Below are 72,089 nucleotides of genomic sequence, written 5' to 3'. Positions count from 1 at the left end.
CCCTGCGGTACCTCACTACTGACTATATCTCATTTATAGAATGTACCATTTAAGACAACTCTTTGTTTTCCTGTCTTTTAACCAATTCCTTACCCATCTGCATAGAGTGTCTCCTAGTCCCTGCTTCTGGAGGTTCAGTATAAGGCTATTATTTGGAACAGTATCAAATTAATTTGCAAAGTCCAGATAAATCACATCAGCCGCATTACCAACATCCAGATTTGCCCTCAAAAACTTTGCACACTACCGATGTCAGACTTACCAGACAGTAGTTACCTTTATCTACCTTCTTACCTTTCTTATATACTGGTCTACGTGAGCTATTCTCCAATTTTGTGGCACCACCCTTGCTACAAGAAAGTTTAAAAAGATGAGATACATCGGTTGGTTAATTACTGAGCACAATTCCCTCAGTATCTATGGATGAATGCCGTCTAGGCAGTGGGATTTGTCAATGTTTAATTTGCTCAGATGCAGGCGTACTTCTTGTGTTAAACTACAATGGATTATATACGGCACTCAAAGTCATTGGAATAGGTGCTCATGTAGGGTATCTGTTGTGAAATTGGATTTTGGGCTCCCCCGGTGGCCACTGGTGGAATTGAACTGGTGTGCATCATCCTCTCTGTTCACCTGTTTCCATCAGGATGTGGGAGTCGCTATTTAGCCTTGCTCCTCTGTCACTTCCATGCCGGTCAACATTGTAATCAGAAGCCTTTCTGTGCATGTTCCTGCTGCTAGACAACTCCCAGCTAAGTTGGACTTGTCCTTGTTTGTTTTTGCATTTTGTTCCAGTTCACAGCTGTAGTTTCGTTTCTGTGTCTGGAAAGCTCTTGTGATCTGAAATTGCCACTCTGATGTTATGAGTTAATACTAGAGTCTTAAAGTAATTTCAGGATGGTATTTTGATAGGGTTTTCAGCTGACCATGAAAGTGCCCTTTCTGTCTTCCTGCTATCTAGTAAGCGGACCTCAATTTTGCTAAACCTATTTTCATACTACGTTTGTCATTTCATCTAAAATCACCGCCAATATTTGTGGGGGCCTCTGTCTGCCTTTCGGGGAAATTTCTCTAGAGGTGAGCCAGGACTATATTTTCCTCTGCCAGGATTAGTTAGTCCTCCGGCCGGCGCTGGGCGTCTAGGGATAAAACGCAGGCTACGCTACCCGGCTACTGTTAGTTGTGCGGCAGGTTTAGTTCATGGTCAGTTTAGTTTCCATCCTTCCAAGAGCTAGTTCGTATGTTTGCTGGGCTATGTTCTCTTGCCATTGAGAACCATAACAGTTTGACCGGCCCTAAAGGGTTAAATTAATTGACAGAGAAAGGAGAGAAAAGAGAAGTCTGCTGAAGATTTTTTTTTTTTTTTTCTCAGTTCTGAGTGTGCTTGTAATTGAATCTCTTGCAAGTCTGCCTATATTGCAGCCTTTCTCTCTCTCTCTCCTTCTAATCCTGGAATGGCTCTGTGTTCACCTGTTTAAAATGGATATTCAGAGTTTAGCTGCAGGTTTGAATAATCTCACCACGAAAGTTCAAAACTTACAAGATTTTGTTGTTCATGTTCCTATATCTGAACCTAGAATTCCTTTGCCTGAATTTTTCTCGGGGAATAGATCTTGCTTTCAAAATTTCAAAAATAATTGCAAGTTGTTTTTGTCCCTGAAATCTCGCTCTGCTGGAGATCCTGTCCAGCAGGTCAGGATTGTGATTTCCTTGCTCCGGGGCGACCCTCAGGATTGGGCTTTTGCATTGGCTCCAGGGGATCCTGCGTTGCTCAATGTGGATGCGTTTTTTCTGGCCTTGGGGTTGCTTTATGAGGAACCTCAGTTAGAACTTCAGGCGGAAAAGGCCTTGATGTCCCTATCTCAGGGGCAAGACGAAGCTGAAATATACTGCCAGAAATTCCGTAAATGGGCTGTGCTTACTCAGTGGAATGAGTGCGCCCTGGCGGCGAATTTCAGAGAGGGTCTCTCTGATGCCATTAAGGATGTTATGGTGGGGTTCCCTGTGCCTGCGGGTCTGAATGAGTCCATGACAATGGCTATCCAGATCGATAGGCGTCTGCGGGAGCGCAAACCTGTGCACCATTTGGCGGTGTCTACTGAGAAGACGCCAGAGAATATGCAATGTGATAGAATTCTGTCCAGAAGTGAACGGCAGAATTTTAGACGAAAAAATGGGTTGTGCTTCTATTGCGGTGATTCAACTCATGTTATATCAGCATGCTCTAAGCGTACTAAGAAGCTTGATAAGTCTGTTTCAATTGGCACTTTACAGTCTAAGTTTATTTTATCTGTGACCCTGATTTGTTCTTTATCATCTATTACCGCGGATGCCTATGTCGACTCTGGCGCCGCTTTGAGTCTTATGGATTGGTCCTTTGCCAAACGCTGTGGGTATGATTTGGAGCCTCTTGAAACTCCTATACCCCTGAAGGGGATTGACTCCACCCCATTGGCTAGCAATAAACCACAATACTGGACACAAGTAACTATGCGGATTAATCCGGATCACCAGGAGATTATTCGCTTTCTTGTGCTGTATAACCTACATGATGTGTTGGTGCTTGGATTGCCATGGCTGCAATCTCATAACCCAGTCCTTGACTGGAAAGCTATGTCTGTGTTAAGCTGGGGATGTAAGGGGACGCATGGGGACGTACCTGTGGTTTCCATTTCATCATCTATTCCCTCTGAGATTCCTGAATTCTTGACTGAATATCGTGACGTTTTTGAAGAACCTAAGCTTGGTTCATTACCTCCGCACCGGGAGTGCGATTGTGCCATAGATTTGATTCCGGGTAGTAAATACCCTAAGGGTCGTTTATTTAATCTGTCTGTGCCTGAACATGCTGCTATGCGAGAATATATAAAGGAGTCCTTGGAAAAGGGACATATTCGTCCTTCGTCATCTCCCTTAGGAGCCGGTTTTTTCTTTGTGGCTAAGAAAGATGGCTCTTTGAGGCCGTGCATTGATTATCGGCTTTTGAATAAAATCACGGTTAAATATCAATATCCGTTGCCACTGCTGACTGATTTGTTTGCTCGCATAAAGGGGGCCAAGTGGTTCTCTAAGATAGATCTTCGTGGGGCGTATAATTTGGTGCGAATTAAGCAGGGGGATGAGTGGAAAACCGCATTTAATACGCCCGAGGGCCACTTTGAGTATTTGGTGATGCCTTTTGGTCTTTCAAATGCCCCTTCAGTCTTTCAGTCCTTTATGCATGACATTTTCCGTGATTATTTGGATAAATTTATGATTGTGTATCTGGATGATATTTTGATTTTTTCGGATGACTGGGACTCTCATGTCCAGCAGGTCAGGAGGGTTTTTCAGGTTTTGCGGTCTAATTCCTTGTGTGTGAAGGGTTCTAAGTGCGTTTTTGGGGTTCAAAAGATTTCCTTTTTGGGATATATTTTTTCCCCCTCTTCCATCGAGATGGATCCTGTCAAGGTTCAGGCTATTTGTGATTGGACGCAGCCCTCTTCTCTTAAGAGTCTTCAGAAATTTTTGGGCTTTGCTAACTTTTATCGTCGATTTATTGCTGGTTTTTCTGATGTTGTTAAACCATTGACTGATTTGACTAAGAAGGGTGCTGATGTTGCTGATTGGTCCCCTGCTGCTGTGGAGGCCTTTCGGGAGCTTAAGCGCCGCTTTTCTTCCGCCCCTGTGTTGCGTCAGCCTGATGTTGCTCTTCCTTTTCAGGTTGAGGTCGACGCTTCTGAAATCGGAGCTGGGGCGGTTTTGTCGCAGAGAAGTTCCGATTGCTCCGTGATGAGACCTTGTGCTTTTTTCTCGCGTAAATTTTCGCCCGCCGAGCGGAATTATGATGTTGGGAATCGGGAGCTTTTGGCCATGAAGTGGGCTTTTGAGGAGTGGCGTCATTGGCTTGAGGGGGCTAGACATCAGGTGGTGGTATTGACTGACCACAAAAATCTAATTTATCTTGAGTCCGCCAGACGCCTGAATCCTAGACAGGCGCGCTGGTCGTTGTTTTTCTCTCGGTTTAATTTTGTGGTGTCCTACCTGCCGGGTTCTAAGAATGTTAAGGCGGATGCCCTTTCTAGGAGTTTTGAGCCTGACTCCCCTGGTAATTCTGAACCTACAGGTATCCTTAAGGATGGAGTGATATTGTCTGCCGTTTCTCCAGACCTGCGGCGGGCCTTGCAGGAGTTTCAGGCGGATAGACCTGATCGTTGCCCACCTGGTAGACTGTTTGTTCCTGATGATTGGACCAGTAAAGTCATTTCTGAGGTTCATTCTTCTGCGTTGGCAGGTCATCCTGGAATCTTTGGTACCAGGGATTTGGTGGCAAGGTCCTTCTGGTGGCCTTCCCTGTCTCGAGATGTGCGAGGCTTCGTGCAGTCTTGTGACGTTTGTGCTCGGGCCAAGCCTTGTTGTTCTCGGGCTAGTGGATTGTTGTTGCCCTTGCCTATCCCGAAGAGGCCCTGGACGCACATCTCGATGGATTTTATTTCGGATCTTCCTGTTTCTCAGAAGATGTCTGTCATCTGGGTGGTGTGTGATCGTTTCTCTAAGATGGTCCATTTGGTTCCCCTGCCTAAGTTGCCTTCTTCTTCCGAGTTGGTTCCTCTGTTTTTTCAAAATGTGGTCCGTTTGCATGGTATTCCGGAGAATATCGTTTCTGACAGAGGTACCCAATTCGTGTCTAGATTTTGGCGAGCATTCTGTGCTAGGATGGGCATAGATTTGTCTTTCTCGTCTGCTTTCCATCCTCAGACTAATGGCCAGACCGAGCGGACGAATCAGACCTTGGAGACATATTTGAGGTGTTTTGTGTCTGCGGATCAGGATGATTGGGTTGCTTTTTTGCCTTTAGCGGAGTTTGCCCTCAATAATCGGGCCAGTTCTGCCACCTTGGTGTCTCCCTTTTTCTGTAATTCGGGGTTTCATCCTCGATTTTCTTCTGGTCAGGTGGAATCTTCGGATTGTCCTGGAGTGGATGCTGTGGTGGAGAGGTTGCATCAGATTTGGGGGCAGGTAGTGGACAATTTGAAGTTGTCCCAGGAGAAGACTCAGCTTTTTGCCAACCGCCGGCGTCGGGTTGGTCCTCGGCTTTGTGTTGGGGACTTGGTGTGGTTGTCTTCTCGTTTTGTCCCTATGAGGGTTTCTTCTCCCAAGTTTAAGCCTCGGTTCATCGGCCCGTACAAGATATTGGAGATTCTTAACCCTGTGTCCTTCCGTTTGGACCTCCCTGCATCTTTTTCTATTCATAATGTTTTTCATCGGTCATTATTGCGCAGGTATGAGGTACCGGTTGTGCCTTCCGTTGAGCCTCCTGCTCCGGTGTTGGTTGAGGGCGAGTTGGAGTACGTTGTGGAAAAAATCTTGGACTCCCGTGTTTCCAGACGGAAACTCCAGTATCTGGTCAAATGGAAGGGATACGGTCAGGAGGATAATTCTTGGGTGACTGCCTCTGATGTTCATGCCTCCGATTTGGTCCGTGCCTTTCATAGGGCTCATCCTGATCGCCCTGGTGGTTCTGGTGAGGGTTCGGTGCCCCCTCCTTGAGGGGGGGGTACTGTTGTGAAATTGGATTTTGGGCTCCCCCGGTGGCCACTGGTGGAATTGAACTGGTGTGCATCATCCTCTCTGTTCACCTGTTTCCATCAGGATGTGGGAGTCGCTATTTAGCCTTGCTCCTCTGTCACTTCCATGCCGGTCAACATTGTAATCAGAAGCCTTTCTGTGCATGTTCCTGCTGCTAGACAACTCCCAGCTAAGTTGGACTTGTCCTTGTTTGTTTTTGCATTTTGTTCCAGTTCACAGCTGTAGTTTCGTTTCTGTGTCTGGAAAGCTCTTGTGATCTGAAATTGCCACTCTGATGTTATGAGTTAATACTAGAGTCTTAAAGTAATTTCAGGATGGTATTTTGATAGGGTTTTCAGCTGACCATGAAAGTGCCCTTTCTGTCTTCCTGCTATCTAGTAAGCGGACCTCAATTTTGCTAAACCTATTTTCATACTACGTTTGTCATTTCATCAAAAATCACCGCCAATATTTGTGGGGGCCTCTGTCTGCCTTTCGGGGAAATTTCTCTAGAGGTGAGCCAGGACTATATTTTCCTCTGCCAGGATTAGTTAGTCCTCCGGCCGGCGCTGGGCGTCTAGGGATAAAACGCAGGCTACGCTACCCGGCTACTGTTAGTTGTGCGGCAGGTTTAGTTCATGGTCAGTTTAGTTTCCATCCTTCCAAGAGCTAGTTCGTATGTTTGCTGGGCTATGTTCTCTTGCCATTGAGAACCATAACAGGTATCCATCCCAAAATCAATATGTCACGGGCCAGAAACAGGAAAACAGAAAATGAGGAATCTGGGCCCCTGAACTGCCCCTCAGGCTAAGGGAAGCCCTTGAAGGTAGGGAGGCCCAAGTCACTGACCTGTCCCTGTCTCCTAATAAACCCTGAACTAAACCCCCACCCCAGGAGGTGAACAGTGTAAACAGCACCACAAAGCAATAAACAGGAATAAACTATATGAGAGTGAGGGGAACACAATACAAAAAGGTGAATGCACAAACCACAAAGTAACAAAACTCAGAACTTAGCTTTTGCACGCCGCTGCAGACTCTACAACACAGAAAGTACAGCAACTGAGCTCCAAACACCAGACTTGGCTGACACCAGGGAGCTGCTACTACGAGGTTGATCTCCAGAAGGACCTGTATAACCAACAGTCAGCTGATGCACCAGGTGACCTTATAAAGGATGGTGGGAGTGGTCACAAACATCAGCTGACCCAGCAGTAATGCAATGCAATAACACCAGTGGCCAGCGGGGGGAGAACTGCATTAACCCCCGATGACCAGAAAGGAAAAAAGGTTTAAATTAGAGGGAAACCAGATCTGCCACAGATCCAAACATGGATCGTGACAGTACCCCCCTTTCAATGAGTGGCCTCCGAACACTCAACATCAGACCTCACCAAACCTACCTACGGTGAGGATGCCATGATCCACCAGAGTTCACCTCGGCAGTCACCTGACTCTCAGGTTTATGGCAAACGCGGCCTGATGAAAATGCCAGCAAAGTAGGCTCCGGAGGCACCACAAATCTCCAGAGCGGCGACCTGGGGAATGAGTTGTGTACATGCATAACTGGGGGTAACTCCAACTGAAAAGTCCCTGGGATGAGAATGGCTGACACCCGATATGGCCCAATAACCCTAGAACTCCAGGTCCCAGTTGCATACTTCCACCTGATGTTTTTGGTGGACACCCATACGTACTCATTCATACACAGGTCCAGACCTGAACGTTTATTTTCACGCATGCGTCTGCCACAAGATGGTGAACTCTTTACAGAACCGACAACAGAGGCGTCCCCCTGTGTCGCCAAACTCACTCCCCCACTATGCATCGAGGGAACCACCACCCTCCTCCTCCTCCTAAGAGGTCTCTGACATACTGGGTTAGAATGTAGTGAGGGTAGAGTCTTGCCCCTACTCCCTTCAAGCACCTCTACTGCCCCCACTGGAGAAGAAGGGGTAAGTTGTAGAAGGACGGCAGAGATCGTAGTTCCCGGGCAGCAGTCCTCACATGACTGACCCCAGCTGACTACTTCTCTGGACCGCCAGTCTATGACCGGGTTGTGTTTTTTCAACCAAGGGAGACCTAAGACCATGGGAGTTGGTATGCCCTCCAAGACGTAGCATGACAGGGACACTTCATGACAAGCCCCTATACGCAGATGTATATTGTCTACGACTTGGGTAATGCTCCCCTGTATGAGCAGGGCAGAGTCAATGGCCTGGACGCTTAGAGGTCTAGCTAGCAACCTAATCATCAGGCCATGGGTCTGGACAAAATGTACATCCACCAAATTGACTCCTGCTCCACTGTCCACAAGCACCGGAACATTCTCAGTTACCCCACCAACAACCACCTCAGCAGGTAAGGTACACTGAGAAGAGAAAATGGAGGAAATATACACTCCCTGGTCGCTTCCTTCCACACAACCAGAGGGACGCGGCTTTTTAGATGGAACAGGAATAAACTATATGAGAGTGAGGGGAACACAATACAAAAAGGTGAATGCACAAACCACAAAGTAACAAAACTCAAAACTTAGCTTGTGCACGCCGCTGCAGACTCTACAACACAGAAAGTACAGCAACTGAGCTCCAAACACCAGACTTGGCTGACACCAGGGAGCTGCTACTGCGAGGTTGATCTCCAGAAGGACCTGTATAAGCAACAGTCAGCTGATGCACCAGGTGACCTTATAAAGGATGGTGGGAGTGGTCACAAACATCAGCTGACCCAGCAGTAATGCAATGCAATAACACCAGTGGCCACCGGGGGGAGAACTGCATTAACCCCCGATGACCAGAAAGGAAAAAAAGGTTTAAATTAGAGGGAAACCAGATCTGCCACAGATCCAAACATGGATCGTGACACAATATAAGTAAAAAACTCGTCACTCAAAATCTATCATGTTGAAAAAAAGGGTTCCAATTTATTTTGCATACAGTGATCAAGTAAATGTTTTCAGTCTGGGTATAGACCTTCATCAGAAACTATGGAGATATACAAAGGAAATATGTGTCAAAGTGACAAATGCAAATACATCAAAATAAAGTGGTGGTGACGAACATAAAAATTGGTTGACATCATTGTGTAGACAATAATAGAAAGTCCTGTCTTCAATACAGTATGAGCCCTAATAAAGCCAGGGGGAAAATACTCAGAGTCACGGCTATAAAAAAACATCACATCTTTATCAATCTTTTAGCTAGATTTTTTGAAGAGCTTCTAGCATAGCAATGAAATATAAAGGATACAACGGTGTCCCATGGAAAAGTCAGAATAGGAGGTATTTCTGCCAGTATAGCAAAGAATAGAGCTGGAAGATCCGAGTTCTTTAGAATGATCCAGCATAATAAGAGATGGGGGTGGGTAGTCACCAGATACCTGGAGGGTTGAGGAAAGGGTTAATAGAATAACCTGTATATGTTCTGTCACACAAGGTAGTACAGTATGTAGTAAATCTAATTACGTGCATTGTAGTGGCCATAAGGTTTTGTAACGGTCTTACCTGTATGCTGCTTGTTTAGGGAACCACATGTCCTAGCACTGGTAAAGTTACCAGTGCCGTGGGTCTGTTAAACAGACCGGGTAAATGTACTCCAGTATAGATGTTAAGGTAAATAGGATAACCCATTGTACATTCTATAAAAAAGGATAGTGGCTCAGTATGGAAAAAGAAAAGACACAAAGTCACATATAGTGTGCACAAAGTGGTCATATGGGTTCAAAGGAGCAGTAGTACCTGTTTTCCGCTCGGCCGCATACATGTTTTCTTTGATGATAACCAGTCGTCCTGTCTCTGCAGCTAAAAAACACCCCAATAGGATGATGCTGCCACCACCATGTTTCACTATTGGGATTGTATTGGGCAGGTGTTTTTTTCACACATACCGCTTAAAATTATCACCAAAAAAGTCTATCTTTGCCAAATATGAGTATCTGACCAAAGGGTCTGAATACTTATAACCATGTGATATTTCAGTTTTCTTTTTTTATTAAATTTGCAAAAATTACTACATTTCTGGGGGGGTTTCAGTCAAGATGGGGTGCAGAGTGTACATTAATGTGAAAAAATGAACTTTTTTGAATTTACCAATTGGCTGCAATGAAACAAAGAGTGAAAAATTTAAAGGGGTCTGAATACTTTCTGTACCCACTGTATATGCTTAAATATGCCCCATTTATGCTTTCTATGCCAGTTACCATGACATAGTCCCAGTCTCAGAAAATAAGTTCCTCCCTTAATTTCTTGAAATCAGCTTTCACTGTTTCAAAAGCTAAAATATAACCTTTATTTAAAATAGTGAAGCAAAATAATAATATACTTATAGATAGACATGTGTATAATACCCAACAAGAAATACTCTCTCTATTTTTTTTATTATAGAACAGTTGTCTGATTTATTGTGTTTTGTATATCCTATATATAATAGTTATACAATATTAATCAATCATATTAACTTTCCCCTCTTCTACTAATATTGTATGCTTCATAATCATTTGCCATTTGCGGCGGCCATTTTCCTGAAGCAGAGTTCGCATCTCGGCTTCAGGAAAATGGCCGCCGCGATCTCCATCTGCGCACGCGCGGCATCCCGCGGCCATTTTCCTGAAGCCCCGGGCAGCAGAGCGCTCCATCTGCGCACACGTGGCCACAGGAAGATGGCTGCCCCCACCGATCACCAGGGGAATAGCGCAGATCGCGCTCTTTTTCCACACCTATGAAGTGGATTCGGAACTTGGGCATGCGCAAACCACTACGCCACCAACGGAAAACTAAGCAAGATCTGGGGAAGGAACAGCGATGTCACCACGCCCATTTGACCAGACCAGCCTGATTGACAGGCGAAAACGGCGACTTTGGTAACATATTTCGGCAGCATAGGTGGGGAATCAGTGTCCACAAAATACACTATTGTAATGCACAGCTCAGGCCCTATTTAACGGTATTTTTATCTCATACGGAAAAAACAGGGTGACAGGTTCCCTTTAACTTAATGCTTTGTTGCACCACCTTTTGCTGCGATTACAGCTGCAAGTCACTTGGGGTATGTCTCTATCAGTTTTCTACATCGAGAGACTGAAATTCTTGCCCATTCGTCCTTGGCAAACAGCTCGAGCTCAGTGAGGTTTGATGGAGATCGTTTATGAACAGCAGTTTTCTGCTTTTTCCACAGGTTCTCGATTTGATTGAGGTCTGGACTTTGACTTGGCCATTCTAACACCTGGATACGTTTATTTGTGAACCATTCCATTGTAGATTTTGCTTTATGTTTGGGATCATTGTCTTGTTGGAAGACAAATCTCTGTCCCAGTCTCAGGTCTTTTGCAGACTCCAACAGGTTTTCTTCAAGAATGGTTCTGTATTTGGCACCATCCATCTTCCCATCAATTTTAACCATCTTCCCTGTCCATGCTGAAGAAAAGCAGGCCCAAACCATGATGCTGCCACCACCAATTTTGACAGTGGGGATGGTGTGTTCAGGGTGATAATCGGTGTTGCCTTTACACCAAACATATGGATGATGCAAGAGTTTAGCACCCTTGGAGATTTGGGTGCCCAGATAACTTTGACCAAGCTTTCACACTCTAATTAGCCTCTTAGGGTTATGGTTTCACAGTTTTAACAATGAATATAGTAAATGTGTAGCTATCTGAGGCTCACCGTATCAAACTTACATTAAAAATATCTTTATTGAAAAATTCTCTAAAATGTATTAGATTAGCATCACAAAGAGAACCGCCATCACCAGATCAAGCAAAAACAAACACCACAGGGAGGTGCCTACCCCTGTACTGGCCTGAGTGTCCCTACCTACCTGCGGAGGTTGGCACCCTAGAACCTGCGCAATGGCACCCCCGCTCGTCGGTGGCTCCCCCTACTAACCCTAGTGGGCCCTATATTGGCAGGGGAGTGAAGAAATGGTAGGTGTTAATAAGAATAAGAACAAGCACTAGTTAGAAATGTCCATTAGACTCCAAGAGATATGAAAAGGCTTTATAGATCAGTTATACTATAGAGGGAAAAAGAAAAGGCTATACAGACCAGCTTCATCTTTAAAATGATCTAATTTATTGAGACACGGTTTCCTTTATCACCTTTGTACAGGTGTCAGAGACATGTCATGAAAGTCATTGGAAGAAAACCTCTCCTGCAACCTCACCATAAGATTCAGCATCAGATGTATGCAAAAGAACATCTAAACAAGGCTGATGCATTTATGCCATCATCAATCGTGATATCTTCAAGTTTTTGTAATAGATCTGTGGTATCCCTAATATTTGATGGCAGGGACATCACAACTTTATCCAAATATATACAGAAACTCTGAGTCAATGAATCAATACCAAATAAGATACTGTGACCCTTGAGTGGCGTAAACAGTTTGTGTATCTTTGGGAGGCAGTAGAACAAAGGTATCATTGAGTAATTAAGTTGCATAAAATCGAAATAATTTTTGTAAATGAGTTTTAGATTAAATGTCTCAGTAAGAATGGTTTCTAGTTTCCTACCAAATACAACAGTGGGGTCTTCTCGCAATTAAGCATAGTTTAAATCATCCTGTAAAATATCAAAGCACAACTTTTTGTATACTATATGATAATGATTAAAAAGATTACCCCCTTGTCAGATGATTCGAAGATCAACTCATGTCTTTTGGCCAACTTATCAAGTGCCTCCCTTTCTGCTGATGGTAGATTTTTAGGATAACCATTGTAATTTGCTAATTTTAAGAGGTCTGCTGTTACCAGTTTCATAACAATGCAAACACTTGTGCCCTCTGACACTGTGGGGGTATGTGTGCTCATTAATCTGGGAGTAATAAAAGGCCCCTGCTCCGGCCCCCTACAGTTTTCATCTGGAAGGCTTACTAATGTTCTAACACTTGACAGTTTTTCCTTTGTTATACCCAAAGCAATGCATTCCTGTCTATCTTGACTCTTAAAGAATTTCTTCCATTTTAGTTTCCTAGCAAAAAGATTTATGCCTTTAATCCTCTCCAAATCATCATATCAACATGTAGGTGTGTATGATAGCCCTTTATATGGGATTTTAAGTTCTAAAGCAGAAAGAGTGTACTTTGTGAGATTAATCGCCTTGTTGTCGCTATTGGGGTTTGCCTCCGATAAGGACACCACCTTGGTCTTCCTCTCTGGCCATAATGACCCGGATATTCCCTCCTCTCTAAAAAATATGGTGAAGATGAAGAGGAAGGACCATGTAATCCGGAACTTATTGGGTTTTGTCCCCGATTCGGATTGTACTTTACGTTTTTGCCTCCATTTTGTTCAATTTTTATTTAGTCTAGATTGTTCTGATTCACTTCTTTCTCTACCTCCCAACTATTCTAGCAATAACTTACAGTACAATGGACAGTACAATGGAACAGTCAATGTCTGAGGAGGATATATCCATTCCCTCTCTCTTTTATCCTCAGTAGGGAATGAATACACCCTCCTTTCTTTAAAATATGTGATGTCCCTACAAAGTTGTTTTTGTTTCTTACCCTTTAAAGAGCTCTGAAAACTTTCAATAGTGAATTGGAGAGTAGCCTCCCTCCAGGAAAATTCGGATCTGTTTTATGTTTCAGTGCCTCAATGGATCTGTTTTGCGTTGTTATATATCTAATTGTATATGTGGTTATTTTTAGGGCCTAAAAGGGCACAATAGGTTCAGACGATGGTGAACAAGGCACCATTTGCGTTCAAGAGGGTGCCAACCTCCTCAGTCAGAAAAGGTAAGAGTAGGGCCTGACAGGGCAAGTATTTTTATTTATAAGTTAGGTATTTTCTACATTTGCTGTATTATACTAATAGCTTTCTGGCTTTAAAAATTACATCTATTTTGGTTTAGTTCTACCTTAGGAACCCAATATGGCCTGAAGGAATATAAATAATTGTTTATATACAGCTCTGGCCAAAATTAAGAGACTACCATATCAAAACCCTGTCATGGGCAGCCCAATCTCCAGACCTGAACCCCATTGAAAACCTCTGGAATGTAATCAAGAGGATGGTGGATACTCACAAGCCATCAAACACAGAAGAACTGCTTAAAATTTTGCACCAGAAGCAGTGTAAAAGACTGGTGGAAAGCATGAACTCTTCCTGAGTATGAACTCTTCCTGAGTTAAAACATTAGTATTGTTGTTTCTAAATGATTATGAACTTGTTTTGTTTGCATTATTTGAGGTCTGAAAGCACTGTTTTTTTTTATTTTGACCATTTTTCTTTGTTAGAAAAAAATACAAAATTTATTGCTTGGAAATTCAGAGACATGTTGTCAGTTTTTTACTCAAAAATATACCTATTAAGAGAAAAATCAAACAAACTGAACATTTTGCAGTGGTCTCTTAATTTTTGCCAGAGCTGTATAATGGCAAAACAGGAAATATATTTGTAGCGACTGGTAACTCAGAATGCCCCATCATATCACAGCTCCATACAACTTCAGAATTATACAGTGGTCTCTTAATTTTTGCCAAAGCTGTGTGTATATATATATATATATATATATATATATATATATATATATAAATATATACACGCACCACCATTAACCCCTTCCCGACCTGTGACGCAGCGTATGAGTCATGAAAGTCGGTGCCAATCCAACCTGTGACGCATATGCTGCGTCACAGAATGATCGCGTTCCTGCAGGTCGGGTGAAAGGGTTAACTGTAATTTCTCCTGACCTGCAGGGACAGGGGGAGTGGTATTTCAGCTCAGGGAGGTGGCTTCACTCCCTGTGGCTATGATCGCTCTGATTGGGTGTTGAAAGTGACTGTTTCACTTTCAATTTCAATCAGAGCAATCGTAATATTTCACCAATGAAAATTGGTGAAATATTACAATCCAGCCATTACCGATGCTGCAATATCATTGGCCATGGCTGGAGACCACGATCTGCCCTCAATCTCCTCCCCTCCTTCCTCCGTCCTGTCATCTACTGTCCTCTGCTCCCCTCCATCCTCCTGTCTGCTCCCCCTGTGCTCCGATCCCACCCCCCCATACTTACCGACCTCCGGTGCCCCTCCCGGTGTCCGTCCGTCTTCTGCATGGGCGCCGCCATCTTCCAAAATGGTGGGCGCATGCGCAGTGCACCCGCCGAATCTGCCGGCCGGCAGATTCATTCCAGGTACATTTTGATCACTGTGATAGAACCTATCACAGTGATCAAAATAACAAAAATAGTAAATAAACCCCCCTTTATCACCCCCATAAGTAGGGACAATAATAAAATAAAGAAAATATATTTACTTTTACTTTTCCACTAGGGTTAGGGTTAGAACTAGGGTTAGGGTTAGAACTAGGGTAAGGGTTGCAATTAGGGTTAGGGTTGCAATTAGGGTTAGGGTTAGAATTAGGGTTAGGGTTGCAATTAGGGTTAGGGTTGCAATTAGGGTTAGGGTTGCAGTTAGGGTTAGAATTAGGATTAGGGTTGCAATTAGGGTTAGGGTTAGAATTAGGGTTAGAATTAGACTATGTGCACACGGTGTGGATTTGGCTGCGGATCCGCAGTGGATTGGCCGCTGCGGATTCGTAGCAGTTTTCCATCACGTTTACAGTACCATGTAAACCTATGTAAAACCAAATCCGCTGTGCCTATGGTGTGGAAAATACCACGCGGAAATGCTGCATTGTATTTTTCCCAGCATGTCAATTCTTTGTGTGGATTCTGCAGCGTTTTACACCTGTTCCTCAATAGGAATCCGCAGGTGAAATCCGCACAAAAAACACTGGAAATCCGTGGTAAATCCGCAGGTAAAACGCAGTGCTTTTTACCTGCAGATTTTTCAAAAACGGTGCGGGAAAATACTCACACGAATCCGCAATGTGGGCACATAGCCTTGGGGTTAGGGTCGGAATTAGAGTTAGGGTTGGAATTAGGGTTAGCATTGGAAATAGGGTTAAAATTAGGGTTAGGGGTGTGTTGGGGTTAGGGTTAGGCTTGTGGTTAGGGTTATGGTTAGGGTTGGGATTAGGGTTAGGGGTGTGTTGGGGTTAGGGTTGCGGTTAGGGTTAGGGTTGGGATTAGGGTTAGGGGTGTGTTAGGGTTGTGGTTAAGGTTGGAATTAGGGTTAGGCTTGTGGTTAGGGTTATGGTTAGGGTTATGGTTAGGGTTGGGATTAGGGTTAGGGGTGTGCTGGGGTTAGGGTTGCAGTTAGGGTTAGAGTTAGGATTAGGGTTAAGGGTGTGTTGGGGTTAGGGTTGTGGTTAGGGGTGTGTTGGGGTTAGGGTTGTGATTAGGGTTATGGCTAGAGTTGGAATTAGGGTTAGGGGTGTGTTGGGGTTAGTGTTGGAGTTAGAATTGAGGAGTTTCCACTGTTTAGGCACATCAGGGGTCCCCAAACGCGACATGGCGCCACCATTGATTCCAGCCAATCTTGCGTTCAAAAAGTCAAACGGTGCTCCCTTCCGAGCCCAGATGTGCGCCCAAACAGTGGTTTACCCAAAGATATGGGGCATAAGCGTACTCAGGAAAAATTGCACAACAACTTTGGGGATATAAAATAAAAAAATTGCTTGATAAAAAATAATTTTTGAGGAAAGAAAAACGATTTTTTATTTTCACGGCTCTGAGTTATAAACTTCTGTGAAGCATTTGGGGGTTCAAAGTGCTCACCACACATCTAGATAAGTTCCTTGGGGGGGTCAAGTATCCAAAATGGGATCACTTTTGGGGGGTTTCTACTGTTTAGGCACATCAGGGGGTTTGCAAACTTAACATGACGCACGCAGACTATTCCATCAAAGTCTGCATTCCAAATCGACACTACTTCCCTTCAGAGTCCCGACGTGTGCCCAAACAATGGTTCCCCCCACATATGGTGTATCAGCGTACTCAGGACAACCTGGACAACAACTTTTGGGGTCCAATTTCTCTTGTTACCCTTGTGAAAATAAAAAATTGCTTGAAAAAAAATAATTTTTGAGGAAAGAAAAATGATTTTTTATTTTCACGGCTCTGTGTTATAAACTTCTGTGAAGCACTTGGGGGTTCAAAGTGCTCACCACACATCTATATAATTTCCTTGGGGGGTCAAGTTTCCAAAATGGGATCACTTGCGGGGGGGTTCTACTGTTTAGGCACATCAGGGGGTCTGCAAACGTAAAATGACGCCCGCAGACTATTCCATCAAAGTTTGCATTCCAAAACGTCACTACTTCCCTTCAGAGCCCCGACGTGTGCCCAAACAATGGTTCCCCCCCCATATATGGGGTATCAGCGTACTCAGGACAAACTGCACAACAACTTTTGGGGTCCAATTTCTCTTGGTACCCTTGTGAAAAAAAAATTGCTTGCTAAAAAATAATTATTGAGGAAGAAAAATGATTTTTTATTTTCACAGCTCTGTGTTATAAACTTCTGTGAAGCACTTGGGGGTTCAAAGTGCTCACCACACATCTAGATAAGTTCCTTGGTGGGTCTAGTTTCCAAAATGGGGTCGCTTGTGGGGGGTTTCTACTGTTTAGGCACATCAGGGGCTCTGCAAACGTAACATGACGCCCGCAGACCATTCCATCAAAGTCTGCATTTCAAAACGTCACTACTTCCCTTCCGAGCCCTGACGTGTGCCCAAACAGTGGTTTCCCCCCACATATGGGGTATTAACATACTCAGGACAAACTGGACAACAAATTTTGGGGTCCAATTTCTCCTGTTACACTTGTGAAAATAAAAAATTGCTTGCTAAAAAATAATTTTTGAGGAAAGAAAAATGATTTTTTATTTTCACAGCTCTGCGTTATAAACTTCTGCGAAACACTTGGGGGTTTAAAGTGGTTGCCGCACATCTAGATTAGTTCCTTGGGAGGTCTAGTTTCCAAAATGGGGTCACTTGTCGGGGAGATCCAATGTTTAGGCACACAAGGGCTCTCCAAACGTGACACGGTGTCCGCTAACGATTGGAGCCAATTTTTCATTCAAAAAGTCAAATGGCGCTCCTTCCCTTCCGAGCCCTGTCGTGTGCCCAAACAGTGGTTCCCCCCACATATGAGGTATCGGCGTACTCAGGACAAATTGTACAATAACGTTCGGTTTCTCCTTTTACCCTTGGGAAAATAAAAAAATGTTGCTAAAAGATGATTTTTGTGACTAAAAAGTTAAATGTTCAGTTTTTCCTTCCATGTTGCTTCTGCTGCTATGAAGCACCTGAAGGGTTAATAAACTTCTTGAATTTTGAGCACCTTGAGGGGTGCAGGTTTTAGAATGGTGTCACTTTTGGGTATTTTCAGCCATGTAGACCCCTCAAACTGAGTTCAAATGTGAGGTGGTTCCTAAAAAAAAATGGTTTTGTCAATTTTGTTGTAAAAATGATAATTCGCTGGTCAAATTTTAACCCTTATAACTTCTTAGCAAAAAAAAATTTTGTTTCCAAAATTGTACTGATTTAAAGTAGACATGTGGGTAATGTTATTTATTAACTATTTTGTGTCACACAACTCTCTGGTTTAACAGAATAAAAATTCAAAATTTGAAAATTGCGAAATTTTCAAAATTTTCGCCAAATTTCCATTTTTTCACAAATAAATGCAAAAATTATCGATCTAAATTTACCACTAACACAAAGCCCAATATGTCACAAAAAACAGTCTCAGTATCGCTAGGATCCTTTGAAGTGTTCCTGAGTTATTACCTCATAAATGGACACTGGTCAGAATTGTAAAAAATGGCCAGGTCATTAAGGTCAAAATAGGCTGGGTCATGAAGGGGTTAAGTTAATAGAGGCCTTCATTGTGATTGAAAATTCTGCACCACACAAAGTTTTTTTCATGTTTATTCGTATATATTCTTTTATTTCACCTGTAGATATAGTTTAGGGGTTGAATTTTATTTAAAGCATGTTGTGTATGCTTTATCGTCACACCATTTAAACCGAGGGTACTAGACCCCTGATCTCATGATCGGTGAAGGTCCCTGAAGTTGATTTTACATTTAACACCTGCCAATTGAATAGGTAACAGATACGTTACGATTCTGAGAACACCCCTGTAATATTATCTTTAATTTAATTAAGTTTTCAGTTTATTATTCTTCTTTTGTTGCCTATTACTCCTGTTACATTTATCTGCTGTTCAAGCATGGTGCATTTGTCAACCTTAATGTTTGATGTAGCCCTTCGTGTTTACAGCTGTTTTCTTACATTATGCTTGACTCATTGCCTGACCTCCTGTGTGGGGAATTCAGTATTCTTGCAGGTCCTTTTCTAATTTTACAGGTAAAATCAGAAAACTGTGACAGATCTATAATTATCTGTGTTCTGAAATAATGTCTAGTAGAACCACGTGTAAGTAAAGGAAGACATAACATTATTCAATATAATAATTTATCGATTGACTAACTTATTGTCCAAACCTATTAAATGTAAAAAGTTACAGAGCAACAGTAAGGCATATTTATTATTGATGAGCGAGTATACTCGTTGCTTGGGTTTTCCAGAGCATGCTCGGGTGGTCTCCGAGTATTTGTGGCTGCTTGGAGATTTAGTTTTCCTTGCTGCAGCTGAATGATTTACAGCTACTAGCCAGCCTGAGTACATGTCGGGGTTGCCTGGTTGCTAGGGAATCCCCACATGTAATCAAGCTGTCTAGTAGCTGTAAATCATTCAGCTGCGGCAAGGAAAACTAAATCTTAGAGCAGTCATAAATACTCAGAGACCACCTGCGCATGCTCGGGGAAAACCCGAGCAACGAGTACACTCGCTCATCACTAATATTTATCAATAGGGTTGAGCTAAATGGATCTGACAAATTCAAAAATCGCCGACTTTCGGCAAAGTCGGGTTTCAGGAAACCCGACCCGATCCTAGTGTGGGATCGGCCATGAGGTCGCCGATCTGCGCACAAAAGTCGCGTTTCATATGATGCTTTCAGCGCCATTTTTTAGCCAATGAAGGAGGACGAAGAGTGTGGGCAGCATGATGACATAGGTCTCGGTCCCCACCATCTTAGAGAAGGACATGACAGTGATTGGCTTGCTTTCTGCGGTGTCACAGGGGCTATAAAGGGGCATGCATGCCGACCGCCATCTTACTTCTGCCGATCTTAGCATAGGGAGAGGTTGCTGCAGCTTCATCAGAAGAAGGGATATAGTTAGGGAGGGAAGATTAACCCCCAAACTGCTTGTGCTGTAGAGATTTCCACTGTCCAACACCACCTATTTCTTGCAGGGACAGCGGAGGCTATATTTTTGTGCATCAGCTCTGTAGCTTATTAGGCTGCCTTATAAGGCTCCCTGATAGCTGCATTGCTGTTTGCATGCTGCTGTGCAAACCAACTGCTTTTTTAAAAGCAAAAATCCTGTTGCTCCTTTCTGCACAGTTATCTTGTTTATTTGTCCACACTTTTGTGTGCAGCAGTCCTTTTTATTGCTGCCATACTTGTCTTGAGATCATTGTAGGGAGATTGAAATTGTACTACAGACCTTGTAATTTTTCATAAATCTTCCAGCCACTTTCTGCCACTTACATTGTGTTGTTTTATACACTGGGCCTGAGTTTTGGTTCAGTCTCCAAAAAAAAAGTGAGATTCAAATTCTCACAAAGTGGATATACTTCAGTCCTGTTAGTTTGCCTTATATCAGCCAGCCACTTTCTGCCACTTGCATTGTGTTGTTTTATGCACAGGGCCTGAGTTTTGGTTCAGTCTCCCAAAAAAAAGGGAGATTTAAATACTCAACAAGTTTATATACACCTTCTACCTTATTTTACAGTACCATATAACGGTTGTTATTTTGGTTAGATTTTCCAAAAAAAGAGGAAGTCTGGTGGAAGAACCCGTGGGCGGTGGTTGCCAGCTGGTACTGATGGTGGTGGTGGTGGTGGTGCATCTGGTGGTAGTGGCAAAAGCACAATAGCACCTAAGGCTGGAGGTGTTGAGCCAGCGTCATCGTCTGGCTACACAAGGCCTCAAAGGCTCCCTTATCTGGGAGTAGGAAAACAGCTTTTAAAGCCGGAGCAGCAGGAAAAAGTTTTGGCTTTCCTTGCTGACTCAGCCTCTAGCTCTTTCGCCTCCTCTTCAGAAAGTTCCAAATATAAAAGCAGCGAGTCGTCAGTGGATGCTCCCGGTCAGGAACAAGATGTTTCATTGTGTCCTTCACCCAAACCAAAAGTGAAAGATGCATCAGGCGACACTACAGGTTACTCCATGGAGCTCTTTACACATACCGTGCCTGGGTTAGAAAGGGAAATTGTTAACTGCCCATTACAAGATGAATCGGACATGGAGTGCACTGATGCACAGCCACAGCTAGATTATTATGCTGTTCCATTGACTCAGATCACTACATTGCCCTCGCAGTGTACTGTGCCAGAATCTGACCCTGATGAGACTATGGTGCCCCGTCCCGAACGCTATAGCACCTTACACAGTGACCCAGAGGAAGGTGCACATGACATTGAAGATGAGGTGATAGATGACCCAGTTGTTGACCCAGATTGGCAGCCATTGGGGGAAGAGGGTGCCGCTGCCAGTAGCTCAGAAGTGGAGGAGGATGATCCGCAGCAGCCATATATATTGCAACAGCTGTCATCTGGCAGGCCCGTATTTGTCAAAAACAAAAACAGTTTTAGGACAGCGTGGCCATCTGGTGAAAGTAGCACAGTGTGCAATGCCTGAAAAGGTATTCCATAGTAGGAAGAGTGTAGTGTGGCAATTTTTTAACCAAGATCCAAATGATCAGTCAAAAGTTATCTGTAAGAAATGCTCAAAGACCTTTAGCAGAGGGAAGAATCTTCAAAATTTAAATACAAGTGCATGCTTAGACATTTAACCAGCATGCACTTGCAAGCCTGGACTAACTACCAAACGTCCCGTACCGTTGGTGCACCTGCTCAGAATGAAAGTAGTCAGCAATGCTACATTGCTTCCCTCACTGTAAGCCCACCGGTTAGGACACCACCAGCAGCAAATGTGGAGGTATCGTCGCAAGGCCAAAGTAGTCAGGGAATCACAAGGTTATTCGTAGGAAACACTGTATGTAGGCCAACATCAAGAATACCATCACCAACCCTCTCTCAATCCGCCATGTCCACCACCACCACCGCTAGTTCCACCGTATGCAGCTCTCCAGTCCAGCTCACCCTACAAGAGACTCTCGTTTATAAAAGAAAGTACTCATCCTCTCATCCGCGTACATAGGGTTTGAACGCCCACATTGCTATACTAATCTCGTTAGAGATGATGCCCTACCGGTTGGTTGAAAGCGAAGCTTTAAAAGACCTGATGGCCTATGCAGTACCATGCTATGACCTACCCAGCCAGCACTTCTTTGCGAGAAAAGCCATCCCAGCCCTCCACCAGCATGTCAAAGACCGCATTGTCCATGCACTGAGGCAATCAGTCAGTGGAAAGGTGCACCTCACAACAGATGCATGGACCAGTAGGCATGGCCAGGGATGTTACGTGTCCATCACGGTGCACTGGGTTAATGTGGTGGATGCAGGGTCCACAGGGGACAGCCATAGTGGGACAGTTCTGCCTAGCCCACGGTCTAGGAAACAGTTGGCTGTAGGCGTTAGCCACCCCTCTTCCTCCTCCTCCTCCTCCAGAAGCGAAAGCTCGTCCACAGAGCACAGTCGCATGACCACTCCATCCGCAGCTGCCAGTGTTGCACACGAGGTGTCCCATTATGGAACAGCTAGTGGTAAGCATCAGCAGGCTGTGTTACAAATGAAGTATTTGGGCGACAACAGACACATCACGGAAGTACTGGCGGAGTATTTGCAGCAACAAACTCAGTCATGGCTGGGCAGTGTACATCTTGAGGCAGGCAAGGTAGTCAGTGATAACGGAAGGAATTTTATGGCTGCCATAGCCCTTTCAGAACTGAAACACATACCTTGCCTGGTTCACACCTTGAACCTGGTGGTGCAGTGCTTCCTCAAAAATTATCCAGAGTTACCAGCCCTGCTCCAGATGGTGTGAAGACTTTGCTCGCACATCCTCTGGTAGCCCGTACAATCCAGTCATATGCTGAACCATCAGCGGTCTCTGAATCTTCCCCAGCACCGCCTAATAATCGACGTTACAACAAGGTGGAACTCCACACTGCACATGGTTCAGAGGCTGTGCGAACTCTGTCAAGTCCTTCAGTGTTTTGAGGAATGCACATGGCTGGTAAGTGCAGACGACGCCATCATAAGCATGAGCATCCCACTAATGCGTTTGCTGATGCAAAGTTTTATGCACATTAAGGAGCAGGCGTCTGCAGCTGAGGAGGAGGGAAGCCTTGATGACAGTCAGCCATTGTCTGCTCAGGGAACTCTCCTGGACGAGGTGGCGGACGAAGAGGAGGAGGAGGATGATGGGGATGATTATTTATGGAAGGAGGATGCTTCTCAGGGGGCAATAGAAACTGGTGGCTTTGCAAGGTCAGGTACAGGGTTTTTGCGGGACACAAGTGATGTTGATTTGCAAGAAAGTGCTCCTCAACCCAGCACAAGGAGTGAATTGACACCTGGAACATTGGCCCACATGGCTAAGTATGCCTTGAGTATCCTAAAAAGGGACCCCCGCATTAGCAAAATGATGACCGATGACGATTACTGGTTGGCCTGCCTCCTGGATCCATGATATAAAGGAAAAATTACAAAATATCATGCCACATGAGAACCTTGAGCAAATATTGGCTACCAAACAAGCAACTCTTGTAGACCGTTTGGTTCAGGCATTCCCAGCACACAGCGGTGGTGATGGTTCTCACACGAGCCATAGGGGGCAACATGGCAGAGGTGTTAGAAGTGCACAAATCCGAAGTGGCGTTAGACAGAGGGGTTTTATGACCAGGTTGTGGAGTGATTTCGCAATGACCGCAGACATGACAGGTACTGCTGCATCGATTCAAAGTGACAGGAGACAGCATTTGTCCAGTATGGTTACAAACTACTTTTCCTCCCTTATCGATGTTCTCCCTCACAGGTCATTCCCCTTTGATTCCTGGGCATTTAAAACAGACACCTGGTCTGAATTGGCAGAATATGCATTACAAGAGCTCGCTTGCCCTGCTGCTAGTGTGCTATCAGAAAGAGTCTTCAGTGCTGCTGTTTCAATACTAGTAAATCTAAATATTGGCCTGCACTCTATAATAGGTCGGTGCTGGTAAGACAGACCGTATGGTCCGATGTATATGACTGATTCTAATTTCTACTTGTATTTGAATAAATTAGCATTTCAAAATCTATATTTCTGTATGAGATATTCCACTTAGGGAGTGCGGTAGATTTATTATATTATGCTGTTTCAATACTGACCAAAAAAAGGACACGTCTGGCTACCCAAAATGTTGATGATCTAACCTTCATTAAAATTAACCAATCATGGATTTCAAATTATTTTGCCCCACCTTCCCCTGCTGACACATAGCTTGCCTGAAAAATGTCTTGCTTTTGGCCTCCTCTTACTGACTTCTCCAATTCCTCCATTTGCAGCTGCTGAATGTCCACCATAGGCCATTTTTATACCTCCCTAAATGGGCTGACTCCCCCCACAGGGCTGTGGTCACCACCTGGCGCAAGCACCCGTGCGAGTGCCGTTTGCCTGGACAGGTGGGTGGGCCCACTCTTGGGAGACGGCACTGGCACAGAGTCCCTCATAGTACAATGAAGTGTCTCTGATGGTGGTGGTGCACAACCAACATCAGACACACCGTCGTAATATGAGGGGCCCTGTGCCAGTACCGCCGCCCACGAGAGAGTGTTCCCCCCCAGATCGAATAGTGCTCTACCACTTGCAATACCTACCTCTCCCTGCTCCACCACTGTGTAGTCTGTGCTGTTAAATCCTTCAATGGCACTGCCAATACAAATTTGTTGAAATGATAGATGATAGTTAAAATATACAGGGGCCCTGGCCTCCATTTAGACCAGTTAATACTTTGCGCCTACTACCACTGTCTGCTACTCAGCAGAGGAGCCCACCCCTGTACCTAGCTATGCCACCTGTTTATTTATGAACAATTTTTTGGCAGACATTTAGCCCACTTTATTATTTGGGCCTACTAACTTAGTCTGCTACTCATTACAATTTTCCGACACTGAGCAAAGCAATGTCGCCTGTTTATTTATGAACAATTTTTTGGCAGACATTTAGCCCACTTTATTATTTGGGCCTACTAACTGTGTCTGCCACTCATTACAGTTTTCCTCCACTGAACAAAGCAATGCCACCTGTTTAGTCCTGTTACCACTTTTGAACTGCATTTAGCCTACTTTATTATTTGGGCCTACTAACTGTGTCTGCCACTCATTACAGTTTTCCTCCACTGAACAAAGCAATGCCACCAGTTTAGTCCTGTTACCACATTTTAACTGCATTTAGACTACTTTATTATTTGGGCCTATATCTGTGTTTCCTCCTCATCCTGCCCATTGCCCAGCCACTGCTAGATGAGTCTGCTGGTACATTGACCCAGACCACTACATTCCCCTTGCACGCTACACAGCCAGAATCTGACCCTGCTGAAAGTCAGGTTCCCCTTCCCGCATACTATACCACCTTACACGAGGACAAAGAGGAAGGTGCAGATGAAAGTGCAGGTTCCTTCATCAGGTGGGGGGGTATACTTGTTGGCAACATCACTGGCACAGGGCCCCTCATAGTACGCAAAAGTGTCTCTGCCAGTGGGAGGCACCACCCGCCGTCAAACACACCGCCGTACTATGAGGGGCCCTGTGCCAGTGCCAACGAGTGGGCCCCCCCTGCTTGCTCAGGATTAGCACATGCAAAGTTGAAATACTTAGCTCTCCCTGTTCCACCGCCGTCACGTATTCCGCGTTTCCTGGGCCCACGAAAATCTTGAGCCAGCCCTACCCCCCACAACTTTAGCCAAATGACCCCCAGTTTTCAATGCCTAACTATTATTATAAAGTAGATTAAGATTGACAAGCTTAAGTAATAAGAATTGATGTTTTTGGCATTAAAATGGGCACTGTAGGTGTTTTCCTGTCCTCCACTCACTGCCGACTTTGATTCCCCATTGACTTGCATTGGGTTTCGTGTTTCAGTCGGCCCCCGACTTTTCGCAATAATCGGCCAAATTCACCCGACCCGACTTTTGACAAAGTCGGGTTTCGCGAAACCCGACTCGATCCGAGAAAAGTAAAAGTCACTTAACTCTAGTGACAACCAATGCTCATAGTGACACAATCTTGATAAATGTTTGTTTATTCACTTCACAAACAGTTCTAAGCCTCTATATGTTTGCTGTTTGTCATTGTAAAACATTAAGGTTTCGTGAAACCCAACTCGATCCGAAAAAAGTAAAAGTCACACAACTCTATTTATCAATGCTGTCTGTTTCTTAGACAATGCAGACTTAGACCAGACAATCTGAAAATGCGCCAGATTTATTATAGTGGTTCATGCAGTTTGATACATCTATATTATTTAGAGACTGTCTAGTCTAAGTTTACACCACCTAATTATTTGGTTTTTGTAACTAATGTGAGACTCAATTTTGGTGCATCTTTTGGTGCATGGTGATTCATGTATTAAAAAGTATCAAAAATAGATAATTAATATGGTACAAGTCACGAAAATCTTTTTTTTTTACTGAAAATTATGCCAGAAATATGGCACAACTAAATTAAAAAATATGCCCCAATATGCTTAAAAATGAGAATATATTGCGGCATATTTACTTGATACGATACATGGTACACTTCCTTCAAGTTCAACTATTTCAAACATTTTCTGTAGATACAAAATAGGCAAAGCAACCCTTCTGTGCAATATGAGCCAATATTTGTAAAGATTTTGGCCTGCATTAGAAAAATATGGCAGCTTACTTCTAAAGACTGTACCACACTTGTAAACAGGTTGGATTTAGAATTACAGGTTAACTCCGTTCATTTCAATTGAGATGAGCTGCCATGCCAATCAAAACCCAAAACAAAAGTGTGTGGTGGAAACCCCTCTGTAGGATGAGCTTTAGGAGAAACCCAAAGAGTTTCACATACAGCTCTGGAAAAAATTAAGAGATCACTGCAAAATGTTCAGTTTGTCTGATTTTTCTCTTTATAAGTATATTTTTGAGTAAAATGTACATTTTTCATTTACTCTATAAACTTCTGACAACATGTCTCTGAATTTCCAAGCAACAAATTTTGTATTTTTTTTCTGAGAAAGAAAAATGGTAAAAATTAAAAAAAAAAAAACAGTGCTTTCAGACCTCAAATAATGCAAAGGAAACAAGTTCATAATCATTTAGAAACAACAATACTAATGTTTTAACTGAGAAGAGTTCAGAAATCAATATTTTATGGAATAACCATGATTTTTAATCACAGCTTTCATGCGTTTTGGCATGCTTTCCACCAGTCATTCACACTGCTTCTGGCGCAAAAATACAAGCATTTCTTCGTTGTTTGATGGCTTGTGACTACCCATCATCCTCTTGATTACATTACAGAGGTTTTCAATGGTGTTCAGGTCTGGAGATTGGGCTGCCCATGACAGGGTTGTGGTCTCTTAATTTTTGCAAGAGCTGTATTATTGAGTTTTGATCAAATAAGGGCATTGATCGGAGACAAGAGCCCAGCTTGTCTGAAACCTCAAATGCCCACAAGTTTACACCCACAGAAGTAAGAGGAATGGCTTAATATATTATCTATAATGGATATGTCAGACAAAAACGTAATAAAATATTGATTCTGCTGAAATCCTTCAAGCTAGTTCTATTTAGGCATTCATCAACTTTTTACACAGACAACCTTAAACAGAGACTACTATTGTTATTGCTTTTATGAATAACACTTATAATGCTAATACAAAACACAAAGTTATGAAAGATGTATTAATTTTCTAAATTATAATTAAAGCAAGGTATAAAAAAATATTAATTTAGATACTTATAAAAATGGGGCTCTTAACGTCTTAGGGACATAAAGGTGAGGTAGGTAATATAGCCCCATTAATATAGCCCCATTTTGGGACGGTGGCACCTCAGAGTTCCAGTATTCATTCAGGTATTTTACAACTATTATTCGGTCGTTTCATTAGACCTCTTTGCTCAGGCTCTAAGTGTGGTATACAGCCCCTCTTGGTTTAATTGGGTGGAATGCGGTTTTTGCACATTATTGATTGGTATTGTCTTGAGCAATCACATTGTATTTCTTCGTACCTGAATGTATCTGTCTCTGTCTATGGTGCCACCTGATTCTGGCTTACCCTGTCCCATCCCTTATTTTTTCTTTGGTTATTACTTTTTATATGTTTACCTAATAAACTTTTGTAATTTTTAATTACTTCGGTTTTTGTGGTGCTTTTTTTTATATGATTTTCATTCATTATTGGCACTTACCTTTCAACTATTGCACCTTTCCTTACTGGGCAGTGGGTGCAGGCCTTGTTTATTTGTCTTATAGCCCCATTAAGGCCCATAACTTACCCTGCCTTCCTGTGCAGGTTGGCACCCTAGGATTGCGATACGATATGGCTCCCCCGCTCACTGTCGGCTTGCTCTCAATTACCCTATTACGCTCTAAATATAAGACTAAAATGCAAATGCGATAAAGCTATAAATGTTGTGAAAACAAGAAGACAATATTCAATATGTCAAAGCCAGACATATCAAAGGCCCTTAATTTAAAAATGAGCACCATATAGTATATCCAATCGCTGGTTCATATAAAAGCAATCAAAAAATGCATATATTGATAAGCCAGACATATCAGATCCACATATAGCATAAATAGCAGACTGAAATGCCTAAGTTGTTAAATTGGGTGAATTCCCACCTTATGACATTCATAGCCTGGAATGCTCTCCGGGCTTTAAGGGATGTCTTACATACCTTTTTGAAACCTGTCCCCTGATGAACTTCTATAACAAGAGACGGAAACACATTGGGATTTGAGAATGTAAACCTGAGCATAGACGCATGATAAGTATCATCCACATACTTTTATATATATATATATATATATATATATATATATATATATATATATATATATAATAAGCATTGTATATGTACTATACTCACGATGTGTATCATCTACATACTGATATATTATAAGCATCATATATGAACTCGGTTTGAGGAGTTCCTTTAAACTTTAAGGGGCTAAATGTCTGATTTCACTGGATATAGGCATATCATTGCTGCAATTGAATGTCATAAGCTCAGCTTTATTCAGTTGAGGACAACACCAGGCAGGGGCAGACACCGTTAGTAGGCCCATAACCACCTATTTTTAAAAACACAGCACTTAAAGAGAGCCAGAAGGTGGAAGCTCAGCTTTGTTCAGTTGAGGACAACACCAGGGAGGGTCAGACACCGTTAGTAGGCCGGAACCACCAATTTTTTAAAAAACAGCACTTAATGAGAGCCAGAAGGTAGAAGCTCAGCTTTATTCAGTTGAGGACAACACCAGGCAGGGGCAGACACCGTTAGTAGGCCGGAACCACCAATCTTTTAAAAAACAGCACTTAATGAGAGCCAGAAGGTAGAAGCTCAGCTTTATTCAGTTGAGGACAACACCAGGCAGGGGCAGACACCGTTAGTAGGCCGGAACCACCAATCTTTTAAAAAACAGCACTTAATGAGAGCCAGAAGGTAGAAGCTCAGCTTTATTCAGTTGAGGACAAACACCAGGGAGCAGCAAACAGAGGTATTAGGCCCCATCCAGCAATTAAAAAAAAAAAAAAAAAAAAGCTTAATCAGAGCCAGAAGGTAGAAGCTCAGCTTTATTCAGTTGAGGACAACACCAGGCAGGGGCAGACACCGTTAGTAGGCCGGAACCACCATTTTTTTAAAAAACAGCAGTTAATCAGAGCCAGAAGGTAGAAGCTCAGCTTTATTCAGTTGAGGACAAACACCAGGGAGCAGCAAACAGAGGTATTAGGCCCCATCCAGCAATTTAAAAAAAAAAAAAAAAAAAAGCTTAATCAGAGCCAGAAGGTAGAAGCTCAGCTTTATTCAGTTGAGGACAACACCAGGCAGGGGCAGACACCGTTAGTAGGCCGGAACCACCAATTTTTTTAAAAACAGCAGTTAATCAGAGCCAGAAGGTAGAAGCTCAGATTTATTCATTTGAGGACAACTTGAATTAGGGACTGCAGACAGACTTACCAGGCTGTCCCCTGTGTGGACCATGCATGCAATACATTAACCCATTGCGCCACAAAGGACACGTAACCTTCCGTGGCCATGCCTTCCGCTCCATGTGTCTGTTGTCAGGTGTACCTTTGGACTCACAGATTGACAGAATGAAAGGACAATGTGGTCTTTAACATGCTGGTGGAGGGGTGGGATGGTTTTCTCGCAAAAGAATTGTCAACTGGGTAGCTCATAGCGTGGTACAGCGTAGTCCATCATGGCTTTATTAATATTAAATAAAATAAAACAATATGCTCTATGCACTGCAAAATAGGTTCCAGGGGTACACGGGCAGCAGTGGTCAGGTGTTGTGAATTTGGATTCTGGGCTCCCCCGGTGGCTACTGGTGGAATTGACCTGGTGTTGTCATCTTCTCTGTTCACCTGTTCCCATCAAGATGTGGGAGTCGCTATATAACCTTGCTGCTCTGTTAGTTGCTTGCCAGTCAACAATGTTATCAGAAGCCTCTCTGTGCTTGTTCCTGCTCCTAGACAACTACTAGATAAGTTGGACTCTGTCCATGTTTGTTTTTGCATTTTTGTTCCAGTTCACAGCTGAAGTTTCGTTACTGTGTCTGGAAAGCTCTTGTGAACAGGAATTGCCACTCTGGTGTTATGAGTTAATGCCAGAGTTTTAAAGTAATTTCTGGATGGTGTTTTGATAGGGTTTTCAGCTGACCATGAAAGTGTCCTTTCTGTCTTCTGCTATGTAGTAAGTGGACCTCAAATTTGCTAAACCTATTTTCATACTACGTTTGTTATTTCATCTTAATTCACCGCCAATACATGTGGGGGGCCTCTGTCTCCTTTCGGGGTATTTCTCTAGAGGTGAGCTAGGACTAATATTTTCCTCTGCTAGCATTATTTAGTCCTCCGGCTGGTGCTGGGCATCTAGAATCAACGTAGGCATGCTACCCGGCCACTGCTAGTTGTGCGTTAGGTTTAGTTCATGGTCAGCTCAGTTCCCATCTTCCAAGAGCTAGTTCCTATATATGCTGATGCTATGTTCTCTTGCCATTGAGAACATGACAGTTTGACCGGCCACCTAAAGGGTTAAAATCCTTGGCTGAGAAAGGAGAGAAATAAGAAGTCTGCTGAGAATTTTTTTTTTTTTCTCCTTCTAATCTTTGAATGGCTCTGTGTCCACCTGTTTGTAATGGATCTTCAGAGTGTAACTGCAGGTTTGAATAATCTCGCCACGAAGGTACAAAATTTGCAAGACTTTGTTTGTCATGCACCTGTATCTGAGCCGAGAATTCCGTTGCCGGAATTTTTCTCGGGGAATAGATCTGGGTTTCAGAATTTTCGAAATAATTGCAAATTATTTTTGTCCCTGAAATTTCGCTCTGCCGGAGACCCTGCACAGCAGGTCAGGATTGTGATTTCCTTGCTCCGGGGCGACCCTCAAGACTGGGCTTTTTCATTGACACCAGGGGATCCTGCGTTGCTCAATGTGGATGCGTTTTTTCTGGCCTTGGGGTTGCTTTATGACGAACCTCATTTGGAGCTTCAGGCAGAAAAAACTTTGATGTCCCTATCTCAGGGGCAAGATGAAGCGGAAATTTACTGTCAAAGATTCCGTAAATGGTCTGTGCTTACTCAGTGGAATGAGTGCGCCCTGGCGGCGACTTTCAGAGAGGGTCTCTCTGATGCCATTAAGGATGTTATGGTGGGGTTCCCTGTGCCTGCGGGTCTGAATGAGTCCATGACAATGGCTATTCAGATCGATAGGCGTTTGCGGGAGCGCAAACCAGTGCACCATCTGGCGGTGTCCACTGAGAAGTCGCCAGAGAGTATGCAGTGTGATAGAATTCTGTCCCGAAGCGAGCGGCAGAATTTTAGACGGAAAAATGGGTTGTGTTTCTATTGTGGTGATTCTACTCATGTTATATCAGCATGCTCTAAGCGCACTAAAAAGCTTGATAAATCTGTTTCTATTTGCACCTTACCGTCTAAGTTTATTCTATCTGTGACCCTGATTTGCTCTTTGTCATCTATTACCACGGACGCCTATGTCGACTCTGGCGCCGCTTTGAGTCTTATGGATTGGTCCTTTGCCAAACGCTGTGGGTATGATTTAGAGCCTTTGGAGACTCTTATTCCTCTGAAGGGGATTGACTCCACCCCATTGGCTAATAATAAACCACAATACTGGACACAAGTAACTATGCGTATTAATCCGGATCACCAGGAGATTATTCGCTTTCTGGTGCTGCATAATATACATGATGATTTGGTGCTAGGATTGCCTTGGCTGCAATCTCACAACCCAGTCCTCGACTGGAAAGCTATGTCTGTGTTGAGCTGGGGATGTAAGGGGGCTCATGGGGATGTACCTGTGGTTTCCATTTCATCATCTATTCCCTCTGAAATTCCTGAGTTCCTGTCTGACTATCGTGACGTCTTTGAAGAATCCAAGCTTGGTTCATTACCTCCGCACCGAGAGTGCGATTGTGCCATAGATTTAATCCCGGGTAGTAAATACCCAAAGGGTCGTTTATTTAATCTGTCTGTGCCTGAACATGCTGCTATGCGAGAATATATAAAGGAGTCCTTGGAAAAGGGACATATTCGTCCATCGTCATCTCCCTTAGGAGCCGTTTTTTTCTTTGTGTCAAAAAAAGACGGCTCTTTGAGACCATGTATCGATTATCGGCTTTTGAATAAAATCACTGTAAAATATCAATACCCATTGCCGTTGCTGACTGATTTGTTTGCTCGCATAAAGGGGGCCAAGTGGTTCTCTAAGATTGACCTTCGTGGGGCGTATAATTTGGTGCGAATCAGGCAGGGGGATGAGTGGAAAACCGCATTTAATACGCCCGAGGGCCACTTTGAGTATTTAGTGATGCCTTTTGGTCTTTCAAATGCTCCGTCAGTTTTCCAGTCCTTTATGCATGATATTTTTCGCGATTATTTGGATAAATTTATGATTGTGTATCTGGATGATATTCTGATTTTTTCGGATGACTGGGACTCTCATGTCCAGCAAGTCAGGAGGGTTTTCCAGGTTTTGCGGTCTAATTCTTTGTGTGTGAAGGGTTCTAAGTGTGTTTTTGGGGTACAGAGGATTTCCTTTTTGGGATATATTTTTTCTCCCTCTTCCATTGAAATGGATCCTGTCAAGGTTCAAGCTATTTGTGATTGGACGCAGCCCTCTTCTCTTAAGAGTCTTCAGAAATTTTTGGGCTTTGCTAACTTTTATCGTCGATTTATTGCTGGTTTTTCGGATATTGCTAAGCCATTGACCGATTTGACTAAGAAGGGTGCTGATGTTGCTGATTGGTCCCCTGACGCTGTGGAGGCCTTTCGGGAGCTTAAGCGCCGTTTTTCCTCTGCCCCTGTGTTGCGTCAGCCTGATGTTGCTCTACCTTTTCAGGTTGAGGTCGACGCTTCTGAGATCGGAGCTGGGGCAGTGTTGTCGCAGAAAAGTTCTGACTGCTCCGTGATGAGGCCTTGTGCCTTCTTTTCCCGTAAATTTTCGCCCGCTGAGCGGAATTATGATGTTGGGAATCGGGAGCTTTTGGCCATGAAGTGGGCTTTTGAGGAGTGGCGCCATTGGCTTGAGGGGGCCAGACATCAGGTGGTGGTATTGACTGACCACAAAAACTTGATTTATCTTGAGACCGCCAGGCGCCTGAATCCTAGACAGGCGCGCTGGTCATTATTTTTCTTTCGGTTTAATTTTGTGGTGTCATACCTACCGGGTTCTAAGAATGTTAAGGCGGATGCCCTTTCTAGGAGTTTTGAGCCCGACTCGCCTGGTAACTCTGAGCCCACAGGTATCCTTAAGGATGGAGTGGTTTTGTCAGCCGTTTCTCCAGACCTGCGGCGGGCCTTGCAGGAGTTTCAGGCGGATAGACCGGATCGTTGCCCACCTGATAAACTGTTTGTTCCTGATGATTGGACCAGTAGAGTCATCTCTGAGGTTCATTCTTCTGCGTTGGCAGGTCATCCTGGCATTTTTGGTACCAGGGATTTGGTGGCAAGGTCCTTCTGGTGGCCTTCCCTGTCACGAGATGTGCGAGGCTTTGTGCAGTCTTGTGACGTTTGTGCTCGGGCCAAGCCTTGTTGCTCTCGGGCTAGTGGATTATTGTTGCCCTTGCCTATTCCTAAGAGGCCTTGGACGCACATCTCGATGGATTTTATTTCAGATCTGCCTGTTTCTCAGAAGATGTCTGTCATCTGGGTGGTGTGTGACCGTTTCTCTAAGATGGTCCATTTGGTTCCTCTGCCCAAGTTGCCTTCTTCTTCCGAGTTGGTTCCTCTGTTTTTTCAAAATGTTGTTCGTTTGCATGGTATTCCTGAGAATATCATTTCTGACAGAGGGACCCAATTCGTGTCTAGATTTTGGCGGGCATTCTGTGCTAGGATGGGCATAGATTTATCTTTTTCGTCCGCTTTCCATCCTCAGACGAATGGCCAGACCGAGCGGACTAATCAGACCCTGGAGACATATCTGAGGTGTTTTGTGTCTGCTGACCAGGATGATTGGGTTGCTTTTTTGCCATTGGCGGAGTTCGCTCTCAATAATCGGGCCAGCTCTGCCTCTTTGGTGTCCCCGTTTTTCTGTAATTCGGGGTTTCATCCTCGATTTTCCTCTGGTCAGGTGGAAACTTCGGATTGTCCTGGAGTGGATGCTGTGGTGGAGAGATTGCATCGGATCTGGGGGCAGGTGGTGGACAATTTGGGGTTGTCCCAGGAGAAGACTCAGCTTTTTGCCAACCGCCACCGTCGTGTTGGTCCTCGGCTTTGTGTTGGGGATTTGGTGTGGTTGTCTTCTCGTTTTGTCCCTATGAGGGTCTCTTCTCCTAAGTTTAAGCCTCGGTTCATCGGCCCGTATAAGATATTGGAGATTCTTAACCCTGTTTCCTTCCGTTTGGACCTCCCTGCATCCTTTTCTATTCATAACGTTTTTCATCGGTCATTATTGCGCAGGTATGAGGTACCGGTTGTGCCTTCCGTTGAGCCTCCTGCTCCGGTGTTGGTTGAGGGTGAGTTGGAGTACGTTGTGGAGAAAATCTTAGACTCTCGTGTTTCCAGACGGAGACTCCAGTATCTGGTCAAGTGGAAGGGATACGGCCAGGAGGATAATTCCTGGGTGAATGCATCTGATGTTCATGCCTCTGATCTGGTTCGTGCCTTTCATGGGGCCCATCCTGATCGCCCTGGTGGTTCTGGTGAGGGTTCGGTGCCCCCTCCTTGAGGGGGGGGTACTGTTGTGAATTTGGATTCTGGGCTCCCCCGGTGGCTACTGGTGGAATTGAACTGGTGTTGTCATCTTCTCTGTTCACCTGTTCCCATCAAGATGTGGGAGTCGCTATATAACCTTGCTGCTCTGTTAGTTGCTTGCCGGTCAACAATGTTATCAGAAGCCTCTCTGTGCTTGTTCCTGCTCCTAGACAACTACTAGATAAGTTGGACTCTGTCCATGTTTGTTTTTGCATTTTTGTTCCAGTTCACAGCTGAAGTTTCGTTACTGTGTCTGGAAAGCTCTTGTGAACAGGAATTGCCACTCTGGTGTTATGAGTTAATGCCAGAGTTTTAAAGTAATTTCTGGATGGTGTTTTGATAGGGTTTTCAGCTGACCATGAAAGTGTCCTTTCTGTCTTCTGCTATGTAGTAAGTGGACCTCAAATTTGCTAAACCTATTTTCATACTACGTTTGTTATTTCATCTTAATTCACCGCCAATACATGTGGGGGGCCTCTGTCTCCTTTCGGGGTATTTCTCTAGAGGTGAGCTAGGACTAATATTTTCCTCTGCTAGCATTATTTAGTCCTCCGGCTGGTGCTGGGCATCTAGAATCAACGTAGGCATGCTACCCGGCCACTGCTAGTTGTGCGTTAGGTTTAGTTCATGGTCAGCTCAGTTCCCATCTTCCAAGAGCTAGTTCCTATATATGCTGATGCTATGTTCTCTTGCCATTGAGAACATGACAGTCAGGTGAGTGGAGGCCTAGTGGAAGGAGGGACCGCAGACAGGCTTCCAAGGCCTAACATACTAAAATGGGCGGGCTGTAGGCACTGTAAAATAGGTTCCAGGGGTACACGGGCAGCAGTGGTCAGGTCAGTGGAGGCCTAGTGGAAGGAGGGACCGCAGACAGGCTTCGAAGGCCTAACACAATAAAATGGGCTGGCTGTAGGCACTTTATAATTGGTTCCAGGGGTACACGGGCAGCAGTGGCCTGGTCAGTGGAGGCCTAGTGGAAGGAGGGACCGCAGACAGTGGTCTGGTCAGTGGAGGCCTAGTGGAAGGAGGGACCGCAGACAGGCTTCGAAGGCCTAACACAATAAAATGGGCTGGCTGTAGGCACTTTATAATTGGTTCCTGGGGTACACGGGCAGCAGTGGTCTGGTCAGTGGAGGCCTAGTGGAAGGAGGGACCGCAGACAGGCTTCGAAGGCCTAACACAATAAAATGGGCTGGCTGTAGGCACTTTATAATTGGTTCCAGGGGTACACGGGCAGCAGTGGTCTGATCAGTGGGGGCCTAGTGGAAGGAGGGACCGCAGACAGGCTTCGAAGGCCTAACACAATAAAATGGGCTGGCTGTAGGCACTTTATAATTGGTTCCAGGGGTACACGGGCAGCAGTGGTCTGGTCAGTGGAGGCCTAGTGGAAGGAGGGACCGCAGACAGGCTTCGAAGGCCTAACACAATAAAATGGGCTGGCTGTAGGCACTTTATAATTGGTTCCAGGGGTACACGGGCAGCAGTGGTCTGGTCAGTGGAGGCCTAGTGGAAGGAGGGACCGCAGACAGGCTTCGAAGGCCTAACACAATAAAATGGGCTGGCTGTAGGCACTTTATAATTGGTTCCAGGGGTACACGGGCAGCAGTGGTCTGGTCAGTGGAGGCCTAGTGGAAGGAGGGACCACAGACAGGCTTCGAAGGCCTAACACAATAAAATGGGCTGGCTGTAGGCACTTTATAATTGGTTCAAAGGGTACACAGGCAGCAGTGGCCTGGTCAGTGGAGGCCTAGTGGAAGGAGAGACCGCAGACAGGCTTCGAAGGCCTAACACAATAAAATGGGCTGGATGTAGGCAGTTTATAATTGGTTCCAGGGGTACACGGGCAGCAGTGGCCTGGTCAGTGGAGGCCTAGTGGAAGGAGGGACCGCAGACAGTGGTCTGGTCAGTGGAGGCCTAGTGGAAGGAGGGACCGCAGACAGGCTTCGAAGGCCTAACACAATAAAATGGGCTGGCTGTATGCACTTTATAATTGGTTCCAGGGGTACACGGGCAGCAGTGGTCTGGTCAGTGGAGGCCTAGTGGAAGGAGGGACCGCAGACAGGCTTCGAAGGCCTAACGCAATAAAATGGGCTGGCTGTAGGCACTTTATAATTGGTTCCAGGGGTACACGGGCAGCAGTGGCCTGGTCAGTGGAGGCCTAGTGGAAGGAGGGACCGCAGACAGTGGTCTGGTCAGTGGAGGCCTAGTGGAAGGAGGGACCGCAGACAGGCTTCAAAGGCCTAACACAATAAAATGGGCTGGCTTTAGGCACTTTATAATTGGTTCCAGGGGTACACGGGCAGCAGTGGCCTGGTCAGTGGAGGCCTAGTGGAAGGAGGGACCGCAGACAGTGGTCTGGTCAGTGGAGGCCTAGTGGAAGGAGGGACCGCAGACAGGCTTCGAAGGCCTAACTCAATAAAATGGGCTGGCTGTAGGCACTTTATAATTGGTTCCAGGGGTACACAGGCAGCAGTGGTCTGGTCAATGGAGGCCGATTGTAATGAGTGTCTGCCAGTTAGTAGTCAAAAACAACAATTAAATGTGAATGTCTCGCATTAAAACACAACAAAAACACTAAAGGGTGCAATCATTAGGTTCAGGGGTGGGATCCTCTGCGTTGTTTCAGACCTACTAATTTAGCGCAAAGTATTTACTGTGGTAAATAGAGGACACTGCCCCTGACTATGTTAAGTACCATCATACATGTCAACACAATGGTATTGTCAGTGGCAGGTATGGAAGGATGTCAGCGCATAGACTAAACATTGGTGGAAGTGTGAGAGATAACTGTGGAAGTGGTAGAGCAATGTTTGACCTGGGGGTGGGTGAACTCTCTTGTGGCCGGCGGTACAGGCCCAGGGCCCCTCATGTTACAACAGTGTGTCTGACGTTGGGTGCGCACCACCACCGCCAGAGACACTTTATTGTACTATGAGGGACCCAGTAGCAATGCCGTCGACCAAAAGCGAGCACACCCACCTCTTCAGACAAACAGCAGTCTCACGGGTGCTTGCGCCAAGTCGCGATACCACGGCCCCGTGTGGGGAGTTTGGCCATTTAGGGAGGTGTAAACATGTCGTATGCTGGACAATCAGCTGCAGAAAATTAGACATTAAAAAAGTAATTCACAGTAGTACACAGGCAAGAGCTTTTCATAGGAAAGCTAGGTGTCGGCCGGGCAAGGTGGGGCAAAAGATTTCGAAATCCAGTTGTGGTTCATTTTAATGAATATTAGATCATCAACATTTTGGGTAGCCAGACGAGTCCTTTTTTCGGTTAATATTGAACCTGCAGCACTGAATACTCTTTCTGATAGGACACTTGCTGCCGGGCAAGCAAGCTCCTGCAATTCATATTCTGCCAATTCTGGCCAGGTGTCTAATTTTGATGCCCAGTAATCAAATGGGAATGACGGTTGAGGGATAACATCGATAAGGGATGAAAAATAGTTAGTAACCATACTGGACAAATGTTGTCGCCTGTCACTTTCAATTGATGCAGCAGTACCTGTCCTGTCTGCGTTCATAGCAAAATCACTCCACAACCTGGTCAGAAAACCCCTCTGTCCAACGTCACTTCTGATGTGTGCACCCCTAACACTCCTAGTCTGCTGCCCCCTGGAGCTCGTGTGAGAACGATCACGTGCGCTGTGTGCTGGGAATGCCTGAAGCAAACGGTCAACAAGAGTTGATTGTTTGGTTGCTAATATTAGTTCCAAGTTCTCATGTGGCATAATATTTTGCAATTTGCCTTTATAGCGTGGATCAAGGAGGCAGGCCAACCAGTAATCGTCATCGTTCATCATTTTCGTAATGCGTGTGTCCCTTTTTAGGATACATATGGCATAATCCGCCATGTGGGCCAAAGTTCCAGTTGTCAAATCTCCGGTTGTGATTGGTTGAGGGGCAGTTTCAGGCAAATCTACGTCACTTGTGTCCCTCAAAAAACCAGAACCCGGCCTTGCCACGCAACCAATTTCCAGTGCCCCCGGGAAAGCTTCCGCATTAAAAATATACTCATCCCCATCATCCTCCTCGTCCTCCACCTCCTCTTCGCTCGCTACCTCGTACTGTACACTGCCCTGACCAGACAATGGCTGACTGTCATCAAGGCTTTCCTCTTCCTCTGGTGCAGACGCCTGATCCTTTATGTGCGTCAAACGTTGCATCAGCAGACGCATTAGGGGGATGCTCATGCTTATTATGGCGTTGTCTGCACTAACCAGCCGTGTGCATTCCTCAAAACACTGAAGGACTTGACACATGTCTTGTATCTTCGACCACTGCACACCTGACAACTCCATGTCTGCCATCCTACTGCCTGCCCGTGTATGTGTATCCTCCCACAAAAACATAACAGCCCGCCTCTGTTGGCACAGTCTCTGAAGCATGTGCAGTGTTGAGTTCCACCTTGTTGCAACGTCTATGATTAGGCGATGCTGGGGAAGGTTCAAAGACCGCTGATAGGTCTGCATACGGCTGGAGTGTACAGGCGAACGTCGGATATGTGAGCAAAGTCCACGCACTTTGAGGAGCAGGATAAGTTTTCAATAAGCACTGCACCACCAGGTTTAAGGTGTGAGCCAGGCAAGGAATGTGTTTCAGTTGGGAAAGGGAGATGGCAGCCATGAAATTCCTTCCGTTATCACTCACTACCTGGCCTGCCTCAAGATCTACTGTGCCCAGCCACGACTGCGTTTCTTGTTGCAAGAACTCGGACAGAACTTCCGCGGTGTGTCTGTTGTCGCCCAAACACTTCATAGCCAATACAGCCTGCTGACGCTTGCCAGTAGCTGGCCCATAATGGGACAACTGGTGTGCAACAGTGTCATCTGCCGATGGAGTGGTTGGCCGACTGCGGTCTGTGGAAGAGCTGTAGCTTCTGCAGGAGGACGAGGAGGAGGAGGAGGAGGGGGTGCGAACGCCTACAGCCAACTGTTTCCTAGACCGTGGGCTAGGCACAACTGTCCCGAAATTGATGTCCCCTGTGGACCCTGCATCCACCACATTCACCCAGTGTGCCGTGATGGACACATAACGTCCCTGGCCATGCCTACTGGTCCATGCATCTGTAGTCAGGTGCACCTTTGTACTCACAGATTGCCTGAGTGCATGGACGATGCGCTGTTTAACATGCTGGTGCAGGGCTGGGATGGCTTTTCTGGAAAAAAAAGTGTCGACTGGGTAGCTCGTATCGTGGTTCAGCGTACTCCATCAGGGCTTTGAAAGCTTCGCTTTCAACTAACCGGTAGGGCATCATCTCTAACGAGATTAGTCTAGCTATGTGGGCATTAAAACCCTGTGTACGCGGATGCGAGGATAAGTACTTCCTTTTCCTAACCAGAGTCTCATGTAGGGTGAGCTGGACTGGAGAGCTGGAGATCGTGGAACTTTCGGGTGTGCCGGTGTACATGGCAGACTGAGAGACGGTTGGAGACGGTATTGTTTCCGCCGGTGCCCTAGATGCAATATTTCCTCCTACAAAACTGGTGATTCCCTGACCCTGACTGCTTTTGGCTGGCAAAGCAACCTGCACAGATACTGCCGGTGGTCCGGAAAATGGTGGCCATACAGTGACGGAAGGGATGTTGCGTTGCTGACTAGCTTCATTGGCCGAGGGTGCTACAACCTTAAGGGACATTTGGTAGTTAGTCCAGGCTTGAAAATGCATGGTGGTTAAGTGTCTATGCATGCAACTAGTATTTAGACTTTTCAGATTCTGACCTCTGCTTAAGCTAGTTGAACATTTTTGACAGATGACTTTGCGCTGATCAATTGGATGTTGTTTAAAAAAATGCCAGACTGCACTCTTCCTAGCATCGGATCCCTTTTCAGGGATTGCAGACTGAGCTTTAACCGGATGGCCACGCTGTCCTCCAACAGGTTTTGGCTTTGACACGCGTTTTGGGCCAGATACGGGCCCGACAGATGGAACCTGTTGCGATGTTGATGCCTGCTTCGGCCCCTCCTCCACCTCCGCTTCTGAACTACTGCCGCCTGCACCCTGTTCCCCCAATGGCTGCCAATCGGGGTCAACAACTGGGTCATCTATTACCTCCTTTTTGAGCTCGTGTGCAACTTCGTCTGTGTCACTGTGTCGGTCGGTGGTATAGCGTTCGTGGCGGGGCAACATAGTCTCATCAGGGTCTGATTGTGGATCAGTACCCTGAGAGGGCAATGTGGTGGTCTGAGTCAAAGGAGCAGCATAGTACTCTGGCTGTGGCTGTGCATCAGTGCACTCCATGTCAGAATCTACTTGTAATGGGCATGGCCTGTTAAGTGTTTCACTTTCTAAGCCAGGGACGGTATGTGTAAAGAGCTCCATGGAGTTACCCGTTGTGTCGCCTGCTGCATCCTTCTCTCTTGTTGTAGTTTTTGCTGAAGAGGACAAGGAAGCGACTTGTCCCTGACCGTGAACATCCACAAGCGATGCGCTGCTTTTACATTTACCAGTTTCAGAAGAGGAGGCAAAAGAGCTAGAGGCTGAGTCTGCAATGTAAGCCAAAACTTGCTGTTGCTGCTCCGCCCTTAAAAGCGGTTTTCCTACTCCCAGAAAAGAGAGCGTTCGAGGCCTTGTGTAGCCAGACGACGAAACTGGCTCCACAGCTCCAGACTTAGGTGGAATATTTTTATCCCCACGACCACCTGATGCTCCACTACCACTACCATCATTACCAGCTGACAATGAACGCCCACGGCCACGACGACCTCTTGCACCAGACTTCCTCATTGTTTTAAAAACTTAACCTAAGTAACTTTATTTGTTGCTGTCAAACAACTTACACGGTGAGCTATAACTTCTGTATGATTTCAATATCCCTTAACAGGTTGGTGAGACCACAAGGAAAATCAGGCACAATGTTACACACTCTGTTTTCTGTGGCACCAAATCACAGAGATGCCACACACGCAGGACTGTCACTCAAGCACAAATGTCAATATTAATCTCCCACTGTTTTCTTTTTTTTTCTTTTTCAGGGAGACTTTAGAAACCCAATAATAAAAAATAAATAGGCTTTCTATGGCCCACTGAGTGAGAGATGGCACACACAGGAGTCAGGAGTGGCACACAAGCAGAAAGGGCAATATTAATCTCCCACTGTTTTCTTTTTTTTTTTTTTTTTTCAGGGAGACTTTAGAAACCAAATAATAAAAAATAAATAGGCTTTCTATGGCCCACTGAGTGAGAGATGGCACACACAGGAGTCAGGAGTGGCACACAAGCAGAAAGGGCAATATTAATCTCCCACTGTTTTCTTTTTTTTTTTCTTTTTCAGGGAGACTTTAGAAACCAAATAATAAAAAATAAATAGGCTTTCTATGGCCCAGTGAGTGAGAGATGGCACAAACAGGAGTCAGGAGTGGCACACAAGCAGAAAGGGCAATATTAATCTCCCACTGTTTTCTTTTTTTTTTCTTTTTCAGAGAGACTTTAGAAACGAAATAATAAAAAATAAATAGGCTTTCTATGGCCCACTGAGTGAGAGATGGCACACACAGGAGTCAGGAGTGGCACATAAGCAGAAAGGGCAATATTAATCTCCCACTGTTTTATTTTTTTTTTCTTTTTCAGGGAGACTTTAGAAACCAAATAATAAAAAATAAATAGGCTTTCTATGGCCCACTGAGTGAGAGATGGCACACACAGGAGTCAGGAGTGGCACACAAGCAGAAAGGACAATATTAATCTCCCACTGTTTTCTTTTTTTTTTCTTTTTCAGGGAGACTTTAGAAACCAAATAATAAAAAATAAATAGGCTTTCTATGGCCCACTGAGTGAGAGATGGCACACACAGGAGTCAGGAGTGGCACACAAGCAGAAAGGGCAATATTAATCTCCCACTGTTTTCTTTTTTTTTTCTTTTTCAGGGAGACTTTAGAAACCAAAAATAAATAAATAAATAGGCTTTCTATGGCCCACTGAGTGAGAGATGGCACACACAGGAGTCAGGAGTGGCACACAAGCCCTGAGGCCAATATTTTTCTCCCACTGATTGATGTAGTGATTTTTTTTCAGGTAGATTTTAGAACCCAAATCAAGCAAAAAAATAAATAGGCTTTCTATGGCCCACTGAGTGAGAGATGGCACACACAGGAGTCAGGAGTGGCACACAAGCCCTGAGGCCAATATTTTTCTCCCAGTGATTGATGTAGTGATTTTTTTTCAGGTAGATTTTAGAACCCAAATCAAGCAAAAAAATAAATAGGCTTTCTATGGCCCACTGAGTGAGAGATGGCACACACAGGAGTCAGGAGTGGCACACAAGCCCTGAGGCCAATATTTTTCTCCCACTGATTGATGTAGTGATTTTTTTTCAGGTAGATTTTAGAACCCAAATCAAGCAAAAAAATAAATAGGCTTTCTATGGCCCACTGAGTGAGAGATGGCACACACAGGAGTCAGGAGTGGCACACAAGCCCTGAGGCCAATATTTTTCTCCCACTGATTGATGTAGTGATTTTTTTTCAGGTAGATTTTAGAACCCAAATCAAGCAAAAAAATAAATAGGCTTTCTATGGCCCACTGAGTGAGAGATGGCACACACAGGAGTCAGGAGTGGCACACAAGCCCTGAGGCCAATATTTTTCTCCCACTGATTGATGTAGTGATTTTTTTTCAGGTAGATTTTAGAACCCAAATCAAGCAAAAAAATAAATAGGCTTTCCATGGCCCACTGAGTGAGAGATGGCACACACAGGAGTCAGGAGTGGCACACAAGCCCTGAGGCCAATATTTTTCTCCCACTGATTGATGTAGTGATTTTTTTTCAGGTAGATTTTAGAACCCAAATCAAGCAAAAAAATAAATAGGCTTTCTATGGCCCACTGAGTGAGAGATGGCACACACAGCAGTCAGGAGAGGCACACAAGCCCTGAGGCCAATATTTTTCTCCCACTGATTGATGTAGTGATTTTTTTCAGGTAGATTTTAGAACCCAAATCAAGCAAAAAAATAAATAGGCTTTCTATGGCCCACTGAGTGAGAGATGGCACACACAGGAGTCAGGAGTGGCACACAAGCCCTGAGGCCAATATTTTTCTCCCACTGATTGATGTAGTGATTTTTTTTCAGGTAGATTTTAGAACCCAAATCAAGCAAAAAAATAAATAGGCTTTCTATGGCCCACTGAGTGAGAGATGGCACACACAGGAGTCAGGAGTGGCACACAAGCCCTGAGGCCAATATTTTTCTCCCACTGATTGATGTAGTTATTTTTTTTCAGGTAGATTTTAGAACCCAAATCAAGCAAAAAAATAAATAGGCTTTCTATGGCCCACTGAGTGAGAGATGGCACACACAGGAGTCAGGAGTGGCACACAAGCCCTGAGGCCAATATTTTTCTCCCACTGATTGATGTAGTGATTTTTTTTCAGGTAGATTTTAGAACCCAAATCAAGCAAAAAAATAAATAGGCTTTCTATGGCCCACTGAGTGAGAGATGGCACACACTGGAGTCAGGAGTGGCACACAAGCCCTGAGGCCAATATTTTTCTCCCACTGATTGATGTAGTGATTTTTTTTCAGGTAGATTTTAGAACCCAAATCAAGCAAAAAAATAAATAGGCTTTCTATGGCCCACTGAGTGAGAGATGGCACACACAGGAGTCAGGAGTGGCACACAAGCCCTGAGGCCAATATTTTTCTCCCAATGATTGATGTAGTGATTTTTTTTCAGGTAGATTTTAGAACCCAAATCAAGCAAAAAAATGAATAGGCTTTCTATGGCCCACTGAGTGAGAGATGGCACACACAGGAGTCAGGAGTGGCACACGAGCCCTGAGGCCAATATTTTTCTCCCACTGATTGATGTAGTGATTTTTTTTCAGGTACATTTTAGAACCCAAATCAAGCAAAAAAATAAATAGGCTTTCTATGGCCCACTGAGTGAGAGATGGCACACACAGGAGTCAGGAGTGGCACACAAGCCCTGAGGCCAATATTTTTCTCCCACTGATTGATGTAGTGATTTTTTTTTCAGGTAGATCTTAGAACCCAAATCAAGCAAAAAAATAAATAGGCTTTCTATGGCCCACTGAGTGAGAGATGGCACACACAGGAGTCAGGAGTGGCACACAAGCCCTGAGGCCAATATTTTTCTCCCACTGATTGATGTAGTGATTTTTTTTTCAGGTAGATCTTAGAACCCAAATCAAGCAAAAAAATAAATAGGCTTTCTAGGGCCCACTGAGTGAGAGATGGCACACACAGGAGTCAGGAGTGGCACACAAGCCCTAAGGCCAATATTTTTCTCCCACTGATTGATGTAGTCATTTTTTTCAGGTAGATTTTAGAACCCAAATCAAGCAAAAAAATAAATAGGCTTTCTATGGCCCATTGAGTGAGAGATGGCACACACAGGAGTCAGGAGTGGCACACAAGCCCTGAGGCCAATATTTTTCTCCCACTGATTGATGTAGTGATTTTTTTTCAGGTAGATCTTAGAACCCAAATCAAGCAAAAAAATAAATAGGCTTTCTATGGCCCACTGAGTGAGAGATGGCACACACAGGAGTCAGGAGTGGCACACAAGCCCTGAGGCCAATATTTTTCTCCCACTGATTGATGTAGTGATTTTTTTTCAGGTAGATCTTAGAACCCAAATCAAGCAAAAAAATAAATAGGCTTTCTATGGCCCACTGAGTGAGAGATGGCACACACAGGAGTCAGGAGTGGCACACAAGCCCTGAGGCCAATATTTTTCTCCCACTGATTGATGTAGTGATTTTTTTTCAGGTAGATTTTAGAACCCAAATCAAGCAAAAAAATAAATAGGCTTTCTATGGCCCACTGAGTGAGAGATGGCACACACAGGAGTCAGGAGTGGCACACAAGCCCTGAGGCCAATATTTTTCTCCCACTGATTGATGTAGTGATTTTTTTTCAGGTAGATTTTAGAACCCAAATCAAGCAAAAAAATAAATAGGCTTTCTATGGCCCACTGAGTGAGAGATGGCACACACAGGAGTCAGGAGTGGCACACAAGCCCTGAGGCCAATATTTTTCTCCCACTGATTGATGTAGTGATTTTTTTTCAGGTAGATTTTAGAACCCAAATCAAGCAAAAAAATAAATAGGCTTTCTATGGCCCACTGAGTGAGAGATGGCACACACAGGAGTCAGGAGTGGCACACAAGCCCTGAGGCCAATATTTTTCTCCCACTGATTGATGTAGTGATTTTTTTTCAGGTAGATTTTAGAACCCAAATCAAGCAAAAAAATAAATAGGCTTTCTATGGCCCACTGAGTGAGAGATGGCACACGCAGGAGTCAGGAGTGGCACACAAGCCCTGAGGCCAATATTTTTCTCCCACTGATTGATGTAGTGATTTTTTTTCAGGTAGATTTTAGAACCCAAATCAAGCAAAAAAAAAAATAGGTTTTCTATGGCCCACTGAGTGAGAGATGGCACACACAGGAGTCAGGAGTGGCACACAAGCCAAGAGGCCAATATTTTTCTCCCACTGATTAATGTAGTGATTTTTTTCAGGTAGATTTTAGAACCCAAATCAAGCAAAAAAATAAATAGGCTTTCTATGGCCCACTGAGTGAGAGATGGCACACACAGGAGTCAGGAGTGGCACACAAGCCCTGAGGCCAACATTTTTCTCCCACTGATTGATGTAGTGATTTTTTTTCAGGTAGATTTTAGAACCCAAATCAAGCAAAAAAATAAATAGGCTTTCTTTGGCCCACTGAGTGAGAGATGGCACACACAGGAGTCAGGAGTGGCACACAAGCCCTGAGGCCAATATTTTTCTCCCACTGATTGATGTAGTGATTTTTTTTCAGGTAGATCTTAGAACCCAAATCAAGCAAAAAAATAAATAGGCTTTCTATGGCCCACTGAGTGAGAGATGGCACACACAGGAGTCAGGAGTGGCACACAAGCCCTGAGGCCAATATTTTTCTCCCACTGATTGATGTAGTGATTTTTTTTCAGGTAGATTTTAGAACCCAAATCAAGCAAAAAAATAAATAGGCTTTCTATGGCCCACTGAGTGAGAGATGGCACACACAGGAGTCAGGAGTGGCACACAAGCCCTGAGGCCAATATTTTTCTCCCACTGATTGATGTAGTGATTTTTTTCAGGTAGATTTTAGAACCCAAATCAAGCAAAAAAATAAATAGGCTTTCTATGGCCCACTGAGTGAGAGATGGCACACACAGGAGTCAGGAGTGGCACACAAGCCCTGAGGCCAATATTTTTCTCCCACTGATTGATGTAGTGATTTTTTTTCAGGTAGATTTTAGAACCCAAATCAAGCAAAAAAATAAATAGGCTTTCTATGGCCCACTGAGTGAGAGATGGCACACGCAGGAGTCAGGAGTGGCACACAAGCCCTGAGGCCAATATTTTTCTCCCACTGATTGATGTAGTGATTTTTTTTCAGGTAGATTTTAGAACCCAAATCAAGCAAAAAAAAAATAGGTTTTCTATGGCCCACTGAGTGAGAGATGGCACACACAAGAGTCAGGAGTGGCACACAAGCCCTGAGGCCAATATTTTTCTCCCACTGATTAATGTAGTGATTTTTTTCAGGTAGATTTTAGAACCCAAATCAAGCAAAAAAATAAATAGGCTTTCTATGGCCCACTGAGTGAGAGATGGCACACACAGGAGTCAGGAGTGGCACACAAGCCCTGAGGCCAACATTTTTCTCCCACTGATTGATGTAGTGATTTTTTTTCAGGTAGATTTTAGAACCCAAATCAAGCAAAAAAATAAATAGGCTTTCTATGGCCCACTGAGTGAGAGATGGCACACACAGGAGTCAGGAGTGGCACACAAGCCCTGAGGCCAATATTTTTCTCCCACTGATTGATGTAGTGATTTTTTTCAGGTAGATTTTAGAACCCAAATCAAGCAAAAAAATAAATAGGCTTTCTATGGCCCACTGAGTGAGAGATGGCACACACAGGAGTCAGGAGTGGCACACAAGCCCTGAGGCCAATATTTTTCTCCCACTGATTGATGTAGTGATTTTTTTTCAGGTAGATCTTAGAACCCAAATCAAGCAAAAAAATAAATAGGCTTTCTATGGCCCACTGAGTGAGAGATGGCACACACAGGAGTCAGGAGTGGCACACAAGCCCTGAGGCCAATATTTTTCTCCCACTGATTGATGTAGTGATTTTTTTTCAGGTAGATTTTAGAACCCAAATCAAGCAAAAAAATAAATAGGCTTTCTATGGCCCACTGAGTGAGAGATGGCACACAGAGGAGTCAGGAGTGGCACACAAGCCCTGAGGCCAATATTTTTCTCCCACTGATTGATGTAGTGATTTTTTTTCAGGTAGATTTTAGAACCCAAATCAAGCAAAAAAATAAATAGGCTTTCTATGGCCCACTGAGTGAGAGATGGCACACACAGGAGTCAGGAGTGGCACACAAGCCCTGAGGCCAATATTTTTCTCCCACTGATTGATGTAGTGATTTTTTTTCAGGTAGATTTTAGAACCCAAATCAAGCAAAAAAATAAATAGGCTTTCTATGGCCCACTGAGTGAGAGATGGCACACACAGGAGTCAGGAGTGGCACACAAGTGTCATGAATCCCCAATGGCTAGGGATAGCACAGGACAAGCAAAGTATAACAAAATATCGGACGAGCTCTAGGGTGATGGAACCTGGGCTGACCGCTGCCCTACGCCTGACAAACGCAACTAGAGATAGCCAGGGAGCGTGCCTACGTTGGTTCTAGACGCCACGCACCAGCCTAAGAGCTAACTAGTACTGCAGAGAAAACAAGACCTCACTTGCCTCCAGAGGAATTAACCCCAAAGGTACAGTTGCCCCCCACATGTATTGACGGTGAAATGAGAGGAAGGCACACACATAGAGATGATGTATATAGCTTTAGCAAATAGAGGCCCGCTAAAAACTAGAAAGCAGAATGATACAAAAGGGGACTGAGCGGTCAGCAAAAAACCCTAATCAAAAAAACCATCCTGAGATTACAAGAACCCATGTGCCAACTCATGGCACATGGGGAGAACCTCAGTCCACTAGAGCAACCAGCTAGCATAGAGACATTCTAAGCAAGCTGGACCAAAAACCAAACAACTGAAAATCAGCACTTAGCTTATCCTGAAAGATCTGGGAGCAGGTAGGCAGGAACCAAACAGAGCACATCTGAACACATTGATAGCCGGCAATGGAAATGACAGAAAGGCCAGGTAAAATAGGAAACACCCAGCCTCTGATGGACAGGTGGAAACCAAAGGCCGCAACCCACCAAAGTCACCCAGTACCAGCAGTAACCACCACAGGGAGCCCACCAACAGAATCCACAACAGTACCCCCCCCTTGAGGAGGGGTCACCGAACCCTCACGAGAACCCCCAGGGCGATCAGGGTGAGCTCTATGGAAGGCGCGGACCAAATCAGTCGCGTGAACATCGGAGGCGACCACCCAGGAATTATCCTCCTGACCATAACCCTTCCACTTAACCAAATACTGGAGTTTGCGTCTGGAAACACGAGAATCCAAGATCTTTTCAACAACATACTCCAATTCTCCCTCCACCAGCACCGGAGCAGGAGGCTCGACCGAAGGAACAACAGGCACCTCATACCTCCGCAACATAGACCGATGGAACACATTATGAATAGCAAACGATGCTGGGAGATCCAAATGAAAAGATACAGGGTTAAGAATCTCCGAGATCCTATAAGGACCGATGAACCGAGGCTTGAACTTAGGAGAAGAGACCTTCATAGGGACAAAACGAGAAGACAACCACACCAAGTCCCCAACAAGAAGTCGGGGACCCACGCGGCGACGGCGATTAGCAAACTGCTGAGTCTTCTCCTGAGACAACTTCAAATTGTCCACCACCTGATTCCAAATCTGATGTAGCCTGTCCACCACCACGTCTACTCCAGGACAATCCGAAGATTCCCCCTGACCAGAGGAAAAACGAGGATGAAACCCCGAATTACAAAAAAAAGGAGAGACCAACGTGGCAGAACTAGCCCGATTATTAAGAGCAAATTTGGCCAGTGGCAAAAAAGCAACCCAGTCATCCTGATCAGCAGAAACAAAACACCTCAAATAAGTTTCCAAGGTCTGATTAGTTCGCTCCGTCTGGCCATTCGTCTGAGGATGGAATGCAGATGAGAAAGACAAATCAATGCCCATCTTGGCACAAAACGTCCGCCAAAATCTAGACACAAACTGGGATCCCCTGTCAGAAATGATATTCTCCGGAATCCCATGCAAACGAACCACATTCTGAAAAAACAAAGGAACCAACTCAGAGGAGGAGGGTAACTTAGGCAAGGGCACCAAATGAACCATCTTAGAAAAGCGGTCACACACAACCCCGATAACGGACATTTTCTGTGAAACCGGGAGATCAGAAATAAAATCCATGGAAATGTGCGTCCAAGGCCTCTTCGGGATGGGCAAAGATAACAACAACCCACTAGCCCGTGAACAGCAAGGCTTAGCTCGAGCACACACTTCACAAGACTGCACAAAGGTACGCACATCCCTAGACAAGGAAGGCCACCAAAAAGACCTGGCCACCAAATCTCTTGTACCAAATATTCCAGGATGACCAGCCAACACAGAAGAATGGACCTCGGAGATGACTCTACTGGTCCAATCATCCGGAACAAACAGTCTTTCTGGTGGACATCGATCCGGTTTATCCACCTGAAACTCCTGCAATGCGCGTCGCAAGTCTGGGGATACGGCGGACAATATTACCCCATCCCTAAGGATACCAGCAGGCCCAGTGTCTCCAGGAGAATCAGGCACAAAACTCCTGGAAAGAGCATCTGCCTTCACATTCTTTGAACCTGGCAGGTATGAAACCACGAAATTGAAACGAGAAAAAAATAATGACCAACGAGCCTGTCTAGGATTCAAACGCCTGGCAGACTCAAGGTAAATGAGATTCTTGTGATCAGTCAAGACCACCACGCGATGTTTAGCACCCTCAAGCCAATGACGCCACTCCTCAAATGCCCACTTCATGGCCAAAAGCTCCCGATTACCCACATCATAATTGCGCTCGGCGGGCGAGAATTTTCTAGAGAAGAAAGCACATGGCTTCGTCACCGAGCCATTAGAACTTCTCTGTGACAAAACCGCCCCCGCTCCAATCTCGGAAGCATCAACCTCCACCTGAAAAGGAAGTGACACATCTGGTTGACACAACACAGGAGCAGAAGAAAACCGGCGCTTAAGTTCCCGAAAGGCCTCCACGGCCGCAGGAGACCAATCAGCAACATCAGCACCCTTTTTAGTCAAATCAGTCAAAGGTTTAACAATACTGGAAAAATTAGCAATGAACCGACGATAAAAATTAGCAAACCCCAAGAACTTCTGAAGGCTCTTAACAGATGTAGGTTGTGTCCAGTCACAAATAGCCTGAACCTTAACGGGATCCATCTCAATAGTAGAAGGAGAAAAAATGTACCCCAAAAAAGAAATCTTCTGGACTCCGAAGAGACACTTTGAGCCCTTCACAAACAGAGAATTGGCCCGCAAAACCTGAAACACCTTCCTGACCTGTAGAACATGAGACTCCCAGTCATCAGAAAACACCAAAATATCATCCAAATACACAATCATAAACTTATCCAGATATTCACGGAAAATATTGTGCATAAAGGACTGAAAGACTGACGGAGCATTGGAGAGTCCAAAAGGCATTACCAAATACTCAAAATGGCCCTCCGGCGTATTAAATGCGGTTTTCCACTCATCACCCTGTTTTATCCGCACCAGATTATACGCACCACGAAGATCTATTTTAGTGAACCACCTAGCCCCCTTAATGCGAGCAAACAAATCAGTAAATAATGGCAATGGATACTGGTATTTGACTGTAATCTTATTCAGAAGGCGATAATCTATACAAGGCCTCAGGGAACCATCTTTTTTTGCCACGAAAAAAAACCCTGCTCCCAGAGGGGACGAAGATGGACGAATATGTCCCTTTTCCAAGGACTCCTTAATATAATTCCGCATAGCAGTATGCTCTGGCAGTGACAGATTAAATAAACGACCCTTAGGGAACTTACTGCCAGGAATCAATTCTATAGCACAGTCACACTCTCTATGAGGAGGGAGCGAATTGAGCTTAGGCTCCTCAAAAACATCCTTATAATCTGACAAAAACGCAGGGATCTCCGAAGGAGTCGATGAAGCGATTGAAATCGGAGGTGCATCATCATGAACCCCCTGACATCCCCAGCTTAGCACAGACATTGTTTTCCAGTCCAGGACAGGATTATGAGTTTGTAACCATGGCAGACCAAGCACTAGTACATCATGTAAATTATACAGTACAAGGAAGCGAATCACCTCCTGATGAACGGGAGTCATGCGCATGGTCACTTGTGTCCAATACTGCGGTTTATTCATAGCCAATGGTGTAGAATCAATTCCCTTCAGAGGAATAGGAACTTCCAGAGGCTCTAGACTAAAACTGCAGCGTTTAGCAAATGACCAATCCATAAGACTCAGGGCAGCGCCTGAATCCACATAGGCATCGACGGAAATGGAAGACAGTGAAAAAATCAGAGTCACAGACAAAATGAACTTAGACTGCAGAGTATCAATGGCAAAGGATTTATCAACCCTTTTTGTGCGTTTAGAGCATGCTGATATAACATGAGCTGAATCACCACAATAAAAACACAAACCATTTTTCCGCCTATAATTTTGCCGTTCACTTCTGGACTGAATTCTATCACATTGCATAGTCTCAGGTGCCTGTTCAGAAGACACCGCCAACTGGTGCACGGGTTTGCGCTCCCGTAAATGCCGATCAATCTGAATGGCCATAGCCATAGACTCATTCAGACCTGTAGGCGCAGGGAACCCCACCATAATATCCTTAATGGCCTCAGAAAGACCATTTCTGAAGTTTGCAGCCAGGGCGCACTCATTCCACTGAGTAAGCACCGACCATTTCCGAAATTTCTGACAATATATTTCCGCTTCATCATGCCCCTGAGAGAGGGCTAATAAAGCCTTTTCAGCCTGAATCTCTAGGTTAGGTTCCTCATAGAGCAATCCCAATGCCAGAAAAAACGCATCCACACTGAGCAACGCAGGATCCCCTGGTGCCAATGCAAATGCCCAATTCTGAGGGTCGCCCCGTAGGAACGATATAACAATCTTGACCTGTTGAGCAGGGTCTCCAGAGGAGCGAGATTTCAAAGAGAGAAACAATTTACAATTGTTCCTGAAATTCAGGAAGGTAGATCTATCTCCAGAAAAAAACTCTGGAATAGGAATTCTAGGTTCAGACATGGGAGTGTGAACAACGAAATCCTGTATGTTTTGAACCTTTGCCGCGAGATTACTCAGGCTGGAAGCCAAACTCTGGACATCCATGATAAACAGCTAAGATCAGAGCCATTCAAGGGTTAAGAGGAGGTAAGAAGCAGCTAGACAGCAATTAAGGGCTAGGCAGCAAAACTCTGAAGGAAAAAAAAAAAAATTTTCCTTGAACACTTCTTTTCCTCCTGCTTCAGCCCAAACAATTAACACTTTGTGGGCCGGCTATACTGTCATGAATCCCCAATGGCTAGGGATAGCACAGGACAAGCAAAGTATAACAAAATATCGGACGAGCTCTAGGGTGATGGAACCTGGGCTGACCGCTGCCCTACGCCTGACAAACGCAACTAGAGATAGCCAGGGAGCGTGCCTACGTTGGTTCTAGACGCCACGCACCATCCTAAGAGCTAACTAGTACTGCAGAGAAAACAAGACCTCACTTGCCTCCAGAGGAATTAACCCCAAAGGTACAGTTGCCCCCCACATGTATTGACGGTGAAATGAGAGGAAGGCACACACATAGAGATGATGTATATAGCTTTAGCAAATAGAGGCCCGCTAAAAACTAGAAAGCAGAATGATACAAAAGGGGACTGAGCGGTCAGCAAAAAACCCTAATCAAAAAAACCATCCTGAGATTACAAGAACCCATGTGCCAACTCATGGCACATGGGGAGAACCTCAGTCCACTAGAGCAACCAGCTAGCATAGAGACATTCTAAGCAAGCTGGACCAAAAACCAAACAACTGAAAATCAGCACTTAGCTTATCCTGAAAGATCTGGGAGCAGGTAGGCAGGAACCAAACAGAGCACATCTGAACACATTGATAGCCGGCAAGGGAAATGACAGAAAGGCCAGGTAAAATAGGAAACACCCAGCCTCTGATGGACAGGTGGAAACCAAAGGCCGCAACCCACCAAAGTCACCCAGTACCAGCAGTAACCACCACAGGGAGCCCACCAACAGAATCCACAACACACAAGCCCTGAGGCCAATATTTTTCTCCCACTGATTGATGTAGTGATTTTTTTTCAGGTAGATTTTAGAAACCAAATCAAGCAAAAAAATAAATAGGCTTTCTATGGCCCACTGAGTGAGAGATGGCACACACAGGAGTCAGGAGTGGCACACAAGCCCTGAGGCCAATATTTTTCTCCCACTGATTGATGTAGTGATTTTTTTTCAGGTAGATTTTAGAACCCAAATCAAGCAAAAAAATAAATAGGCTTTCTATGGCCCACTGAGTGAGAGATGGCACACACAGGAGTCAGGAGTGGCACACAAGCCCTGAGGCCAATATTTTTCTCCCACTGATTGATGTAGTGATTTTTTTTCAGGTAGATTTTAGAACCCAAATCAAGCAAAAAAATAAATAGGCTTTCTATGGCCCACTGAGTGAGAGATGGCACACACAGGAGTCAGGAGTGGCACACAAGCCCTGAGGCCAATATTTTTCTCCCACTGATTGATGTAGTGATTTTTTTTCAGGTAGATTTTAGAACCCAAATCAAGCAAAAAAATAAATAGGCTTTCTATGGCCCACTGAGTGAGAGATGGCACACACAGGAGTCAGGAGTGGCACACAAGCCCTGAGGCCAATATTTTTCTCCCACTGATTGATGTAGTGATTTTTTTCAGGTAGATTTTAGAACCCAAATCAAGCAAAAAAATAAATAGGCTTTCTATGGCCCACTGAGTGAGAGATGGCACACACAGGAGTCAGGAGTGGCACACAAGCCCTGAGGCCAATATTTTTCTCCCACTGATTGATGTAGTGATTTTTTTTCAGGTAGATCTTAGAACCCAAATCAAGCAAAAAAATAAATAGGCTTTCTATGGCCCACTGAGTGAGAGATGGCACACACAGGAGTCAGGAGTGGCACACAAGCCCTGAGGCCAATATTTTTCTCCCACTGATTGATGTAGTGATTTTTTTTCAGGTAGATTTTAGAACCCAAATCAAGCAAAAAAATAAATAGGCTTTCTATGGCCCACTGAGTGAGAGATGGCACACACAGGAGTCAGGAGTGGCACACAAGCCCTGAGGCCAATATTTTTCTCCCACTGATTGATGTAGTGATTTTTTTTCAGGTAGATTTTAGAACCCAAATCAAGCAAAAAAATAAAAAGGCTTTCTATGGCCCACTGAGTGAGAGATGGCACACACAGGAGTCAGGAGTGGCACACAAGCCCTGAGGCCAATATTTTTCTCCCACTGATTGATGTAGTGATTTTTTTTCAGGTAGATTTTAGAACCCAAATCAAGCAAAAAAATAAATAGGCTTTCTATGGCCCACTGAGTGAGAGATGGCACACACAGGAGTCAGGAGTGGCACACAAGCCCTGAGGCCAATATTTTTCTCCCACTGATTGATGTAGTGATTTTTTTTCAGGTAGATTTTAGAACCCAAATCAAGCAAAAAAATAAATAGGCTTTCTATGGCCCACTGAGTGAGAGATGGCACACACAGGAGTCAGGAGTGGCACACAAGCCCTGAGGCCAATATTTTTCTCCCACTGATTGATGTAGTGATTTTTTTTCAGGTAGATTTTAGAACCCAAATCAAGCAAAAAAATAAATAGGCTTTCTATGGCCCACTGAGTGAGAGATGGCACACACAGGAGTCAGGAGTGGCACACAAGCCCTGAGGCCAATATTTTTCTCCCACTGATTGATGTAGTGATTTTTTTTCAGGTAGATTTTAGAACCCAAATCAAGCAAAAAAATAAATAGGCTTTCTATGGCCCACTGAGTGAGAGATGGCACACACAGGAGTCAGGAGTGGCACACAAGCCCTGAGGCCAATATTTTTCTCCCACTGATTGATGTAGTGATTTTTTTTCAGGTAGATTTTAGAACCCAAATCAAGCAAAAAAAATAAATAGGCTTTCTATGGCCCACTGAGTGAGAGATGGCACACACAGGAGTCAGGAGTGGCACACAAGCCCTGAGGCCAATATTTTTCTCCCACTGATTGATGTAGTGATTTTTTTTCAGGTAGATTTTAGAACCCAAATCAAGCAAAAAAATAAATAGGCTTTCTATGGCCCACTGAGTGAGAGATGGCACACACAGGAGTCAGGAGTGGCACACAAGCCCTGAGGCCAATATTTTTCTCCCACTGATTGATGTAGTGATCTTTTTTCAGGTAGATTTTAGAACCCAAATCAAGCAAAAAAATAAATAGGCTTTCTATGGCCCACTGAGTGAGAGATGGCACACACAGGAGTCAGGAGTGGCACACAAGCCCTGAGGCCAATATTTTTCTCCCACTGATTGATGTAGTGATTTTTTTTCAGGTAGATTTTAGAACCCAAATCAAGCAAAAAAATAAATAGGCTTTCTATGGCCCACTGAGTGAGAGATGGCACACACAGGAGTCAGGAGTGGCACACAAGCCCTGAGGCCAATATTTTTCTCCCACTGATTGATGTAGTGATTTTTTTTCAGGTAGATTTTAGAACCCAAATCAAGCAAAAAAATAAATAGGCTTTCTATGGCCCACTGAGTGAGAGATGGCACACACAGGAGTCAGGAGTGGCACACAAGCCCTGAGGCCAATATTTTTCTCCCACTGATTGATGTAGTGATTTTTTTTCAGGTAGATTTTAGAACCCAAATCAATCAAAAAAATAAATAGGCTTTCTATGGCCCACAGAGTGAGAGATGGCACACACAGGAGTCAGGAGTGGCACACAAGCCCTGAGGCCAATATTTTTCTCCCACTGATTGATGTAGTGATTTTTTTTCAGGTAGATTTTAGAACCCAAATCAAGCAAAAAAATAAATAGGCTTTCTATGGCCCACTGAGTGAGAGATGGCACACACAGGAGTCAGGAGTGGCACACAAGCCCTGAGGCCAATATTTTTCTCCCACTGATTGATGTAGTGATTTTTTTTCAGGTAGATTTTAGAACCCAAATCAAGCAAAAAAATAAATAGGCTTTCTATGGCCCACTGAGTGAGAAATGGCACACACAGGAGTCAGGAGTGGCACACAAGCCCTGAGGCCAATATTTTTCTCCCACTGATTGATGTAGTGATTTTTTTTCAGGTAGATGTTAGAACCCAAATCAAGCAAAAAAATAAATAGGCTTTCTATGGCCCACTGAGTGAGAGATGGCACACACTGGAGTCAGGAGTGGCACACAAGCAGAAAGGGCAATATTAATCTCCCACTGTTTGAATTTTTTTTTTCAGGGAGACTTTAGAAACCAAGTAATAAAAAATAAATAGGCTTTCTATGGCCCACTGAGTGAGAGATGGCACACACAGGAGTCAGGAGTGGCACACAAGCCCTGAGGCCAATATTTTTCTCCCACTGATTGATGTAGTGATTTTTTTTCAGGTAGATTTTAGAACCCAAATCAAGCAAAAAAATAAATAGGCTTTCTACGGCCCACTGAGTGAGAGATGGCACACACAGGAGTCAGGAGTGGCACACAAGCCCTGAGGCCAATATTTTTCTCCCACTGATTGATGTAGTGATTTTTTTTCAGGTAGATTTTAGAACCCAAATCAAGCAAAAAAATTAATAGGCTTTCTATGGCCCACTGAGTGAGAGATGGCACACACAGGGATGGCACTCTAGCAGAAATGCCAATCTTAATCTCCCACAAAAAAAAACAAACAAAAAAAACAGGGACTGTCCTACAATTACTATCTCCCTGCAGTAATCTCAGCCAGGTATGGCAGGCAGCAATAAGGAGTGGACTGATGCACAAATTAAATAAAAAGTGTGGACAAACAAAAAAGATAGCTGTGCAGAAAGGAAGGAACAAGAGCATTTGTGGTTTGAAAAAAGCAGTTGGTTTGCACAGCATCGTACACACACAGGCACAGCAACGCAGCTATCAGGGTCAGGGAGCCTTCTAGGGCAGCCCAATGAGCGACAGCACTGAGGAAAAAAAAATGTAGCTTCCACTGTCCCTGCAAACAAAAGGTGGTGTTGGACAGTGGAAATCGCTACAGCACAAGCGGTTTGCAGCTTTATGTACCCTGCCTATCACTATCCCTGCTTCTGAAGAAGCCGCAGCAACCTCTCCCTACGCTCAGATCAGCAGCAGTAAGATGGCGGTCGGCGGGAACGCCCCTTTATAGCCCCTGTGACGCCGCAGAAAGCAAGCCAATCACTGCAATGCCCTTCTCTAAGATGGTGGGGACTGAGATCTATGTCATCACGCTGCCCACACTCTGCGTTCACCTTCATTGACTGAGAAATGGAGCTTTTCGCGTCATTGAAACGCGACTTTGGCGCGAAAGTCGCGTACCGCATGGCCGATGCAACGCTGGGATCGGCTCGGTTTCATGAGACGCCGACTTTGCCAAAAGTCGGCGACTTTTGAAAATGAACGACCCGTTTCGCTCAACCCTAATCTTCAATGCTCTTACTGATGGAAGGAGGTTGTTGCTCAAAATCTTGCGATGCATGACCCCATCCATCCTCCCTTCAATATTGTGCGGTCGTCCTACACCCTTTGCAAAAACGCACCCCCAAAGTATGATATTTCCCTCATCATGCATCGCGGTTGGGACGGTGATATTGGGGTTGCACTCATCCTTTTTCTTCCTCCAAAACACAGCGAGTGGAATTGGTACCAAAAAGTTCTAATTTGGTCTCATCTGACCACTTGACCACCCTTCTGGATCATCCATATGGTAAATGGCGAACTTTAAACTGGCCTGGAAATTTTCTGTCAAGAGCAGGAGGACCTAGCATGCCCTGCGAGATTTTAATCCATGATGACATATTGTGTTATTAACGGTAATGTTTGAGACTGTGGTCCCAGATCTCTTCATGTCATTGACGACGTCCTCCCATGTAGTTTTGGGCTGATTTCTAACCTTTTTCAGAATCATCCTTACCACTCGAGGCAAGATCTTGCAAGGAGCCAAAGACCGAGGAAGATTGAAAATCATCTTGTTTCTTCCATTTCCTAATATTTGTGTCAATTTTGTCCCTGGTGACCTTAGACAGCAATTTGGTCTTGGCCATGGTGGAGAGGTTGGAGTTTGATTGAATGTGCGGACAGGTGTTTTTTATACAGGAAATGAGTTCAAACAGGTGCAATTAACCCCTTCATGACCGTGGGATTTTCCGTTTTTCCGTATTTGTTTTTCACTCCCCTCCTTCCCAGAACCATAACTTTTTTATTTTTCCGTCAATTTGGCCATATGAGGGCTTATTTTTTTGCGGGACGAGTTGTACTTTTGAACGACATCATTGGTTTTACCATGTCTTGTACTAGAAAACGGGAAAAAAAATCCAAGTGCGGTGAAATTGCAAAAAAAGTGCAATCCCACACTTGTTTTTTGCTTGGCTTTTTTGCTAGGTTCACTAAATGCTAAAACTGACCTGCCATTATGATTCTCCAGGTCATTACGAGTTCATAGACACTTAACATGACTAGGTTATTATTTACCTAAGTGGTGAAAAAAAATTCCAAACTTTGCTAAAAAAAAAAAAAATTGCACCATTTTCCGATACTCGTAGCGTCTCCATTTTTCATGATCTGGGGTCGGTTGAGGGCTTATTTTTTGTGTGCCGAGCTGGCGTTTTTAATGATTTCAATTTGGCGCAGATACGTTCTTTTGATCGCACGTTATTGCATTTTACTGCAATGTTACGGCGACCAAAAAAACGTAATTCTGGGGTTTCAGATTTTTTTCTCATTACGCCGTTTAGCGATCAGGTTAATGCTTTTTTTTATTGATACATCGGGCGATTCTGAACGCGGCGATACCAAATATGTGTAGGTTTGATTTTTTTTTAATTGATTTATTTTGATTGGGGCGAAAGGGGGGTGATTTAAACTTTTATATTTTTTTTATTTTTTTCACATTTTTTTAACTTTTTTTTTTAACTTTTGCCATGCTTCAATAGCCTCCATAGGAGACTAGAAGCAGGCACAACTCGATCGCCTCTGCTACATAACAGCAATCATCAGATCGCTGCTATGCAGCAGAAAATCAGGTGTGCTGTGAGCGCCGACCACAGGGTGGCGCTCACAGCTACCGGCGATCAGTAACCAAAGAGGTCTCAAGGACCTCTATGGTTACAATACTGAAGCATCGCTGACCCCCGATCATGTGACGGGGGTCGGCGATGACGTCATTTCCGGCCGCCCGGCCGGATGCGGTAGTTAAATGCCGCTGTCTGCGTTTGAAAGCGGCATTTAACTAGTTAATAGCGGCGGGTGAATCGCGATTTCACCTGCCACTATTGCGGGCACATGTCAGCTGTTCAAAACAGCTGACATGTCCCGGCTTTGATGCGGGCTCACCGCCGAGCCCTGCATCAAAGCAGGGGACCTGACGTCGGACGTACTATCCTGTCCGACGTCAGGAAGGGGTTAATACAGGTAATAGGTGCAGAGCAGGAGGGCTTCTTAAAGAAAAGCTAACAGGTCTGTGAGAGCCAGAATTCTTGTTGGTTAGTAGGTCATCAAATACTTATTTCATGCACTAAAATGCAATTTAATTATTTAAAAATCATACAATGTGATTTTCTGTTTTTTTATTTTTAGATTCTGTCTCTCACAGTTGAAGTGTACCTACAATAAAACAAAAACATGCAAACATGCAAAATTGGCAGTGTATCAAATACTTATTTTCCCCAGTGTACCAGTTCTAGCAGCTATATACACTAGTAATACCAACATTTCCATCAGTAGGATGCCTTGCAGAATGCCCATCAGTCAATCACCTGTACCCTGTACTAGGTCCATCTCATATCGACATTTTAAACTACCTGTAAGATTTTTCTGTAACCATGGGCTCTCTACCTGTTAGGACTGGCGGAACACACCAAATAATAATATTAGAGAATATGAGGTGCGTTCAGAGTCCGGGATCCACTGTGCAGAGATGACACCTGCAGCTGAGTAATGGCGGATGGACGCCCGCTCACACGTGGGTTTGAACTCACCCAGTGTGAATGGAGGCGAACTCTATTGCTTCACAGAGTCGCCGTAAATATGCTGTGCCCTGTTAGCAGTCACAGGGTGCGGCTGAAAGACACTAGTGGGATCCCTATGAATCACCCCCACTAAACTGGTGATTGGACTCGCTCTGACCCTCAGTGACTTTTGAGCCCGCGCCTGAAGATGCCCTGAGTAAGATGCTGAGTGAAAGCGGGAGTTCCCACCCTACACTGACCGGCTGTCAGGAAAGCGCACTGATTGCGCACGGTGCCGTACAGGCGGTCACTGCAAATAGATGCAGAAACGTGTGCTAAGTGTGCAGGTTGCACTGTCGGGCACTAGGTAGCTTCCACCACTCGCAAGCAGTCATCATCACTAGGAATGGGAATGATTAAGGAGCTTTCATCCATCGACAGACATTTATCTACACACACACATTATCAAGTTTATACTAGAACCTTTTATAGCTGTAGCTCTCAAGGACCTTCCTAATGGTCCAATAGGAGCTGCTACAGGACCTGAGCGTGTGACCCACAACCTCTAATGGGAGGTCGTCCCGTGGGCATGCTCAGTATGAGAAAAGCAGGACTTAGTCCCTGAAATGCCTGCTCGCTGCTGAACAGCACTGGCTACAAAGGCAGGGCCTGGAAAGGCAGCAGTAACCAAGCACACAGTATCAGCTTGAGCCAGACGCTGGGACCGATGTCTCCGCTAAGCAGGCTCCACTGCGGCTGGAGGAGAATAACCGCAGCGGACATGGTTCAAGATTCCCCCTGTGCAGTGGCGGGAACTCGACTCCTAACATGGCCCCCCTCCCTGGGCATCGCTACGCTCAAAGGCCGCAATGAGCAGCAGAGCATGAGTGTGCTCAACAGGCTCCCAGGTCCTGGCCTCTGGGCCATGACCCTTCCAATCCACCAGATAGAATTTTTTGCCACATACCACCTTACACCCCATAATAGCATTCGCCTTGTAATCGTCCTTGGACAAGCCCGATGTCCCGGCAGATGATTCAGAAAACCGGGACATGTGAACGGGTTTTAAGAGGATCACATGAAAGATTTCGGTGATACCCAGGCATGGAGGAAGGGCCAACTGATAAACTACAGGATTTACTTGTTCCAGGAACCAGAAGGGGCCTATGTAGCAAGGCACAAACTTAGTGGACTCAGCTCACAGCCTGATGTTACGGGCGGAGAGCCACACTAAGTCACCAGGAGCAAAGGTCGGAGCAGGGTGCCGATGTGCATCAGAAGAAACCCTCATTCTCTCCTTGGAGGCCCGGATGGCATCCTGTGTGCGGTCCCACCGCCCAGTCTGCCACCCTAGAATCGATGGATGACATGGGCATGGGCACAGGGACATGCGGATGCTGGTCATAGTTAAGGAGGAATGGGGTCTGCCCGGTGGAGTCGTCTACGGCGTTGTTCAATGCAAACTCTGCCCATGGTAGCAAGGATGCCCAGTCATCCTGCCTGGTGGAGACAAAATGTCGCAGGTATGTGACCAGATTCTGGTTGGCCCTCTCTACCAACCCATTTGTCTCGGGGTGGTACGCAGAAGAGAGATTCAGCTCAATGCTGAGTAAACGACAGAGCTCTCTCCAGAAGCGAGATGCAAACTGGGGATCCCGGTCACTGACAATTTTGTCTGGCATGCCATGTAGGTGGAAAACAAGTTTAATGAACAGCGCCACCAAGGCCCGTGCAGAAGGTAACTGTGGAAGAGGCACCAAGTGCACCATTTTAGGAAAATGGTTGGTGACTACCCAGATAACGGTGCAGCTGCGAGACTTGGGTAAGCCCACCATGAAGTCCATCCCGACCATCTCCCAGAACCTGTCTGCTACCGGCAGGGGGTAAAGTAACCCAGCAGGTCGTTGCCGAGGAGACCGATTCTTGGCGCAGGAGACACACGCCCGAATATAGTCTCCGATGTCACGGGCCATATATGGCCACCAGTACGTCCTTGCCAGAAGCTCAAATGTCCTCTTGGTCCCAAAATGTTCTCCCACCCTGGACGAGTGAGCCCAAGAGATAACCTCCGGTTGCAAATTAGATGGAACAAAAGTCTTGCCTGGGGGCACAGACTCTAGCGGAACCGGAGCCACAGTTCTCAGGCTCTCTGAAGGGACAATAAGCCGAGGCTCCTCCTCCTCCTCTGATGACACAAAGGAGTGAGACAGAGCATCGGCCCGAGTGTTCTTCTCCCCGGAGAGAAAATGGAGGGTAAAGTGGAAGCGGCAGAAGAACAGGTACCATCTGGCCTGGCGAGAGTTTAGCTGCTGGGCGGTTTTAAATACATCAAATTTTTGTGGTCGGTGAATACTTGGAAGGGGTAACAAGCCCACTCCGGAAGATGTCTCAACTCCGAAAAAGCCAACTTCATGGCTAGTAGCTCCCTGTCCCTGATGGAATAATTCCTCTCCGCCGGTGTGAAGGTCTTGGAGAAGAAGAAGCAAGAATGCTTCCTACCTTGAGCATCCTTCTGGAAGAGGACTGCTCCAGCACCGACGGAAGAGGCATTCACCTCCATGATAAATGGTTTATCAACATCGGGGCGATGTTAAATAGGAGCGCCAGCGAAGTGTGACTTGATAGAGAGGAAGGCCTTGGAGACCTCCTCCAACCACAATTTGGGATTAGCTCCCTTCTTGGTGAGGGCAACCAGGGGAGCTACCAAAGTTGAGAAGTGGGTAACGAACTGGCGATAATAGTTAATGAACCCCATAAAGCGCTGCACTGCTTTGAGATAATGGGGTTCCTGCCAGTCCATCAGAGCCTGTAGCTTGGCAGGATCCATAGCTAATCCCTGGGCGGAGATGATTTGGCCAAGGAAAGGCAAAGACTTTTGCTCAAACACACACTTCTCCAACTTGGCATAGAGGGAGTTTGCCCATAGGAGGTCGAAGACTTTGCAAACATCTCTCCGGTGGGAGTCTATATCTGGAGAGTAGATGAGAATATCATCCTGATAGACTACAACCGAGGTGGAGAGCATGTCCCGGAAGATATAATTTACAATGTCTTGGAAAATGGCTGGGGCATTACAAAGCCCGAAGGGCATCACCAGGTATTCATAGTGCCCATCCTTGGTGTTAAAAGCCGTCTTCCATTCGTCCCCCACACGGATGCGAATCAGGTTGTAAGCACCTCGCAGATCAAGCTTAGTAAATATCCTCGCTCCCTGCAACCTATTGAAGAGTTCAGATATCAGGGGCAGAGGGTATTTATTCTTAACGGTGATGGTGTTAAGACCCCTGTAATCTATGCATGAACGTAATTCTCCGTTCTTCTGCACAAAGAAGAACTCCGCCCCTGCAGGTGACACTGACTTCCTAATGAATCCTCTTGCCAGATTCTCCTGAATGTACTGAAACATTCCCTCCATCTCCAGGAGAGATAACGGGTAGACTCGACCCTGGGGAGGCTCAGCACTAGGCAAGAGGTCAATAGGACAGTCATAGGTGCGGTGAGGTGGAAGGGTCTCTGTAGCCCTCTTGGAGAACACGTCCGCATATGGCCAATAGTGCTTGGGAGAGAAGAAAGATCTGTGGGTACTTCAGTTGTAGCAACCTGAAAGCACTCCCTCAGACATCTACCCTCACAAGATTCACTCCATCCCAGAATTCTCCCTGAGGACCACTCTACAGGTCCTTCTCAAAAAATTAGCATATAGTGTTAAATTTCATTATTTACCATAATGTGATGATTACAATTAAACTTTCATATACTATAGATTCATTATCCACCAACTGAAATTTGCCAGGTCTTTTATTGTTTTAATACTGATGATTTTGGCATACAACTCCTGATAACCCAAAAAACCTGTCTCAATAAATTAGCATATCAAGAAAAGGTTCTCTAAATAACCTATTACCCTAATCTTCTGAATCAACTAATTAACTCTAAACACATGCAAAAGATACCTGAGGCTTTTAAAAACTCCCTGCCTGGTTCATTACTCAAAACCCCCATCATGGGTAAGACTAGCGACCTGACAGATGTCAAGAAGGCCATAATTGACACCCTCAAGCAAGAGGGTAAGACCCAGAAAGAAATTTCTCAACAAATAGGCTGTTCCCAGAGTGCTGTATCAAGGCACCTCAATGGTAAGTCTGTTGGAAGGAAACAATGTGGCAGAAAACGCTGTACAACGAGAAGAGGTGACCGGAACCTGAGGAAGCAGTGGACTGAGTCTGGTGTGGAAACATCCAGAGCCACCGTGCACAGGCGTGTGCAGGAAATGGGCTACAGGTGCCGCATTCCCCAGGTAAAGCCACTTTTGAACCATAAACAGCGGCAGAAGCGCCTGACCTGGGCTACAGAGAAGCAGCACTGGACTGTTGCTAAGTGGTCCCAAGTACTTTTTTCTGATGAAAGCAAATTTTGCATGTCATTCGGAAATCAAGGTGCCAGAGTCTAGAGGAAGACTGGGGAGAAGGAAATGCCAAAATGCCTGAAGTCCAGTGTCAAGTACCCACAGTCAGTGATGGTGTGGGGTGCCATGTCAGCTGCTGGTGTTGGTCCACTGTGTTTCATCAAGGGCAGGGTCAATGCAGCTAGCTATCAGGAGATTTTGGAGCACTTCATGCTTCCATCGGCTGAAATGCTTTATGGAGATGAAGATTTCATTTTTCAGCACGACCTGGCACCTGCTCACAGTGCCAAAACCACTGGTAAATGGTTTACTGACCATGGTATTACTGTGCTCAATTGGCCTGCCAACTCTCCTGACCTGAACCCCATAGAGAATATGTGGGATATTGTGAAGAGAAAGTTGAGAGACGCAAGACCCAACACTCTGGATGAGCTTAAGGCCGCTATTGAAGCATCCTGGGCCTCCATAACATCTCAGCAGTGTCACAGGCTGATTGCCTCCATGCCACGCCGCATTGAAGCAGTCATTTCTGCCAAAGGATTCCCGACCAAGTATTGAGTGCATAACTGAACATTATTATTTGATGGTTTTTTTGTTTGGTATTAAAAAACACTTTTATTTGATTGGTCGAGTGAAATATGCTAATTTATTGAGACAGGTTTTTTGGGTTATCAGGAGTTGTATGCCAAAATCATCAGTATTAAAACAATAAAAGACCTGACAAATTTCAGTTGGTGGATAATGAATCTATAGTATATGAAAGTTTAATTGTAATCATTACATTATGGTAAATAATGAAATTTAACACTATATGCTAATTTTTTGAGAAGGACCTGTATATGAGGAGAGTGGTAGCGTAGCCATGGTATCCTTAACAGGATCTCATCAATTCCCTTGGGAATGACTAGCAGGGAGATAATCACCTGATGAGATGGAGACATGAATAAAGTAAATGGGATGGTTTGGTGTGTTATCTGTGAGGGCAGTGTCGACCCATTTACCACTCGTACAGTCACAGGTTTGGCGAGCATCACCAGGGGCTCCGCCCCTGAATCCACGCAAAGCTCTACCGTAAGTGTGGATGGGCCTATAGTAATTGTCCCCTTGAAGGAGTGTTTGGAGGAAAACATCACCGTGTCTAGTGTACCTCCTCCTACAACCACTAGATGCTGACATTTTCCCAACCGCTGGGAGCATCTGGAGGCAAGATGTCCTGGCAGCCGGCAAACATGACAGACCTTGATTGCACAAGCGGTTCGGGACTTAGATCCCGCTCGTGACACCTCCATGGCCTCATGTGACTCGGAAGCCTGGACCGGAGATTCCAGAGGTTTGGCGAAGGTGGGAGCCAGCTGAAACCTCTGCCTACACTGGGCTCGCTCCAACCTCCGCTCGTTAAAACAAAAGTTGATGTGAGATGATACAGCTATTAGCTCCTCCAGTGTGGCGGTAATCTCCCTGGTGGCCAAAGCATCCTTCACATGGTCAGCCAGCCCCTCCAAAATACAGGGATGAGGGCTTTTTCGGGACACTCCAGCTCAGATGCTAAAGTCCGGAAGTGGACAGCAAAATGGCTGACCATGGATGAGCCCTGGGTCAATGCCAGCAGTTGGAGTGCCATATCATGGGTGGCCCGAGGACCTAAAAAGACCTGTTTCAGAGTGCTCAGAAACAGTGGAGCACTCTGCTCCACATGATCGTTGCACTCCCACAGTGGCATAGCCCACTCCAATGCCCTGTCCGACAGTAGGGATATAATGAATACCACCTTTTCCCGCTCTGTGGAAAAATGTGCAGCCAGGAGCTCGAGGTGTATAGTGCACTGGCTCACGAATCCCCTACATGACTTGCTATTAGTATTTATCTGGCAGCGGGAGGCGGGATAAGGTTGGAACAGTTGTGGCAGTGGATAAACTTGCTGCAGCCATGCTAGCAGCCTGAACAGCTACTGCGGTAACATCCACAGCTGAGGTTGTACGCTCGAGAGCCGCCAACCTGCCCTCCAGCTGCTGGATGTACCACTGCAATCAATGTTCGTCTGCAATTACTAGCCAGACCCTGGCGCTAGTATAATATTATGACTGGCGGAACACACCAAATAATAATATTAGAGAATATGAGGTGCATTTGCAGTCTGGGATCCACAGTGCAGAGATGACACCTGCATCTGAGTAATGGTGGATGGACGCTTGCTCACACGTGGGTTTGACCTCACCCAGTGTGAATGGAGGCAAACTCTATTGCTTTACAAAGTCGCTGTAAATACGCTGTGCCCTGTTAGCAGTCACAGGGTGCAGCTGAAAGACACTAGTGGGATCTCTATGAATCACCCCCACTAAACTGGTGATTGAACTTTTGAGCCCGCACATGAAGATGCCCTGAGTAAGATGCTGAGTCCAAGCGGGAGTTCAAACCCTACACTGACCGGCTGTCAGGAAAGAGCACTGAATGCGAACAGTGCCGTACAGGCGGGCACTGCGAATAGACGCAGAAACGTGTGCTAAGTGTGCAGGTAGCACTGTCGGGTGCTAGGTAGCTTCCACCATTCGTGAGCAGTCATTATCACTAGGAATGGGAATGATTAAGGAGCTTTCATTCATCGACAGACATTCATCTACACACACAACATTATCAAGTTTATACTAGCGCATGGCCGTGCGGCCATGCAAACCTTTTATAGCTGTAGCTCTCAAGGACCTTCCTAATGGTTCAATAGGAGCTGCTACAGGACCTGAACGTGTGACCCCCGACCTCCAATGGGAGGTCATCCCATGGGCATGCTCAGTATGGGAAAAGCAGGACTTAGTCCCTGAAACGCCTGCTCGCTGCTGATCAGCACTGGCTACAAAGGCAGGGCCTGTAAATAACCAAGCGCACAGTATCAGCTTGAGCCAGACGCTGGGACCGACATCTCCACTGAGCAGGCTCCACTGTGGCTGGAGGAGAATTGGAGACCGCAGCGGACATGGTTCGAGATTCCTCCTGTGCAGCGTCGGGAACTCGACTCCTAACACTACCCACTAGGGTTGAGCGAAACGGGTCGGCCATTTTCAGAAGTCGCCGACTTTTGGCAAAGTCGGGTTTCATGAAACCCGACCCGACCCCTGTGTGGGGTCGGCCATGAGGTCGGCGATCTTCTGAATCTGGTATCGGAATTCCGATACCGAGTTCCGATATGTTTGCGATATTGGGAATCGGTATCGGAATCCATATTTAAGTGTAAAATAAAGAATCAAAATAAAAAATATTGATATACTCACCCTCGGACGCGCCTTGGTACTAACCGGCAGCCTTCCTTCCTAAGAATGAGCGCGTGAATAACCTGCGGTGACATCGCGGCTTGTGATTGGTCGTGTGGCGGTCACATGGGCGGTCACGCGACCAATCACAAGCCGCGACGTCATCTAAGGTCCTTCACGCGCTCATTCTTAGGAAGGAAGGCTGCCGGAAAGAAGCAGGGCGCGTCCGAGGGTGAGTATATACCTAATAGGAATATACTCACCCTCGGACGCACCCTGCTTCTTTCCGGCAGCCTTCCTTCCTAAGAATGAGAGCGTGAAGGACCTTAGATGATGTCGCGGCTTGTGATTGGTCGCGTGACCGCCCATGTGACCGCCACGCGACCAATCACAAGCCGCGACGTCACCGCAGGTCATTCACGCGCTCATTCTTAGGAAGGAAGGCTGCCGGTTAGTACCAGGGCGCGTCCGAGGGTGAGTATATCAATATTTTTTATTTTGATTCTTTATTTTACACATTAATATGGATCCCAGGGCCTGAAGGAGAGTTTCCTCTCCTTCAGACCCTGGGAACCATAGTATCCCATTGCACTGCATTGGGTTTCGTGTTTCGGCTGACCCCGACCCCGACTTTTTTATAGGATCGGCCGATTTCACTCGACCCGACTTTTGAGAAAGTTGGGTTTTGTGAAACCCGACCCGATCCTATAAAAATAAAAGTCGCTCAACCCTACTACCCACCTCACAATCTGGAACAGAACCACATGGCTGCAGGTGAGGTTTCCATCGTAATGGGCAGTATCAAAAGTCTCTTCATGGAAACAGCTATAGTTGAAAGCCTCATAAGGGGTTAGGCGCACTATAAGATATGGCATAATATTAGAGGTTATTGGACTATGAGTGAATGTCCAGCAGTTCTTAGGATGGTCACTAGAGTCAATGTCACAGAGCCAGACAGATGCTTTTTCAGTTTATTGCCATAGCCCTTCTTTAGTACCTCATTGAGAGTTGGGCAATGGATGCAGTTACCATCAGCATAGTCCACAGGGGAAGGGTCATGCCTTGGAGCTTGACAAAAGTGGCAGCAATCAGTAAGACTTAAAATAGCTCACTGTATCTGGGATTCCATTTGTCTCCTTATATGCTGTCATGATATGTACTTTTGCCCTGTCCTGTATTTGAATAATATGCCATTTGATGTATGTAATGGTTCTCTGGTTTCTATTAGCTGTAGTTTATGTATTTTCTTGTACTGGGAGTTTACCTGTAACAATGTCTCCTTCCCCCAATACTTGCAGCCCTAAGCTATAATGTAATTAAGCTTTGTAAACACCACTAGTGCAGAATAGCCATTCTTCCTCACAGCAGGTGGCTAGTCAAATGTACATACTACTTAGACTAAGTGCAATTTTGATCGCTACGACGGCACGATTAGTGACGTCGCAGCGTCGTATAATTATCGCTCCAGCGTCGTAGACTGCGGTCACACTGTGCAATCACGGCGCTGGAGCGATGCCGAAGTCCTCGGGTAACCAGGGTAAACATCGGGTTACTAAGCGCAGGGCCGCGCTTAGTAACCCGATGTTTACCCTGGTTACCAGCGTAAACGTAAAAAAAAAACCAGTACATACTTACATTCCGGTGTCTGTCCCCCGGCGTTCTGCTTCTCTCCACTGTGTAAGCGCCATAGCCGGAAAGCACAGCGGTGACGTCACCGCGTCACCGCTGTGCTCGCTTTCCGGCCGGCAGGCGCTCACAGTGCAGAGAAGCTGAGACGCCGGAGGACAGACACCGGAATGTAAGTATGTACTGTTTGTTTTTTTTACGTTTACGCTGGTAACCACGGTAAACATCGGGTTACTAAGCGCGGTCCTGCGCTTAGTTACCCGATGTTTACCCTGGTTACAAGCGAACACATCGTTGGATCGCTGTCACACACAACGATCCAGCGATGTCAGCGGGTGATCAAGCGACGAAAGAAAGTTCCATACGATCTGCTATGACATACGATTCTCAGCAGGGTCCCTGATCGCTGCTGCGTGTCAGACACTGCGATATCGTATGGATATCGCTAGAACGTCACGAATCGTACCGTCGTAGCGATCAAAATGGCACTGTGTGACAGTACCCTAAGTGGAGCCCACTAGTCTAGAATCTTCTGATGGACCCAACCATTGAATATAAGGTGTGACCCCTACCCCCCTTGATGGGCGGATCCCAGGAGCTCAGACAATCCATTCTTATTTTGAGATCAGATGTGAGTTGACTTTTGAAGGAGAAGGAGTGGGGATTCTTAGCTGAGGCAAGACCCCATGTCCATCTGTGACTGCGGAAGCGAATGGGGCGAGACTTGAGCTGAGGATATATCTCGTCATTCGTGGGATTGTTTTGTGATCCCTTGGACTCGTGTGGACTATTGTTTTGTTAGCTGGCACAAGGATTATCGGGAGGTGCCCCGAACCTGTTCCGTTGGACTAATTGTGGACTCTGTAGATCTACCTGCATGTGTTGTTCCAGCGTTCTTGATAATAAATCTGTGGAATCATCCCTTGGCCTGTTGTCCCTTCTTGCTCTGCCGTACACCCCGTCACAAACTGGTGGCAAGCAGCGGGATCAGAGCAGAAGGAATGGAGGACAATGGCCCAACATCGGGAACTAGCACTGCAGAGTACAAGAACTGGACTTTGGGGAGCCTACAATCAAAGGCCCGTGAAGTAGGAGTCCGTTTTAAAGGACTCTCAAAGGAGCAGCTAATTGAGGCTTTGGAAGGAGTTTGCCTGCAAGATGACGCTGAGGAAGGATCCTCACAGCAAATGGAGGAAAGACTGCAGCCGGAGGTAAATACCCAAAAAAGTCAGTGGGTTGTGTGATACGAGGAGGAGCTGGCATTGCTGGGAGAAGAGGCCACCATAGACGATAAGAGGGAGGCCATTCACAGAGCTCAGGAGAGGGAGAGGGAGGCCATTCACAGAGCTCAGGAGAGGGAGGCCATTCACAGAGCCGAGGAGAGGGAGGCCATTCACAGAGCCGAGGACAGAGCTCAGGAGATGGCATTGCTGGAGAGGCAGATCGCTTTGGAAGCAGCTAGAAGCTCCAGACAGACTGTAACCCCAGCACCCACCATGAGGGAACTCCCCAGAGTGTCCCGCAAAGACTTCAAGCCCTTTAATGAGGCTGCAGGTGACATTGAGGGCTTCTTCCAGGACTTTGAGCATCAGTGTCGATTAATGGAAGTCCCGGACAGGGAGCGAGTCCGACATTTGGTGGGGCTCTTAGAGGGTGGAGCCGCCGCAGCCTATAGAGCTATGGGCCCTCGAGAGAACTGTGAGTATGCGGAGATTAAACAGACTATTCTAGAACATTA

This window comes from Ranitomeya variabilis, chromosome 6 (genome assembly GCF_051348905.1).
Source record: "Ranitomeya variabilis isolate aRanVar5 chromosome 6, aRanVar5.hap1, whole genome shotgun sequence".
In the NCBI taxonomy this organism is placed as follows: domain Eukaryota; kingdom Metazoa; phylum Chordata; class Amphibia; order Anura; family Dendrobatidae; genus Ranitomeya; species Ranitomeya variabilis.
The sequence above is the reverse complement of the archived record's forward strand: the minus strand, read 5'-3'. Positions refer to the sequence as shown.